Below are 72,089 nucleotides of genomic sequence, written 5' to 3' on the forward strand. Positions count from 1 at the left end.
ATGCTGAGTGAAATAAGTCAATCAGAGAAGGACAAACATTAAATGGTCTCATTTATTTGGGGAATATAAAAAACAGTGAAAGGGAATAAAGGGGAAAGGAGAAAAAATGAGTGGGAATTATCAGAAAGGGAGACAGAACATGGAAGACTCCTAACTCTGGAAAACGAACAAGGGGTGGTGGAAAGGGATGTGGGTGGGTGGAAGGGATGTGACTGGGTGATGGGCACTGAGGGGGGCACTTGATGGGATGAGCACTGGGTGTTATGCTATATGTTGGCAAATTGAACTCCAATTTAAAAACATATGTAAAAAATAAATGAATAAATAAACATAGACAAATTTAAAAAAATTATTACTACTCCAGCTTTCTTTTGACATTTATTTGCATGATAGATGTTTCTCCATCCCCTCACTTTGAATCTGCAAGTGTCTTTAGGTCCAAAGCGAGTCCCTTGTAGACAGCATATAAATAAGTTTTGTTTTGTTTTTTTAATCCATTGTGTCATGCTGTGTCTTTTGATTGGGGCATTTAGGCCATTTATGCTCAAAGTAGCTATTAATAGATATTAATTTATTGCCATTTTATTATTGTTGTTTCTGAAGTTCTTCTCTAATTCTTCTCTTTCTCTCTTTCATGGTTTGCTGGATTTCTTTAGATTTCTTTCTCTTTATTTTCTGCATAAATATTAGTGGCTTTTCATATATAATTGCCATTCAGTTTGCATATAACCTGTTCTGCATATAGCTGTCAATATTAAGTTGATAGTCGTTTAAGTTTGAACCTGTTTTTTCTTCCTTTCCTCCCCACATTTTAGGTATATGTTATTATATTTTATATCCTTTTATTTGTGAATTCCTTCACTGATTTTTTTTATAGAAATAGTCATTTTTACTTCTTTTGTGTTTCCTACCTTTATACTGTCACTTTTGACTTCTTTCCATTCAAAGACTCCTCTTTACTATTTCTTGCTGGTTTAGTGGTCACAAACTCCTTTATTTTTTGTTTGTCTGGGAAAATATCTCTCCTTCTATTATGAACAATAGGCTTGCTGGTTAGAATATTTTTGGCTGCACATTTTTCCCATTTAGCGTGTTGAATATACCATTGCACTGCCTTCTGGCTTGTCAAGTTTCTGTTGAAAAATCTTGCTAGCCTGATGGGTCTTCCCGTGTAAGTTAATGACTTCTTTTGTCTTGTTGCTTTTAAGATTTTTTCTTCATCACTATAATTTGTGAATTTAATTATAGTATGTCTTGGTGTGGGTCTGCTTTTGTTGATTTTGATGGAAGTTCTCTGTGCCTCCTGGATCTGGATGTCTGTTTCCTTCCCCAGATTAGGGAAGTTTTCAGCCATTATTTCTTCAAATAAATTTTCTGCCCCCTTTTGTCTCTTATCTTCTTCTGGAACTTCTGCAATATGAATGTTATTATGTTTAACGGAGTCACTGAGTTCCCTAAGTCTATTCTTGTGTTGCATAATTCTTTTTCCTCTCTTCTGTTCAGCTTACTTTCCATTACTCTGTCTTCTAGGTTACTAATTTGTTCTTCTGCTTCTTCCATCCTGTTCATTCCATCAAGTGTGTTTCTCATTTCATGTATTGAGCCCTTTATCTCTGCTATGTTATTTCTTATCTCTGTGGTAAGGGTCTCACTCATGTCTTCCCCTCTTTTCTCAAGTCCAGCGAGTATCCTTATAATCATTGCTTTAAATTCTTTATCAGGCAGGTTACTTTTATCTGTTTTGCTTAGATATCTGGCCATGGCCTTGTCCTGTTCTTTCATTTGGGGTAAATTTCTCTGTCTCCTCATCTTATCTGCCTCTCTGTCTGCTTCTGTGATGAGAGTCAACTGTCTTCTGGTCTTGGAAGTAGTGTCTTTGTGAAGAGTAGGTCCTGGAGTGCCCTGCAATGCAGTATCCCCTGTTCACCAGAGCCTGACACTTTAGGACAGTCTCCCATATGTGTTACTTATGCTCTACTGTTGTGTCTAAGTCACTTTTCCTTTCTTTAGAGATGTCTCTACTGACTCTCTGCCTGCTATGGGCTATCCTTGCTCTCTGTGGTGTTAGTGGGACCCAGACAGGCCAGCTCTGAGGGGGAATGCCTGCCAGTGAATTTGAGAGCCGGAAAGTGTGGTGCTAGGAAAATTTGTGCTGGGCCACTAGTCCTGTACCAGATCCCCCAAAGCACTATGGTGGCTGGGGCTCTGCCCTGGGGCAGCTGGGGGCACATGGATGGGCACAGCACTGATGATGGCTGGGTGTGGCTGGGCCTGGCATGTGATGGTGGCTGGAGATGTGCAGCTGTGCACATGGCAGTGGCTGTGCACCTGGCGGCTGTCACGACAAGGTGATGAGGGCTTGAGATTTGTGGAAGCTAGGTAGGGCATATGTGGGGCTTTAACAAAATTTGCCCTAAGCCCAGGCCCAAGGCCAGCAGTCTTGGAGTGGGTGGGTCCTCAGGAAATCTTGTGAGTGTGGCACACTACTAGCAGGTTAGGTTACAAATGTCTGTGTAGCCCCATCTTCTTCAGGTGGCTCTGTGTTTATGCTGGGAGTGGAAGAAGAAAATGATGCCTGCCAGCTCCTTCATTTCTAAAGCGGTCCCCCAACATACTGAAACCAGTATGAACAGAGTCTCTGGTTTGTCCCATGTCTTATGTAAAGTGCCATTTTTATGTGGTTTCTCCATGTAGGCCACTGTGTCTTTAAGGATGACAACCCAGCTATCACTCGTCTTCTTGGCTGGCCCAGTGCTGAGTCAGCTGACTTTGCAAGCTCCAGGTTCCAAGCCCTACTGGTTTTACAAACTCATGGAATTCAGCCACTCTGGTTTTTAAGGCCAAATGTTATGTGGATTAGTCTTCCCCATGTGAAATCCTTAGTGTGAGGGCCTGTTTGCCCACCTACTGTGCTTGCACGCAGCTCCCTCCCTCCTGGGGATAGCCTCTTTCCACCATTCTGACCTTCCTAACCTTTCATATGCAACTTCTTCTCTATATTTAGTTGTGAAGTTTGTTTTGCCAGTCTTCTGATCGCTCTCCTGGTCACTGACTTGTATGTGGATGCTATCTAGTTGTAAACTGGGATAGGGTGAGCTCAGGGTCCTCCTACTCTGCCATCTTCCCAAGCTCCTTACAATGAATGTAATTAACACATCCATCACCCCCACATACTTACCATTCTTTGTGTGTGATGAGAACACTTGAGATCTACTCTCAGCATGTTTCAGGTATATAATACAGTATTATTAACTATGGTCATCATGCTGTACATTACATTCTGAGAACTTATACATCTTATAACTAAAAGTTTGTACCCATTAAGCAACATCTCCCCATTTCCTCCAGTCTGCCCCCAGCCCCACCATTCTACCCTCTGTTTCTGTGAGTTCAATATTTTTAGATTCCATGTATGAGTGGGATCATACAGTTTTTGTCCTACATCACTTAACAGTGCTCCAGGTTTATTTATGTTATCACAAATGGCAGAATTTCCTCCTTTTTCATGGCTGAAAAATATTTCATTGTATATATACACCACATTTTCCTTATCCACTCATTTATGTTGTTTTCATATCTTGGCTCTTGTGAGTAATGCTACACTGAGCATGGGAGTGCACATACCTCTTTGAGATACTGATTTTATTTCCTCTGGTCATATACCCAGAGGTGGAACTGCTGGATCACATGGTATTTCCATTTTTAATTTTTGGGGCAACCTTCATACTGTTTTCCATAGTGGTTGTACCAGTTTGCATTCCCACCAACAGTGTACAAGGGTTCCCCCTTTTCTCTACACTCTCACCAGTACTCGTTATTTCTTGTCTTTTTGAAGTTCATCCTAACATGGGTGATGTCCTATCTCATGGTGGTTTTGATTTGCATTTCCCTGACAGTTAGTGATGTTAAGAACCTTTTCATTTATTTTTTTGGCCAAGTGTATATTGTCTTTGGAAATATGTCTATTCTGAGATGCTTTATATAAAAAGGATTGTGAGTCACTGGTGACGACAGTCACCAAAGCAAATTTCTTAAAAGACCTTTCTAATCCTCTTTGAGGTTATTCCTACTCCATTTATCTGTGGAATCTGTTTTAGGGAAATTGGAGTAAATACCTATAAACTTAAAATAAGGAAAATGAGGGATATATCATGTGTGTGGATAATTTTCATGAAGTAGACCCAGAGCTATTAAATATAATAATACTAGGCAGCTTATCAAGATGTAATCCCAGGGGTGCCTGGGTGACTCAGTTGGTTAAGTGTCTACCTTCAGCTCAGGTTATGATCCCAGGGACCTGGGATCGAGGTTCACATTTGGCTCCCTGATCAGTGGGGAGTCTGCTTCTCCCTCTCCCTCTCCCCTCCTTCTGCTCATGTTCTCTCTCTCTTTTTCTCTCAAATAAGTAAAATCTTAAAAAATATATAATAATACTTGCTTTGTGGCAAATGTAAAACTCTCAACTGCAAAAACAGAGCAGTCACAGAGCCAGTAAGTGGTGGAACAAGGTCTTGAATGTGAGTCTTATGATTCCACATCTAATGTTTTTTAAGACTCAGAATTCCAAAATATGCCACCATTATCCACTGCACTTTATTACTAGTGACCTAAATTGGGAGTGCTAACGGGGAATTATGACATAAATATTCTTCAATGTAGCTAGTTGTTTTTAAATATCTAAAGGGATTTCACTACTCACAATATTAGATGTTGCTTTAAGCATTCTTCACAACTGTGCATTTCCAAGAAGGCAGATGATTGCCACATTCTGTCATTTCACTGGGCAGTAATTGATGTACTGGTTGACCATTGATAATTAGTAAAACGATTTCAGCTGTTGGTTCAGCAAAACAAAGGAAAATTATTCATGGCTATTACTAATATGTATTACAGCACACCATTTTTTGTTTCCTGTCTGAGTGAGAATTCTGCATTTCATATCTACAACTAGGCTTTAGAACTGTCAATACTATTATATACCATGTAGTATATATATATATATATATATGTATATATATATACTATTATATACTGTGGTTCGTGTGTGTTAACATGAACTAAATGCTGATTGCTTACCCTGAGATTGGAAAATATTATCTTCCCTGTATTCTGTGTAAGTTGGTGCCTATCATCTTGTCCTATATATACAGACCCAATGAAACACATTTATTTAATTTGAATTATTTTTTTGTTTTTTGGGGTGTTTTTGTAATTTGAATTATTATTGACAATTTAAGAATAAACAGTATCATCAATTTATAGCACCAGAGAAGGTACCTATCCATCTACTTTTAAGTATAATCTTTTTTTACTCCAGTATAATGAACATACAGTATTATGTTAGTGTCAAGTGTACAATCTTTACACAAGGTAGGTGTCATATGTGATTAAAACATATATAATGAGTCCAACCCTTCCTCACAATTCCTTTGTTATCACTCTAATCCACAGTTTACAATGTCAGTCTGAGACTTCTACAGTGGCTTCATGGCTAGCTTTCTTGAATCTGATCTTCAGCCAGCCAGGTTGCCTTGACTGTCATTAATAGGAGCAATTAAAAACAAAATAGGAGTAAATTTTCTTAGAGGCTATTGTAATTATGCTACTTTCTTGCTCAACATGTCTTATCCCATAGAGTCTCAGTACTTCTGCCCTAATGCCAGTTTTCCATAATCATCGTAATTGTGCTAAAAAGCTCACCTGTTTATATTTAATCCTCAGCAAACAGGTAATTTTACATATAGGGAAACTGAGGTTTAGGGTGGGAGATGACTTGAATATAATCGCAACCAACCTGTATTTGGCAGAGTCTGGATGTGACTTCAGCTAAGTCCTGTTGCCTCAATTTACCTTTCTAACATTATTCCTCCTTACTTTGCTATACATACAATTAGCAGTGGTCATTCTGGTGTCCACACGTTCTCCACAAATACAGTATGCTTGTACTTTTGTTCATCCTGATCTTTTATTGGAATGCCCTTTCTCTTCCCTTTAGAGGCTCAAATTCTACGCATCTTCCAGGGCAGCACAAGCCCCAGATCCTCTGTCTTCATTGACCTCCGTCTCCTTTCACTTTCTTTTTTTTTTTAAGATTTTATTTGCCGATTTTAGGGAGAGAGAGAGAGAGCAAGGAGAGGAGCAGAAGGAGGGGGAGGAGCAGACTCCTGCACTAAGCATAGACCCCAATGAAAGGCTTGATCCCAGGACCCTAAGATCACTACCTGAGCCAAAATCAAGAGCCGGTCACTCTTCCAACTGGGACAGCCAGGCACCCCTCATTTCCCTTCTATAGCACATTAAAAATTCCCAGTATTAGCATACTGTCATCATTATTTTGTGGACATTAATCATTCCTACCAAAACATATTGTGAGCTGCCCGAGGGCAAGACCATGTTTTACATGCCTTTGGTATTTCTTGGCACAGTCATAAGCCCATTGTAAATGATAATAAATGCTGGCTGTTTAACTGTTATTTTGCTTTAAATGAGCCTTTCCTTTTTTGGCCTTTTCTCAATGAGAATAAAAAGGATTTGTTAAAGCCTGTAATTGAACTTTAGCTATCAGCCATTCTGCATTTTAGTTTTGTAATATAATAACAGTAATTCTTATTGGGCTCATTTTTTTTTCCATTCAACATAAAATAGTAAATGTAAAACATGGGAAATAACAAATTACTTTAAGGAGTATTCTGAGCACCATTTGGAGTTCTCAGACTGACCTGAATAAATAATTTGAAAATGCGGGTGTGTCCTGCATTTTTATGCTTCTAAAATGGTCTATGAAGTGAGATGTTTAATCATTTATTAAAAACAAACAGATCATTTAGACCCAGAAAAATGTAGTAGGCAAAGTAAGATTAACCCTTTTAGTTGCTAGTGTCACATAATACTGTCTAAACAATGTACAGGTGGGGAGACCACTCTAATACAGTACTGGCTAGTGCGTGCACCCCAGCTTGCTGCTTCTTTCTTTATGGAGAGCTGTATTTCTCTCCCAGGCCCTTCACCTCTGTTTTGCGCCCCTCCCTCCCTCCCTCCCCTGCCCAGCCAAGTGTTGAAACATTTTGTAGGACTAATTTAGTCTAAGTAATTTCATTTGAATTTTGGTAAAGTGACATTCAGAAGTTATGGTTCTTTGGATAAATCTTTCTCTTAATTGGTATAGGTCTCAAAGGTATAAAAGTAGTATATACATGCATGTGTGTAGAGAGAGAATATCCCCCATACTAGCTTGATAAATAAGTACATAAGTTATGTATATCAAAGGTATAAAAGAAGAAAGCTATATATATCCATATATACATAAACATGTTTGCACAAGTGGGCATGTGTGTGTGTATGGAGAGAGTGGGGTGGAGAATATCCCCATACTAGCTTGGTAGCCCATTTCTATAAACATTTTTTGTGATGATTCCTTAGATGTAAAGTTTGTATCCTTCTTGTATCTTTTTTATTCCTGCATCACCCTTTTCTCAACTTTCTTGTGCATTAATGATCCTGGTATAGGCATTTTCCAAGATTGATGGACGACTAGCTAAAAGGTTTCATAGCCCAAGGCAAGGGAGAGGTCCATTAACTTCACATGGTCAATAATTTCCCTGGGTAATGCCCTCTTCTGAGATTTTATTGCTAATAAAACCCATGTTATAATGTTCAGAAAAATTAAACATCATTGTAAGTTGCTCATTCTTAAAATTAAACCTGTCCTTGCCTTTTTGCTGTGTCTTCATTCCTCATATATGTTGGTATGCTTTTTTTATATATATCTTTAAAACTTAAATTTTACTTTCTTTTTATATATTGAGTCCCACGCTTAGAAACTAATACTCATTTTCAAGTGACACATTTATATAATTCCCTTAACTAAAGGAATCAAGCGTGGTATTCTGAAATGGAGTGTCTGTAACTGATAGCTTTAGTCAAAATATATATTTATATCTGATGGGTCTACTAGGATTACTAGGTTGCCAAATCCAGCTAAAAACTTAGGGGAAAAAAGACACTTACCATCAGCTGGGAAAAAATAACATAATTTTGTTGTTTCTGTGGTGTTTAATGATTTGACTGAGGCAGGCTGAATATAAGACCATCTTCCTGCAGACCTTACTTTTTCATCCAAAGAAACCTTCCGTGGACTTTTATTGGCCTTTTGGTTTAATTTGTCACCCCCTCTGAAATCACTAATTCTTTGTATGGCTTTTAATTTTTAAATCTCTTCATATACAGAAACTTAAAATAGTCCTTTGTATTTTCTGAAATATGTCCAAATGGGCTTTGATTTTTCTTTAAGACAGAGACAAAGGTATTAAAAGTTCCAAGAGTGGGAAAGTTTACTTAAATATTTTTCATACACTTGGGGAAATTACCAGTAATCTGTAGGCTTGGATACATCCGATCTCATCCACATTGTGTCCAAATACGGGGTATAGAGCTTCCTCTCCCAGTTTTCTTTCTTTCAATGATGGGATTAAAAAGTACAGAGGGAATAAATTGAGAATCAAAACACTTTATTTTGAGCTCATCCTTACCAGCCAAGTGACCTCTGGAAAATCGCTTAACCTGCTAGTACATTAGTTATATATCACCCCCTCGAAACACTATTTAGTAGCAGTGATATTTGCCCTGCCTACCTATAGGGCTATAGTGAGAATCAATGCAGGCAATGTAGACAAAAGTGCTTTCTAAAGTCTAAAACCCCAAACAAATATCATATACCAAATGAGAATATAGCTGCAGCTCGGCCTTGCTACTTTCCTTGGCATGAAATGTCTCTCTATAAATTACTTAGTCTGCCATTGTAAACTTGGGAAAGAAAAAAAGAATCAAGGTCAAGAAAAATATGCCTATGAGTTATTCTTCTGCATGTTAATAAGTGAAAATGGTACCCATTATGGCCCTATAAGTTGTAAAACCTGGGGGAGCCATGTTGGCTAATTATGTTAATGGTTAGATGCTGGAGGATGTTGAATATTAATTCCTATATAGAATTTGTCTAATCATCCATTTCTTACCTGCCAATCTGTTCCAACTACTAATCAATCAGGCAGAAAACACAGAACTCCAGCCATTAGAAAACAAATGGCCACACATATGTAGCTACCCATATGCCTGAATCCTTCATTTTTGATAAAAACATATTGCCTGTAATGAAATAACATTGTGAATATTTACTTCACTTTTGTATATAGAATGGATTCCCCTTTCTGTATGGAGCTGTGTAATATATGCATACATAAAAATGGCTGTTCAATCAGATCAAATAGTTCCAATAATACTGTCCCTATAATCTGGTCAAGAAAAACTACTCCATTGTCTAACTGATAAAATAGAAAACTAAAAGTAGCTACTGATGTGAGTCCACTTAAAGTGGACTGTGGGGAAATTATTAAGATGTTGGGCAGGAAATCTTCATCTTTAGAAATTCATTAGGTGGGAAAATCCGTATTCATTAATAAATTTAAAACCTATAAATTATTTTTCTATAAATTATTATTTATGTTATTTATAAATTCTTTATTCTTTTAAAATTCATAAAAATTTTTAAATTTATAAATCATTTAAAAATCAATAAATTTAATTTCCATATTCATAAAGCACTGCACTCAAATATGTGCAGTGCTTTCAACCAGGGTAGTATTGTCATTTGGGAAAGAACAGTTCATCGAGGGGGCCCATACCTCAGAGGGCAGGACATTTAGCAGTCAGGCTCTTGCTCTGTAATGACCCTACCCATAGTCATTGTGACAAAAGGCTGTTAGGAAGATAAATATCCCACTATCGAGAGCTACTGAAAGGAAAATTCTACATGTTAAGGTAGGACAGACAGAAAACTAAACTTTTGTCAGAGAATGGAGCCTAGAAGCACAGAGAAAGAATGATTAAAAATGACAAATGAAATTTTGAAGATAATTTTAATTAACAATTGTGAAGAAAGCAATTTTTTAATAATAAATTTATTTTTTATTGTAGTTCAATTTGCCAACATACAGAATAACACCCAGTGCTCATCCCGTCAAGTGCCTCCCTCAGTGCCCGTCACCCATTCACTCCCACCCCCCGCCCTCCTCCCCTTCCACCACCCCTAGTTCGTTTCCCAGAGTTAGGAGTCTTCCATGTTCTGTCTCCCTTTCTGATATTTCCCACACATTTCTTCTCCCTTCCCTTATATTTCCTTTCACTATTATTTATATTCCCCAAATGAATGAGAACGTATAATGTTTGTCTTCCTCCGATTGACTTATTTCACTCAGCATAATACCCTCCAGTTTCATCCACGTTGAAGCAAATGGTGGGTATTTGTCGTTTCTAATGGCTGAGTAATATTCCATTGTATACATAGACCACATCTTCTTTATCCATTCATCTTTCCATGGACACCGAGGCTCCTTCCACAGTTTGGCTATTGTGGCCATTGCTGCTAGAAACATCGGGGTGCAGGTGTCCCGGCGTTTCATTGTATCTGTATCTTTGGGGTAAATCCCCAACAGTGCAATTGCTGGGTCGTAGGGCAGGTCTATTTTTAACTCTTTGAGGAACCTCCACACAGTTTTCCAGAGTGGCTGCACCAGTTCACATTCCCACCAACAGTGCAAGAGGGTTCCCTTTTCTCCGCATCCTCTCCAACATTTGTGGTTTCCTGCCTTGTTAATTTTCCCCATTCTCACTGGTGTGAGGTGGTATCTCATGGTGGTTTTGATTTGTATTTCCCTGATGGCCAGTGATGTGGAGCATTTTCTCATGTGCTTGTTGGCCATGTCTATGTCTTCCTCTGTGAGATTTCTGTTCATGTCTTTTGCCCATTTCATGATTGGATTGTTTGTTTCTTGGCTGTTGAGTTTAAGAAGTTCTTTATAGATCTTGGAAACTAGCCCTTCATCTGATATGTCATTTGCAAATATCTTCTCCCATTCTGTAGGTTGTCTTTTAGTTTTGTTGACTGTATCCTTTGCTGTGCAGAAGCTTCTTATCTTGATGAAGTTCCAATAGTTCATTTTTGCTTTTGTTTCTTTTGCCTTCGTGATGTATCTTGCAAGAAGTTACTGTGGCCGAGTTCAAAAAGGGTGTTGCCTGTGTTCTCCTCTAGGATTTTGATGGAATCTTGTCTCACATTTAGATCTTTCATCCATTTTGAGTTTATCTTTGTGTATGGTGAAAGAGAGTGGTCTAGTTTCATTCTTCTGCATGTGGATGTCCAATTTTCCCAGCACCATTTATTGAAGAGACTGTCTTCTTCCAGTGGATAGTCTTTCCTCCTTTGTCGAATATTAGTTGACCATAAAGTTGAGGGTCCACTTCTGGGTTCTCTATTCTGTTCCATTGATCTATGTGTCTGTTTTTGTGCCAGTACCACACTGTCTTGATGACCACAGCTTTGTAGTACAACCTAAAATCTGGCATTGTGATGCCCCTAGATACGGTTTTCTTTTTTAAAATTCCCCTGGCTATTCGGGGTCTTTTCTGATTCCACACAAATCTTAAAATAATTTGTTGTAACTCTCTGAAGAAAGTCCATGGTATTTCGATAGGGATTGCATTAAACGTGTAACTTGCCCTGGGTAACATTGACATTTTCACAATATTAATTCTGCCAATCAATGAGCATGGAATATTTTTCCATCTCTTTGTGTCTTCCTCAATTTCTTTCAGAAGAAAGCAATTTTAATAGCACTTTATCACTTAGAGATGAGTAGCTTTTGTTGAAACCAACCTTTGCATAATTCTTGTTAATCACTTTGCCCCTTTCAGTTATTGATGATAAAATGCCCTTTACTCCACAAAGCAATCATCAATTTTATTTGTAAATTGACAGTTTTCTACCATTGACTTAAATTTTCTCAGTAAATACAATTTGTTCGAATTCCCCCAAGAGCCCCGGCTCTGGTGCTGCAGCTCCTAATACACATCACCCTGTCCTCACATGCCTTGGACTCAAGGAAGTTTCCTGTTGGATTCTTCTCCACATATTTAGAGACTAGCTAAGAAATGTCCCACCCTTTCCTTAAAACACACAGTCACGGGTAGCCTGGGTGGCTCAGCGGTTGAGTGCCTGCCTTCGGCCCAGGGTGTGATCCCAGAGTCCCAGGATTGAGTCCCACATAGGGCTCCCTGCATGGAGCCTGCTTCTTCCTCTGCCTGTGTCTCTGCCTCTCTTTCTCTCTCTCTCTTTCTCTCTCTCTCTGTGTGTGTGTGATGAATAAATAAATAAAATATTTTAAAAAAACACTCACGAACTAATAGCTACAAATGCCGTCATTGTTTCGCCATAACCTCTGTATTAGAGGTTAATTGTTTAGGGGAATTTAACCCGCTAAATGTGAGCTAATGAACACCAATCAAAGAGTAAGTATAAATGATCATTTATAATTTTAGATCATTTATAATTTTGGGTTTGGTGTGCCTTGGTCCCCAGCCAGCTCTGAGACGATTTCCTACTCCTTAGCTCTTTGCTTTCCCTTTTGTGCCCCGGCCGCCTTGTAATTACTGCCAGTTTGCTCCCACTGGAGGGACCCTGCCCCGGTACATCCATCTGCCAGGACACTTTCCTCCTGATCTTCACTCAACCCTGCCTTTTCTCCTTTCAGACCTCAATTCATCTCCTCAGGGAGGTCTCTCTAAGGCCAACATATCTAAACATGTGCTTCTCCTCTCCCCCATTCTGTCATTCTCCATAGCCTTGAGCCAGCTCTACTTCTCTTCAGAGAGCTTACTGCCCCCTGCTATGTGTTGGAGTACTTATCCAATAAAGTCTTTATCAATAACATATTGAGATGGTTAAGGGTGGGCTACCTGGGCTTGAGTCCAGTGCTGTGCCTTCCTACCTGGCGACCTTCGGCAGTTGCTTAACGTTTCATTGTATCTCCTTCAGAGTGCTGCTGCCCCATCTTCCTTGGCATGAAGATATGGCCTACGGAAAAAGCACTTGATAGACTATTTACTCCAACTTTCTGTCAAAGAAAATAATATTTGCTCCTCTCTTCTTCTCCTGCATCTCCTCTTCTCTCTTAATTTTATCTGTTTCTTATTACTCAGTCTCAGAAAGGCGAGGAGGAAGAATCACTTTCAGAGCTTTTCGCCATCTTGTGTATGTCCTTTTTATGAGACTCTTAGGTAGAAAATCTCAGTGATCTTAATTTCACCTCACATCTGCTTTTCTTTCCTTTTTTTTTTTTAAAGATTTTATTTATTTATTTGACAGAGGCAGAGAGAGAACACAAGTAGGCAGAGTGGCAGGCAGAGGGACAAGGAGAAGCCCCGAGCCTGATGTGGGACTCGATCCCAGGACCCCGGGATCATGACCTGAGCCAAAGGCAGACAACCAACTGAGCCTCCCAGGTGCCCCTCACATCAGCTTTTCAGTGAAACAGCTCTTCAACTGATTTTCTCTATCATACACTACAAAAAGTGACAATTGTCATTTGATTATTTGACTAATTTCAAGCCTCAACAAATATCTACACAGACCAGCTCTTACATCCTCACAGGTGGTACGTACTGAGAGTAAAAGCAGAGATTGCCAATAAAGTTTAGATTATAGCCTGTGTCCTTAACCAAAACTCAGAATATAATTATGCATATAAAAATCAGTGCTCATCAAAAAAAAAAAAAAAAATCAGTGCTCATCAAACAAGCAATCTTACTTGAGTTTTTTAAACATCTAAGGGTATTATTTTTTTGTTTCCAGAAGAAAATTTTTGCTACTATGTATTTTTTAAATGACTATTTTGGTAAAATTAAAGAAATTTAAAACCCAGATTTTCTCAAGCATTTAAGTTCAATTACAAATCTTATACTCCTTACAGTTCTAAAATTATAAATGATCATTTATACTTACTCTTTGATTGGTGTTCATTAGCTCACATTTAGCGGGTTAAATTCCCCTAAACAATTAACCTCAAATACTTAAATTCCCTTAAGAATTTCAACATATCTACCAATTTAATATATCTGATTATTAAAATTCTTTACACAGCTCCCAGTACGACACAATCTTCTTCACTTAAGCAGCTCCTGTGAATCTAATAGAGCAGAAACATTAATAAAGTAAATCAGGTCCACTTACACATTTAAATACTTTTATCAACTTTAAGATTCCTTTATACCTCTCAAGTCAAAGTCACAAGTCTAATGTTGATTAACCATTTCAAATCAAATCATTTCACATGTCAAATTCTCTAGCACATCAGCTTCTTTGAAATGTGTTAACCATCTTAAAAAGCGATAATAACTGAACTGGCAAAAGGTAATCCTAAACTTAACACAAAGTGATATTATTATTGTTTTAATTTCAGTTTCTGCTTTTAGAATTGCAAAGATACAACTATAGGATCTGAGACATGACGCCATAATTTCAGTTTGTGGTTAGAAAAGTCAATCCATAGGAGCCCCCTCATACAGTTTTATACTGAGTTTCTTCCCCATTTCAGTCAATTGAGCTAGTCTCTTATCATCTGATCGGATGCCATTTTGTCCTAATACTTTTTCCTGGCTGGTTATCATCAACAACCACCACTTATCATAATTTTATATTAGACTACATAACATGAATTAGAGTATAATATCTAATGGCTTCACTGTACCATATACACTGCATGCACAAAAGTAAACTATTTTCATGTTGCCTGGGGAATTTCTATGAGCAGATATATGCTAGTATTAAAAGATAAGATTCTGTTTTAGCTCATGTTCATGTTTCATTTCAGAAATACACTGTTGTCTATTAGTGGATCTTAAAGCAAACAGGATAGCGACAAACCCAGTTTTGAGTTTGATTGAGCACCTTTTTAGAACAAATGAGAAAAATTGATTGAAAGGTATTTTTTAAAAAGGACCTAAAACCAATTGGTGTTCAGGAGATTTCCCATGCAACTTTCCAAGTTGCTAAAAACAAAAAAACAAAAAAACAGGTTTTAAATTATAGTCCTGCTCATGAAACTATGAGCAGATGACCAACTTCAATGGCTGGAAACCCAGATTCAAAGTCAACTTCATTTATAGCCCCTCCTTCTTTTCTTTTAAACTGCCTCAACTTGTATTAATGGCATTGTAACTAAAGTCAAAGCTAAAGAATAGAACCGGAGGACAGGAAAAGCAGTTGAATTAACTTTAAAGTACTCTTCATATTATCCTTTAAAATCTTTACTTCTACAAGGAAGAAAAAAGTCTTCAAAGTGGAATGTTATTTAAAAGGAATTTTCAAGTGCAGGCGTTGGCAAAGCTGGCCGAGGGAACTATAGGCAATGAAGTAGCCGGAGGAAGAATGTCAGAACGAGCCTGAGGTTTCCATGTGAAGGCCTTGCTTCCTAATTGTTATTATGCTTACAAGGACATTCTGTAAAAAGAAAAATGAACGAACGCCTTGTTCAACACCTGCTGTAAAAAGATGCTGGAACTCTGTGGCTTGCTTAAATCATTTTTTTTCCAGAAACAAATTGCCGAACAAGCCCTAGGCCATTTAATTTCCAAATACCAGTAATTAAAATGAGTAACATCGTCAGAATTTGGCAGGGCCACAGCTTTCCTTTCCCTTTTCATTTTCACATAAATTTCAGTGAAGGTCAGATTTGTTGAAGGGAGGAGAGGGGGCGAAGCCTGCCGGCCGCGTGCTCATAGGAGGTTAAAATATGACTCGTTCACAGTGTCCCTCATAGTTCAGGACTTAATGGTCCTTGACGGGGATAACCTAGAAGTTCATTTTACTCTGTGTCCCAAAAGCAGTCATTGTCAATGTAATCTTTCTTGTGGGCTGAAAGATATTGTCAACAAATGATCTGACTTTCAATAGCAGTTGACCAGCAGTGCCTCAGATCCAAAACCTCATGAATGTGGATCCTTGTTGATCTGTTTCCTACTCATAGCAGTACAGATATTTATTCGGGTTTCCTTTCATTTTGGGTTTTTTTTTTTTTGGCTTTATTTCTTATACAGGTCATTTTTACCTATCTCTCCCTAAAAACCAAACTTTTTAAGGTGATAGCTAGGTCTTGTTCTGGGAAAGATGGGGTGCAGCAGTGCAGAGAATGTGTGCCCTGGTTGCAGTCCATTTCTCAGCTGAGCACTGCTACTTCCTAGATGGGCACACTGGGGTACCTGTCTCACCACACTTGGCCTTATTGCCTAATCTGTGAAGGGGAAAGATTAAAACTTGCCTCAGTGAAAATCCAAGGACATGGAGCATGTGAGGGAGATTGACTTTGCTGAAGGATAACCTGAGTCTCATTCCCACAACAGAGTCATCGTGGATAAGCAAATAAGGTTTTTCCTTTTCTAGTCTACCCCACCCTAAAGAGAGCAGTGAAGTCCAAGCTCCTGGAAGGGTGGGTTCTCCTCACCCAGCTGAGAGTAACAGGCATGGATCTTCAGAATGCCAGCCACCTGGGTTGTTCTCCACAGGGGCCCTGCTGGAGAGGATGACTCTCGTAATCTATGGAAGCTAGACGGTAAATGCCAAGGACATGAGCATCATCAAGGACCTTGAGTGGTAGAGCCTGTTGGGAGGGACATTGCAGTAGAAGGGCTGCAATCTGTTGGAAAGCCTCTAATAATGGAAAATGTGGGACTAGAGGACAAAAGGACCAGTCAGAAAAGAGCTCATCTGAGGCAGGAGAAAGAACACATGGAGACAATGTATTTGTCACATAGCATGGAGGACATCCTGATAGACCATTGCAGACAAATGGACAGCAAGACGGAGATCTACCTGGTTCTCTCCATTTGAGCCCCAGGAAACCAAAAACTCCAAAGAAATAGAAAATATAGAGTGGTTAAACCCAGTTCTTTGTGTTCTTGAAAGAATGAGTCTATAAGTGGGCAGATGGAGAGTCTCTTCACTCTCGGATGGTTTCAGATCACGAATCTTACAATACAACTTGAGAGCTGCTTCTTGTCCAATTATTTCTGATCTGATCCACAAGGAGATGAAAGATGATAAACAGAGCACAATGAACACGGAAAAGAACTAGGTGAGGAGTGAGGCTGCTGGGAATTTCATGGCCTACGTCATCTTCCCACGCCTCACTAGTCTGCAGAAATGTGGTTGCCTTGACAATAATAATGGATTTTCTAGCCCTGACCCACTTTTCCAGGACGTTTAGGAAAACCCAAGAGAGTAATGTACTCAAGAGCAAGTTCATTCCCAGGTTATCACAAAGCTTTGCCAGGAACATGATATTCTGGGTGGAAAAGAGCATGGGACTCCTTCCCCTCTGTTGAATTGGGTTCTGCAGCAGGGTTATTCCCGGTCCATATGTTTTGAGTTTAATGAAATAGCTTTCTCAGCTTTTACTTAGAGCGTTCTTTCACTTCAGCATTTACCTAAGTGTCCAAGTGACTGGAGAAATGGATTCAAGCAAAAGGCAGAATGTTTCTCTTCCCTCAGAGGACATAAGATGAGAATAAGCTTGTAACAGATACTGTCAGTGCCCTGTCTCTTAGTGTCCCTGGAACTTTCTGTATGTTGCTGTAGATGTCCAGCTACCCAAATCCATATCCCTGTGCCTAAGGATGTGACCAGTGCTAAGGAATGCACACCTCCTGGGAGCAGCCCTCAGCCCTTGATTCTCAAGATAGGTGTGTAAACTTCTCAGCTCTCATACTTCATGTGTTGTGTACTATTTTCCAGAGGAATTCTGCTCCAGAATTCCCCTGGGGCAGTTGGCTTCATGTATTGGTTACCTTCCCTGCCCTGTCTCATGACCCCATTCTTCTACCAACGTTATCGGTACCTCCCAGTTAAGCTCCTTGAATTTGGATCCTTCCCTCAGGTCCTGAATCTGGAAAAATACCGAGACAAGAATCTTCAAATAAATTCTCTCCCAAGAAGTTTCTAGCAACTCCTACAAATAAATGACTCTTTAGTCATCCCAACTCATTAGAAGCATTCAGATATGTCTGTGCCACAACAGTAGGCACACACTGAGATCCTTCCCAGGACACTTCCATGGCAGGATGACCCCACCAGTTCACCAGTCATGATTGAATTCTTCCTCAACTCAAGCCATAACTCATCCTCCTTTACCTATACTGCAGCCCAAATTGCTTTTTATTAAATTTTGGCTTTATTGAAATATAACTGACAAAATTGGAAGGTATTTAAAGTGCACGTCATGGTGATTTTGATATATGTAACTATTGTGAAAGGATCTCCCCCCATCTCATTAAGTAGCTCATCCACTGCCTCATAGATTGATCTATTTTCATTTTGAAGAAAATATTTAAGTTCTACTCTCTTAGCAAATTTCATTTACACAATGGTGTTATCAATCAAATTGCTTTAAGCAAGAAGTAACAAAAGGGTTTTTAGTTTGCAATGACAATTCAGTTATTAGGATCTTCTATAGTTGTTCAAAGCCCCAGAGCATTAAGAAGTGAAAATAACGTACTATGGAAGGCAGCAATGATAGAAATAGTCATTATCCAAAATTATGATTTCCACAAATATTTTTCTCTTGACTATTTATTCTGATCCCATGTAAGTAAACTTTGTTCCTTGCTTGTTTACTGGGCATGAGATAGGGGTTTTAGGAATGAGAGAGGTTTGATTTTCAAATAAATATTTGAAAAATGAGAAGTATTTTACCTTAAAAATGGACTTTTGTGGGGGACCCTGGGTGGCTCAGCAGTTTAGCGCCTACCTTCAGCCCAGGGTGTGATCCTGGAGTCCCGGGATCCAGTCCCACATCGGGCTCTCTGTGTGGAGCCTGCATCTCCTCCCTCTGCCTGTGTCTCTGCCTCTCTCTCTCTCTCTCTCTCTCTGTCTCTCTCTCTCTGTCTCTCATGAATAAATAAAATCTTTTTAAAAATGGACTTTCAAATAAAGACATTTCAGGAGAACACTATTCTTCCAATACCTATAGCCTTGGTAGTTTTTATATGTGTTTTTTCATATGTGTTTTCATTTGTGTAATTTCATATAGTGTAATTATTTGAAACATGGTCGATTTGAAAGCCTCTCATTTACTTGTTCACTCTTAACCTTTCCTCAAAAATGAAAAATCAGGCAAATATAATTTAGGTACAAAAACTCCATGTTATTTTTTAACTTCTAAATAGAAGGGAAAACCACAAATTAAATTACTAAAATGCTCCCCACATAAATCACTCCATGTAGAAATAGAGTAGAAAAGTTACCTTTTCAAGATGTGGTAAGCAGAACCCTAAAATGGCTTCCAAGAGTCCCACCTGTTGGTATATACATCTTTATAATCCTTGAGTGTGCATAGAATCTGTGAATATAATGGGATGTGACTCCCCTGGTTAGGAGACTGAACCCTCATGATTCAGTTGACTTTGAATTAATCAAAAGGGAAATTATCTCTGGTGGGCCTGACCTAATCAGGTGAGTCTTTACAGGAAAGATCTGGCCCTTCCTGAAGTCCTAGAGATTTAAAGTGTGAGAAAGATTGTTCTTCTGCCCTCAAAGAAGCTACGAGTCCTGTTCTGAAGTGGCCTGTGGAGGAGATGACATGATAAGAACCTGAGTGGTCTGTAGGACCTGAGAACCATCCCTGGCTGACAGAAAGCAAGAAAACAGAGATCTCAGTAAGGAAATGAATTTTTCCAACAACTTGGCAAAGATTCAAAGAGAAACCTTCCCCCATCAAGCTTCCACATGGGGACATACCTCGCCAACGTCCTGGTTTCAGCCTTTGAAGACCCTGAGCAGAGGACCCCAGCTAAAATGTGCCCGATTCCTGACCTGTGGAAACTAGGAGGTAATAAATGTGTGCTACTTTAAGCTGCCAAGTTTGAGGTCATTTGTTAAGTAGCAATATATAACCAATGCACAAAATTTCCTTTGAAATTGATTTCCAGGGTCAGTCTATTATATTAAAGGCCTGTAATCCCCTGCATAAATTTTTTGCACCTCAAAAGACACCATCAAGAAAATGAAAAGGCAACCTACAAACTGAGGGGGAAATATTTGCAAATCATATGACTCAAGGGGACTTGTACCCAGATTTAAAGAACTCTAGAACACTTCAATAATAAAAAGCCCAGTAACCCAATAAAAAATGTGCAGAGTCTGAAGAGATATTATTCCAAAGAAGATAGACGGAAGGCCAGTAAGTAAACGAAATGCTGCATAACATTATTAATCATCAGGAAGATGCAAATCAAAAACACAATGAGACTTCACTCTCTATCTGCTGGGAGAGCTCTAATAAAAAGAGGACAGAAGACATTTGAACCCTCCTACACTGCTGGTGAACGTGTTAAATGGTGCTGCCGTTTTGGCAAACAGTCTGGTAGGCCCTCAGCAATCCCACTCCGAGAAATCTACACAAGACAGATGAAAACCTGTCCACACAAAAACTAGTATATGCATGTTCATAGCAGCATTATTCATAATAACAAAAAATGGAAACAGTCCAAATATCCATCAGCTGATGAGTAAATTGGGATCTATCCATACAATGAACTAGTATTTAGCAATAAAAAGGAATAAAGTACTGCTGCCTGCTACAACATGCTAAGTGAAAGAAGCCTATCAGAAAAGGCCACATAGGGACACCTGGGTGGCCCAGCGCTTGAGTGTCTGCCTTCGGTTCAGGGCATGATCCTGGAGTTCCAGGATCAAGTCCCCCATTGGGCACCTTGCATGGAGCCTGCTTCTCCCTCTGCCTATGTCTCTGCCTCTCTCTCTCTGTGTCTCTCATGAATAAATAAATAACATCTTAAAAAAAAAAGAAAAGGCCATATATTGGGGCACCTCAGTCTCAGTCAGCTAAGCATCTGACTCTTGGTTTCATCTCAGGTCATGATCTCAAGGTCATGGGATCAAGCCCTGAGTGGGGCTCTGTGCTGGGTGTGGAGCCTGCTTAAGTTTCCCTCTCTCTGTCTCTGCCCCTCCCCCACCCTACCCACTGACTTCCACTCCCACTCTAAAAATAAATAAATAAATACCACATATTGGGGCACCTGGGTGACTCAGGCAGTTAAGCATCTGACTCTTGATCCCAGCTCAGGTCTTGATCTCAGGGTCATGTGTTTGAGCCCCATGTTGGGCTCCACTCTGGGCCTGGAGCCCACTTAAAAAAAATAGAAAATAAAAAAGACCACATATTGTATGATTCTATTTATATGAAAAGCCCAGAAGAGGCAAATCTATATAAATAGAAAATACATCATTGTTTAGTTGGGGTGAGGGATGGGAATGGGGCATGGCTGTAAAAGTATAGAGATTCTTTTGAGAAAAATGGAAATATCCTAGATTGTCATGATGATTGCTTATCTCTGTAAATACAGTAAAAATTGTTGAGCTGTACACTTAAATGAATGTTATGGCATGTACATTATATTTCACTAAGCTGTTTTTATTGAGGCTAGTTTCTCCTTTGTTTTGCTGGGGTCATGCTAGGAGAGCAAGGGTTCTATAATAATGAGACCCAAAAAAAGGGAAAAAAAGCCAGTCCCGTGATAGGCATAAGTCAGTGACCAGATTTTATATGCTTTCTGATGGTGTTGGAAAGGCAGCACGGCAGAGGGAGAAGCCACACTCATGAAACCGTGAGTTTGCTTATCTTTGCCCATTTTCTCACTAGCTCGGGAACCTCTCTGACTTGGACTGGATAAATTCCCAGTCACTCACAATTCTAAATGTTCTGTTCAGCCTAATGATTTATACAAAGATAGTCACTAAAATGACATTTGAAGTATCCAAGTATGCCAAGATATCACTGAAAAATGTTCTTATCTTCTTTAAATGAAAGAATTCATTTAAATCCAAAAGTGTGACCGAGAATGACCTCAAACATTTCACAGTACCTTTTCTGTGTTACTTGTCTTAAGTTTAATGCTAATGTGAGATCAGGATTTCATGCAAGCTACCACTTAGATCGGAAGCCCAATTATTTGCCTTAGTTTTCCTAATCCCAATTTTGTTCTTATTCTCTAACTAAATTATTTTCAGGCTGTTTTTCATTTACCTGTTCTGAAAGCTCAGAAATGAGGAAAAGAAAGAACACAAACCAGTTTAATGCAATGAAAAAAAAATTCGGGTGCACTTAGAACATCTAAATGGCTTTCCACTTTCCTTGGTCACTAAATACTCGCAAGGTCTTAGTCTATTAGTTACTAAGGTAACTCAAAGCTGGCAATATGTTGACATACCTTTCAAGGCCAACAGATTTTTCAGTATTTCACAGATAATGTCACATTAACCTCAAACTTGGCCTTTTCCCAAAAGAACAATGGTTGTTTGAATGAATCTGTTACAATTTTATTTTTTGTTTTTTTTTTTAAAGGAGCTTTTTGCTGCACTTTCCTTCAGCTCAGGTATCATTGATTCTGTTTTTAGAATAACATAATAGTACAAGTCAGATATCTTTATTGATGCCTGCAGTAAACCACTCATTTGCCCCTTTTGCCAGATACTCACAGCCTGAGTCAGAATCTGTGTAGTCATCCAAATGGTGCTCAAAAGAGAGGACATCCTTTCATTTACCCAGACAGCCCCACAAAGATATTCCTGGTGTAGGGACGCCTGGGTGGCTCAGCGGTTGAGTATCTGCCTTTGGCTCAGGGCGTGATCCCGGAGGCCCCAGGATCGAGTCCCACATTGGGCTCTCTGCATGGAGCCTGCTTCTCTTCCCTCTTCCCATGTCTCTGTCTCTCTCTCTCTGTCTCTCATGAATAAATAAATAAAATCTTTAAAAAAAAAAAAAGAATATTCCGGGTATAAATCAAGGCAAAGAGGATGTCTTTAGGATAGAAATGGACAGTCTTTTTGCCTTTTTTGCCATTAATCATGGTGTATAAATTCACATGTGCAAAGTAGGATTTTCTGTCCTCATGTTGAGAATGAGAAGTTGTAGCCAGGAATCTAGTGTATTCCTCTCATAGCCCATCATTACAGTGGGAAAGCAGACCTGGTGTGTCTAAGAATCAGCTACTAGTCAAATTTACTCACTGCACTCACTGAAAGGAAAAAAAATACAGTGAAGAGAGTTAGTCTTTTCCAAAGAACCCAAATTAATAGTAAGATAAATGTAAATTTGAGCAGATAAATTAAATATTAACAAAATCTAATATACTGACAGCAGATGATCTCTCTGTTTAACAATGTATATACTTAAGAAACATTTGAGATAATGTACATATACTAAATCTGATCCAAGAAAATGCCAGTATCTAAAATCATGGTAGTGTTCAACCATTTGCAAACCCCCGCCTCTGCCACCCGCCGCCCAGACACATAAATCTTGATATTTGTGGTGGTGAATTCCTTCTTCTTCTAAAGTTCTTCTTGTTTTGGAGATTAAGTAGTTCTTGGGAGCTCTGAAATGTATTTACTTTCAGGAGCATCTGGCTGGCTCAGTCAGCAGAGCATGTGAGTTTTGACCTTGAGTTTGTGAGTTCAAGCCCCACATTGGGTTAGAGATGACTTAAAAATTTTTATTTTTAATTTATTTACTTTCAGTTTAGTGAACTTCAGGTATCCTTAAACTTGACCTTATTTACTTAGATTCTATTTTAAAAATATTTCTGAATCTTGCCAGTTATATCAAGTTCATATTGAATTCATCAAAGGGGTTAATAAAATGACTCCAAATAAAATATTTTCTCTAAAGCGATAGTGTGCTTTCCAGTTTAGCCCTGTAATAGTTAAAATGCTAAACTAGCACTATAGTCAATTCAGTGATTTATTTACTTATGTAACTTCTCATTTAAAGTTTGCTTTATTAAAACTAATTTTTATTATTTCCCTGTGGCAATCTAAACTTTGAAGAGTGGGGAAATTATCCACCCTATGCATATTTTGTACTATTATTAACATCCAGTTGTGTTGTAGTTGATTTAAAAGTGTTGAAAAACAAATGAATGTTTTGCTTACTGCAGAAAAGCTTGTCATTGAAAATTCAATGTTAGTGAATACCCCATTTCTGTATTCATGATTATAAGAATACCAATTTGCATGGCACTTTAGGATAACTAATGAACAGTGTAAGATTAGAAGTTGGAGGTTACTTTAAGTCATAATACTTTTCAAGAAACATTTTGTAGCTAATAATCCTGTATTATGTACTTGAAAGTTGCTAAGAGAATAAATCTTAAATGTTCTTACCACAAAAAAAGAATTAGTAATTATGTGACACATGGAGGTGTTAGCTAATGCCATGGCAATAATCATTTTGCAATATGTAAGTGTATCAAATCAACACATTGTCTACCTTAAGCTTACACAATGCTATATGTCAGTTGCATCTCAGTAATAAAGCCTGCAAAAAGAAATATTTTGTTTGTTGAAGTCCACTGTGAACAATGTAAAGTTTGAAAACAGAATCAACAGAATAAAAAGCTGTAAGACAAAGAATTGAGTGCATTTTTTTCATAGTTGCATATTCAGGTTTGTCTAGGTAAAAATAACTTCTTTGGTGTTTCCCCATTTTAGCTGGGGTTTTTTTTTCTGCCTATTTCTAGTTTGTTTTGTCTCACTTATGTTAATGAAATTCTAAAAGGGCAGCCAAATGTCATGAAGCTTTATTTCATCACCTAACCCTTCGGTTTTTTAAAACTAGGTTCAAAATTCAATTAAGATCACATAGATTGTTGTCAAATGAGCTGCCTTAAATAGAATAAAATATTAACTGTAACATAGGAAAATGTAAAAACATTTGGAAAGGAGCAATGCTTGGAAAAGTTCTAAGATGTAAGAAATAATCTGATAATATAATTGAAATTGTGTTTTCACATACTGAAAAGATAATAAATAGCCTTTGCCTTGTCAGGCTTTATTGAAGAGATGATACACTGAGAGTTTGTTTTCTCTGTTTTTGAGCTGTATATAACTTTTGATTCTTTTTATTTTCACTGAATATATTTAACATGTAACACTAAATTTAAGGTATATGTTACTTTCATACATTTATAGATTGTAATATGATTGCTATTGTAGTGACATTTATCACATTATATAATAACAGTAAAATATTGTTTATATTCATGATAGTGTGCATTAGATCTCTGTAGCTTATTTACTATTCATTCCATGTTTGTACCCTTAAATAGTATCAGTCATATCCCTCACCCCTCTCCTTAGGGTAACTATTATTCTACTCTGTTTTTACAAGTTCGAGTTTTTTAGATTCCACGTATAAGTGATATCATACAGTATTTGTTTTTCTCTGTCTGACTTACCTCATTTAGCATAATGAGCTCTCTGTCCATCCATGTTGTCACAAATGGCAGGGTATCCTCCTTTCTCGTGGCTGAATAATATTCCATTGTGTATAGATACCACATTTTTTTTAATCCATTTATCCATTGGTAGGCATTTAGTTGTTTCCATATCTTGGTCTGATTCTTTTCAAATTAAGAAACTTTCCCTTAAATATTTCACTACCGTTGCTTTACTCAAGAAGAACAAACACTGTAATATATTGGAGGGAATGGGATAAACCCTTAAAGTCAATTCATCCAGTCTGAGAAAACCTAGTCATATATGGCCAGTTATACTATCGGAGAAGCAGATAATAACTGAATCAGAAATACTTTATCATTTACTCAAAGCCTAGCACTGTGGCAGAAGTTGATGAGTACAAGGCAATTATTAGACATTTAAAGGAAATGTAACCTTATTTTGTAAGTAGGCTAGTCAAGCAGGATATATTGATGACATAATCATGCTTAATCTTTCCTTCTAGACTATAAACTACTTAGAATCTGGGATTGCTTCTTATTCAACTCCTTACTCTTCATAACTGGTATCACTGAATCCTGGATTCAGAATGTGAACAGATGAAGGAACAAAAAACAGACTTTTTCTTCTTGACAATTTAGTGTAAATCCTGGTAAGAAAGACTCCCATGATTATGATTTCTCTAAACTGCCTTGCTTGTCCCTACTATCCCTCATAATCAGCTAAATTTCTCTACAGAAAACAGAAGAGACTGACTCTCAGCTGTTTTCTATTAAAAAAAAGTTATCTTACTCATGTGGTGACCTCTCATGATTTTCTAGCCTTTTGTGGCTTTTGTGTGCTTTAATGAAGACCCATACATATGCATTGTTTCCTTCAAAACCATTGTTATGAAAATATTCTGAATCTATAAAAGCATTTTCTAGTTCCTTTCCACCCTTGGAAGCCAGCCACTTTTTTTTTAAGATTTTATTTATTTATTCATGAGAGAGACACACACACACAGAGAGAGAGAGAGAGAGACATAGGCAGAGAGAGAAGCAGGCTCCTTGCAGGGAGCCCAATGTGAGACTTGATCCCGGGACCCCAGGATCACATGCTTGGCTGAAGGCAGGCGCTCAACCACTGAGCCACCCAGGCATCCCGGAAGCCAGCCACTTTTAACGTTAGTTACAGTAATCAAGATTCTTGGTTCAAATTATTTTTTGAAAATTGCACTCTTGGTGTTGGGGGTAGGAGAAGATGGCAATCTCCACAGACAAATTATGAAAACAGAATACATAGCCTCAAAGTAGAATATGGACCTAAATATCCAGGAGCCCCTCTATCAGTTAGATTTGTAACCAAAATTAATATGAATGGAATTAATAATTCCAATAGAATGGTGGATGCACAGAGCATACCAGTGTTGGCAAAATAGCAAAATATAACATTAAAGTTGTACTTCAGGAGCTAAGATGTCTAGTGATGTCCAAATATAGGAAGTTTCCACAGCCACCAGAAGGACAAACACAGAACAACTAATTTTAGTGGATCTCAAACTTGTCTTAAACCAACAATCTTCTACTCGTGTTAATGTCTTGATTAAATATCACAGTGCAGGGCAGCCTGGGTGGCTCAGCGGTTTAGCACCACCTTTGGCCCAGGGCGTGATCCTGGAGACCCGAGATTGAGTCTCACGTCAGGCTCCCTGCATGGAGCCTGCTTCTCTCTCTGCCTGTGTCTCTGCCTCTGTGTGTGTGTGTGTGTGTGTGTGTGTGTGTGTGTGTGTCTCATGAATAAATAAATAAAATATTTAAATATATATATATATATTTCACAGTGCAGAGTACCCACACATTAAGTAAAAGAATTCCAGCTGGTAAACATGACCTAGACATTGGTAAGAATATATTTAAAATATATACACCATTATGTTTTCAGTTTACAGGAGGAAAAATGCAGCACAATTTTCCTTCCTCTTGTTGAGACACCGTCACTTAAGCATAAACTCGGAGTACTCAAAATAGAATTCAGGTTTACAAAATGAAAGCCTGGGAGAAGAGTCAGATTACTATAGAAAAGTAAAAAAAAAAATCTCAAGAAGGGAAAATAGGCATGCTTTATCCATCTTGCTTCGTGAAAGAGCTTCAGTTGAGATTGTCTAAAGTAGCAAGTACAATGAATATTGCCACAAATTGTGAATGTTTGAAGCGGTATGAGTGCTGACTACTAGTAGTATCATAAATATGTTCAGAATTGTTTTGATGCCTGTATTTTATAAGAAAAAATGTTGTGGAGGAGGTCGATGAATTTCTGTTAAAAGCCATTCCTTTGTGTTACATGTAATAGTGTAAATATTGGTTTACAGTCTTTATTTGACAAACCATGCATTTAAGTGAAATCAGCACAAAGGAAATAGGTGTACAGATATGTGATTTGGAGATTAAAGTGAGTCTTAAAATGTGGACAAAATGTGGAATGTGTCCTCAGGGGGGAAAATTGCACTCTTTAGTTGGCCAGTTGCACAATAAAGTTCATCATGTCAGTTTTGACTGCTTATTTGGGACAATATATCCTTTTACTCATAAAGCATTTAAAAATTTTGAGAAAGATAAGCACAGGAGGGAGGGGAAAATGTTAGTTGTCTAGTTCTGATCAGTTGAAATGGTAATAGGAAAAAAAGGCAACTGTGATTACTTAAGATTCTGGGGGGAAACAAAACTGCTTAACCAACATGTTCAACTCAAGAGCTCCAGAGAAAAAAAACCCTTGTCTTTGACAAGGGTGCTCCCAGGTCCATCCTTGAATTTTTGATCCCTGAGGGAGTCTAGTTGACATTTTGTCTTAGAACTTTAAGTACTTTGTATTCACGTTCTGGCAAAGCCCTTTATTAGAACTTTTCCTTATTGATGCCTGGTCATTTGGTTGCCCTCTCCCCAAATTTCTAGATTCTTCTGTGAATGCCTACAAGTCATCATATTGCCAATATGAAGTTTATTAAGAGAAACCAGCTCACTTCTACTCTTGTCACTCTTCAGAAGCCAGCTGATCAATTGTAAAATAGTAAGAGTAGCTACCATTATTGCATGCCTAATTTGTTCTAGTACAGTAGTAGGCATTCTATACATGTTTCTTAAGGATAGAGAGCAGTCATTTTATTCAGTAGAAGTATGTACACCTTTGTTCTGCAGTAGGTTATCTGGCCCAACATGTAAGAATCCGCAAATACTTGAGGTTAAGATTTCACAGCTTTGTAACTGGTTTTGTTTGCTCCTCCATCCACAGACCAGGACTCACACATTTCACAACTGTGGAAAGAAAAGCCTCATGTGTGCTGTCACCAGTGGCCTGAGGCCTCAGTTTTATTCTTTATTCTAGCTCTAAGATGGACCCCTAGGGAAGGTTATAAAGATTGTAATATTGAAAGTCGAGAAGGGGTTATTGTTTAGTAAATCCCTGCCCCAGGGAAGGAATAGATGGAGCCTCAGTGTACGTCTTCCTTCCTTACACAGTTCACTATGTGACAGAGGGTATGGTCACATACCACCCGTGTATGTGCCATAGCATCGCAAGGGACATGTGAACCCCAGTGGGATCACTTCCTTCCTGGAAAGAATGTTTGTTGGTGTTGTTGAGATTGCCTGGTCTAGTGCTTTAGCACCCAGAGTACTGCCACAAATGTACTGGGTCACCTCAGGATGTTGGCTCCCTTTTAGGAGGCCATTATTTAGCAATACATAAATACAAAGGGGATGCAGGGTGCCTGGGTGGCTCAGTGGGTTAAGTGGGTTAAGCACCTGCCTTCAGCTCAGGTCACGATCTCAGGGTCCTGGGATGGAGCCCCATATCAGGCTCTCTGCTTCTCCCTCTGCTCCTCCTCCCTGCTAGTGCGCTTGCTCTCTCTCTCGCTCTCTCACTCTCTTTCTCTCTCTGTCTCTCTCTCTCTCTCAAATAAATAAAATCTTTTTAAAAATGGAAGGATTCATCTAGGCTTCTCTTCAAACTAAACAATCCATGAACAAAACTCTGAGAAATTGTTTCACTAAATATATCATCACTACTAACACCATAACCTCTAAGGTGATTCCAGTCAGAAAAGAAACTAAGACACTATAGCCCTACAAATGCAGGCAGATTTAAGAAAGTAATGGTGGCCCTCATTCTGCAACTGTATCCTATGTGCAAAGAGTGGGTTCTGTGAACCAGACCATACCCCTCCTCCAGAAGTTGAGCAGCAGCTGTACCCAGGCCCTAGAGCCTGGCACAAAGACCAGCCATCCTTATCCCATAAAGTCACAGCAACCTTCACCCTCAACACTTCTTACTATGTCTCCCCTCTTCCTCAGATTAGAAGAAAGTGGTACTTGTAGTTATCTGTGATCTCAATGTGGGTGAAACTTTGTTGTTGCTGCTAAACTGTTTTGCTCTCTGGCTCAGTACTTGTGCCCAAACCCCACAGTCCTGTCTAGCAGAAGACCTATGTTTAAAGTCTCCTATTTGTGAAATAATATGTGAAAGTAGTGAGATGGTGTCCATTATTTAACAACTGTCTCCTCACCCTGGAATAAGTTTCTTTTGTAAAGGATTGACAGAACCCAAACTGTAAATACGGTGAATGGAGCAATACCATGTCACTGACTGCAGGGACTTGTCCCTTTAACCTCTTCAACACACAGACACACAGTGGGTGATGTGCTTGAGGTTTAGAAGTAAAATCTTTGGTTTAATCCTCAAATGCCATGATTTATAAAACATTTAGCTTTCACACTGCTAGCAGGTAAAGGTCACCTACCAGTATTTTTATTTTTTTCTAATGGTAAAATGATATATATTTGTTCCAGGAAATCTGGGAAATTCGGAAACATACAGAGAATGCGAAGCTAGCGTATTATCCAATTAACCACAGAAAATGACCATTAATATTCTAGCGTATTCCTTTTTTTGTTGTTGTTCTAAATTTCCTTTAACACGTTGATTCATTCATTCATCAACTATCACAGTTTTCAACTTGAGCTACACATTTGGATCACCTGGGGAATTTGAAAAATGCTGATGTGGGGGGTCCACTCTCCTGATTCTAATTCAGTTGCTTGGGATAGGGCATGAGCTTCAAGATTTTTTTTAAATAAGCTCTTAGCCCAGCATAGAACTCTACATGGGACTTGGACTCATGACCCTGAGATCAAGACTTGAGCTGAGATCAAGAGTTGGATGCTTAACTGACTGAGCCACCCAGACACCCCTAGGCATCAAGATTTTTTTAAAAGATTTTATTTATTTATTCATGAAAGACACAGAAGACAGAGACACAGGCAGAGGGAGAAGCAGGCTCCTCGCAGGGAGCCCGATGTGGGACTCGATCCCCAACTCCAGGACCACGCCCTGAGCCAAAGGCAGACGCTCAATTGCTGAGCCATCCAGGTGTCCCAGCATCAAGATTTTTATAAAAGATTTATTTATTTGAGACTGGGGAGGGTCAGAAGGAGAGAATCCCAACAGACTCCCTGTGAGCACAGAGCCTGATGTGGAGCTCAATTTCAGGACCCTCAGATCATGACCTGTGCTGCAATCAGGAATCAAACACTTAACCAACTGAGCCACCGAGATGCCACAGCATCAAGATTTTTTTTTTTAAGTATTCTTCCTAGATGACTCTAATGTGCAATCAAGATTGAAAAAACACTGATTCATCAGATTTCTATGATGTACCTGACATTGCGTGGCATACAAATGACAAGAAGATGTAGAATGCCCCAAGAACCTTAATTCTTGTGGAGGGATAGACAAATGAAGGAACAGTTTGGGGAACCTAAAATAAATATAATGGAGGACTCTACAAAAAACTGTAGAGAAGCACAGGAAAAGGAACCCTTTACTCCGTCTTGAAAAGTCAGGACAAACATTTCATAGAGTAAGGCAGGCAGACAAATGAGGTGAGCATTCCAGTTGTAGAAGCATAGGAGAGGATAGAGTGCTTAAAAACTCCAGGTGGTTAAACTGTTTGGAGATAATGCTGGGTATGTAGGCAGCAGGCAGGTCCTAAAGGATCTCGTCGGTATTGAGAATGATGGGCAGCCCTTGAAAAGTTTTGAGCAGGTTAATGACGCAATTACCTCTGTGTCTAACTCACTTGTCTCTGGCGTTGATGTGGATTTAAGGGCCTGGGGAGACCAGATGCAGCAAGGCGAGACCCAAGTCTCTAACAAAACTACAAGAGAGCAAGCATGACTCTTTCTGACTCCCGAAGAAGTTTCCTAGAGATTCGTGGTTATCACAATTTCTTGCACTTGAATTCTAGGCAGTCATGGTAAAGCTTTCTTCTGTTTTTCAGAAACAAAATTCTTTTCAAAGCCTAATGCTTTGTTCCTGGGGATCAGCAAGGATCCCAATAGGAAGTATAACTTATCCCCATGTAGTTCAAAACTAAGAGATCTTAATACAGAGTTGAGGGGAGAATGAGGCATGCTGAGGCACCCAGAGTCTAGCAGCAGTGGAAAGTCATTGCCACTTCTAAGGCTGAAGGGCAAGAGGGCGAAGCAGACACTAGTGAGAACCAGAATCGAGGAAGAGACGCTGCCAGCAGGTGTGGACCTTGTTCTCTTTCTTCCCCCAACCTCTGACCTACCGATGACTCCCATTGGCCAAACCCAACTTGAAGCCATTCATAAGGAAGCACAGGAGATTTCATTCAGAGTGGTCAGACTCCTGGGAGCATCACGAAGGTCAGAAAAGGACAAAGAATGCATCCAAAGGCCAACGGAGAAGAACGAACCTGTGGATGAACATGATTTCATAGCAAAAAGATCTTAGATATGACCTCCCTCCAATATTCAGTAGAAGCCTAAGGAAAATCATGGTAGACTGACAACAACACATCCCCTGGCAATAAAACAGGAACCCTCTTCCCATGAACCAGACTACTATTTTCCCTCACTCCACCCTTCTTCAATTATCAAATGTTAAATTATAAATTCAAGCTTTTTATTAGCCTACAAGTCAGGGTAAAACTGAGCCACTGGGGTGGGTGAGACTGGATCCTTCATATGAAGAATTGCAACATCATTACTACTGTGTATACTGACTGTTGATATTTAAAAATGTTCCTCATCAAGGGTGCCTGGGTGGCTCAATCCATTAAGCATCCAACTCTTGATATCCACTCAGGTCATGACCTCAGGATCGTGGGATCGAGCCCTGCACTGGGCTCTAAGTTCATCACAGACTCTTCTTGTCCCTCTCCCTCTGCTCATCCCCCCTGCTCGCACTCTCTCTCTCTCTCAAATAAATAAATTAAATCTTTAAAAAAAATTTTAAAAATTAAAATGTTTCTCATCATTCATCTCTGAGACTCTGCAGCAGTGGTTTACACATAACGTGAAGACATTTGTTTAAAAATATTTTCATTATACTTTTTTTTAAGATTTTATTTATTTATTCATGAGAGACACAGAGAGAGAGAGAGAGATACAGGCAGAGGGAGAAGCAGGCTCCATGCAGGGAGCCTGACATGGGACTCGATCCCGGGTCTGCAGGATCATGCCCTGGGCTGAAGGCAGGCGCTAAACTGCTGAGCCACCCGGGCTGCCCATATTTTCATTATACTTACTTATATGTATACCTTTCTGCCCCATCAGATTGTGAAGACCTTAAAGGCTTTGTCTTATTGTTTCTGTAGTTTTTATATGAGCTCGTACACTTTTTTGTATATTGTAGCTGCTCAGAAAATCTATATCAAATGCTGAAAAGAACTGCTACGTTAAATCTGTATACAATTTAAAAAATCTATTTATTGTTAGTCAATCTGTTGAATTGAAAGTACTATACTTCTGTGCCACACTTGGATCCTCAATCTTTTTTTTTTTTTTTTTTGAATCCTCAATCTTAAAAACATTTAAAGATGTTAACTGGAATTATTGTCGTGATCATTCTGCAGTATATACAAATATTGAATCCTTACACTGTATGAAATATGCCTAATATTGAAATGATATTGAAGTCATTCCATCTTTCTTCGATAATTTGAGAAAGCTTTCAAGATGTTTCAGGGCCTCAGGGCCACTAGTGAGAATATCAGTTTTCAATTATCCGTGTGAGAGAAAGCATTAATAGGAATTTCTAGTTGATAAAATATCAAAAAAAGTAGACTTTATTTTATTATGGTTGGTTCTCATTGAAGTAACTGGAATGTGGCCTGTTGACCTTTATACTTAAAAGTCTCTAATCTTATTACATAAAGTTAGTTCTTGGTGTTCAAAAGTCCTTGCTTCATCCTGCTCCCCATAGTCCATTCTGTGAAGAGGAAAAAAAGTTTTCAAGCTCTCCCAAGATGACTGAAGTTGACCTGCAGGCTTGAATAAAAGAGACATCTCTTAGGTCCACAGTGACAATCTCAATCCTTCTAAAGATCTTCTATTTCACTGCCAGGGGCTAAAAAAGAGCTTTGTAACATTCAGCTGTCCTGCAGGGTTTAATGCTTCCACTAAATAAAATCTTTTATTTTGGATTTAGGCGAAATGTTCCCATCACTCATGAGTATGCTGAAAGACTGTAAAATGCCTCATACAGTTGCAGCAAAGACAAGGTATGTTTGAATGAGAAAAATACATGAATTATACTTTTTAATAATGGAAGAGATTTCTTACAACCTTCATCCCCACACACATCTAAGCTTGATGAAAAGTTGTACAAAACTCCATTTCATAAAAGTAATTTCAACTTCACACACTTTTTACTTGTTTCTTTCAACACAAAGCATTTTTCTGTATATCACCCCTAACATAAATCAGTTTTCATAAACCAATGTTTATTATTTTATTTTCTATGTCTTATAGAACTAAAAACTATTATTTGGGTTATGTTGCTGGTTATAGATCTCTTTCATACTCTTTTATGTCAGGTCGTGCTTTTGTAAAACAGAAGAATTCACATCTGTGGACATGCGTGAACGCACACACTAGCTTTATAGCTGTTCCTCCCACTAATTGGCTGACAAAGCAAGAGAAAGGAAGATCCTGGCTCTAATTTTGCCGCACAGTCTTGCTAGTCTGGTTGGTGCACACTAACAGAAGTGAATAAGTATTCCTCCCAGTACATTGGTTCCTCTGGGAAGCTGGTATGTTCTCTATGGCCATGAGACTGAAATTGCTTCAGTTGGCTTCAACAAGTGTGGGAGTGTCTGTTAAGCCAAAAAAAGAGAATTTTAATGAAGCTAAGAATAATGGTGACCAATTAGGTCTAGCTTAGCCACTTTCCACTAAGTCCCAACCTTCAAGCATGCATTTAAGTTTTCATCTCATTTAGCTGGTAGTCGGGTGACCACATAAAGGGAGTCTCATTATAAAATTGATGTTAATGGCCATGGAGAAAATCAAAGACCACAGAGATGTTCGGGGATTTTCTCCAGTTAAACCCATCATTTACTAAAAGAGGTGAGTTTAGATAGAAGAATTTAGAAACTACTTCCTCTTATACCTTTTCAGGAAGCCTGTATTCTATAAATTACAGGGGAAACTTTAGATAGACTAAAACAACGAGTATTGCCAACTTTAAAAAAAAATGTAAGGCTAAGAGAAGAAGATATAACCCAGTTTTTAAGTAACTGTGAGGATGAATTTACTGACTTAATTCTAATATAGTAGAACCCAGTTGAAAGTTGAAAGATATAGTTCACTGATAATAAGGGTGCATAACAATCTTAAAGAAGTAGTACCCCCTGGAAATCTGAAGACTGGATTTCTGACCTTTCTGATCGTGCTTCATCTCATTGGTTCTTCAGAGCTTGGAGACTAGACTAGATACTCATGACTGATCTAACTGCAGAAGTTCACTCTTACTTATTTTCTCTCCGGTCAAGGGTATAGCGTTTGCTCTGTTAAATCATCCGTGATGTCTTGACTATTTTCTCTTAACTTCCTTCCTAATTGATGGGAAAGTAAGAGATTAAGACACCATTTCTGACATCAAAAAGGGGATGAGCACTGGGGCACATGGGGGGCTCACCAGTTAAGTGTCCAACTCTTGGTTTCGGCTCAGGTCATGATCTCATGGTCCTGGAATCGAGCCCCGCATTGGGCTCCATGCTCAGTTTAGAGTCATCTTGGGATTCTTTCCTTCTACCCTTTCCGCTTAAGCTCTCACTCACTATAAAATAAATAAATAAAATCCTTTAAAAAAAGAGAAGGGGATGAACATTTAAAAAGGTGAGGGGAGTCATCACCCAGGATGGGTTAAGTGTAGGGTTAGAGGAAATGTTAGGAGAAGCTATACCTAAGTAAAGTCTTGATATATCTTTGGGATTGAGCTAAGTAAAGAAACTAGAGAAAGTCTTCCAAACAGAAGAAATGAAAGGAAAAGCTCTGAGGCTTGACACGACATGGCTAGTGCAGAGAATCATAAGAAGTCTGGTATGCATTCAAGAAGCATTAAGTGGGAAGTGGGAAGTGATGAGAACTAAGTTCATAGAGAAATTTCTAGCACAGATCAGATCCTGCAGGTGTATATCATGCTAAAAAGCTGTGTTTTGTTAAGTCGCTTAGTATAGAAGATAAGTTTGAGGGACATAGGACAAGAATCAGGGTGTTTCTTAGAAGTCCAGGTAAATGCTTCTACCTCAAAATTGTCAGCATAAATCTGTTTCAGAATACTTCATTGACACATGTAATGAGCTGTCTCAAAAATGAGGATAAACACATTGTTTTGGAATTTAAACTTTAATTTGAGATAAAATTTTGCGCCAACAATTCAATAATTGATAAATATGAACAAAGAAATGGCATTATACTTTGGAATAGCTGATGGAATAAAAGGAGAATTTAAGACTGCTTACCAACCCCATTGGTTATGCAACCAAACCCTTTAGTTATATAATATGTCCTAGAAAGAAGACTGACTACCTTTGGACAACGGCTGCCTCCTCCTCCTTAGATATTTTGAGTAAAGATTAAAGTAGCACAGGCTTATGTAAAAGTTACCTTTCTAGTTATGAATAGACACATCAATCTCGTGAGGGCATGTATGCGTGTGCCATGATCATATCACATACCTTACACCTAGCACTTCAGTGGTACATGGTGGGTTTTATGTGTCTATTTTAAAACTGATTTCTGAAAATAGTAGCTATTTAACTTGATAAGCAACTGACACATTTGGCTTAACAACAGCCCCCAAATTGTGTGAGAAACTGCATCTTATGAGGATCCTAAACTGAAGGACAAAACAGGAGGCACAGTGAGAATGCCTAGATTAATACGTGGGTGTTTGAAGTGTCCCTGACTTGGCTTGTCCACATCTACTCTAAGAAATGTATTTAGTAGCATTAATTTAACCTTTATCCTACATAAACTGCCCAATAGTGCTCATTACTTCTTCTGTTGATATCATGCATGGTAGGCAGATTGCTGGCCCCCCAAAGATGTCTACATGCTAATCCTTAGAACCTGTGAGTGTGTTATGTTACATGACAAAAGCAACGTAAGTTTGCAGGTGAAAATAAGGTTTCCATTCATCTGACTTTAAGATAAAGAGATTATCCTGGACTATCTGGGCAGACCCCAGATGATCACAAGGGGCTTTAAAGATGGAAAGGTACCACCAGTTAAGGAAGACAGGTGATCTGTAGAATCTGGAAAAAAGGGAGAAATTAGATTCTCCCCTGGGGGCTCCAAAAGGAGTGCAGCCCTGCCAACACCTTGATTTTAGTCCACTGACACCCATTTTGGACTTGTGACCTCCAGACCTGGAAGAGAATAAATTCGTGTGGATCTAAACCACTGTTTGTGGTAATTCATTATAGCAGCAATTGAAATTGACACATAATGTATGTGACAGATGTCATTTAGCATTGTTAGCTGAAACTCACATCGATGCATAAAGAGGAATCTAAAGCACTTAGCTTCTACTCAATCAACTGTTTTATTCATCCTGCAACATCTGCATTTTTGTCAAAGGCAATAGGGACACAATAGGACACCAAAGAACCTTGGGGAGATATGAACAAATATGCTTTTCTATTTTTCATGAGCTGATTAGATAAGGTTTCATACAATGTTTTATTTAAAGTCCTTTCCTAAATACAATCACCTTCACCCCTTGGAGGATTTAGCCAGAGCAATTTAGCAAGTGATTATGTGAACTGAGAATTGATAAAATAATAATAATAATAATAATAATAAAAAGAAGAAGAAAATAGGTCAGTGTTGAGCTCCTTTTACCTTAACCAGATTCAGTGTTTCTTTCACTTACTTCTTCTTCACCCTCTTTCCTTCTATTTCTTCTGTTAACTGCTGCCTGTATTCTGTATTTACTTCAAGAGAACAAAGCATACGGTTTCACTCCCCCATTTCTGGACTGCCAAAGAGGACCTGGCCCTAAGGTCAGCACATTTGCGGCACTGATGACAATTGTCTGTAGGTAGCAGTTGCTACAGCTCCCCCGCTGGGGAGGCCTTGACAGCTCTCTGACCTCGTCCCTGTCCCAGTCCCCCCTCTGTAGACCTTCCTCCTCCCGCTACCTCTTGTGCTGCCGCCTGAACAAAACATCACATCAGCACTGTTTACTGCAGGAAGCCAGCCAAGGAAGTCATAACAGGACAATAGACATACAATCTGATAACCTTGTTAGCTCCAGTCAAAGCTCCTAACAAGTGGGAGAGGTTAGTGAAGTGGGATAAAACTATTGCAGTATTTGGGTTTGCTGAATTGGCTTTTCAGATTTTCTTCCCCGGTTGGAAAAAAAAAAAAGTAGCATTTCTTATCCCTTTATTTAAGATTAAAACCAGGCACAAGGACACTAAACAAAACAACATGTACAAGGCTAAGGTTAACTTTTAAAAGAATATAAATTATAAACGGAGAAGGATCTACAAAGCTCATGATTGTCTTCTAATGGAAAATAACATAAAACTTTCTTTGTGTTGCCAGATCTCTGCAGAAGTGTAGTTTAGTGTGGAATAACCTTCAGTATCCAGAAAAAGTTAGGGATGTGAATTAATTTGTGTAAATGATAACCAGTAATGAACTCATTTCAGATAACAGATAACAGGCAAGGATGATCAAGGTCTTTGTATTTTCTGTTTTATTTACTTCACATAACAGGATACTGTTTCAACACACAGAGATTTGGCCAGGTCTGATTCTGGCCTCTTATTGCCTCCCCATATCCACCTCATGCTTCAAGGAACATTTCAACCTTTAAAAAATATAATTTTAATCCCACCATTATCTCCCTAGTCGCAAAAGACATGAACATACACTCCACAGCCACCTAAAATGCAGGGTCTTCCACAGTGTCTTACTTACCCTCCTTCCACCTTCAGTTCCCAAGCTCTTGCCATTTCTCTGATCCTGGGAGAAATAGCACGAACCTCCAAGTCAGCACCCAGCACCAATCAGGCCCTGTGACCTGGTAAATAGTCTCTGTGCCTCAGTTTCTTCATCTGTAGCAAATGATAAAAGCATAGATTCAATAAGTGGGCGTGTGGATCCATTTGAATGTGTCATATTTATATTTGGTGCTATTTTAAGGTTAAAAATCGGTGAAGATTTGGCATGGCTCCTGATGTATCTTTTGCTCCTGTGTTTCCCTGAAAGGTTAATTAACCACAGCTAAGTTCATACAGGTTTAGTACTCTGTATCTATTTAGGGGATTTTATTGTGAACATTTTGTTCAACCATACTTTACTGTTTTACTAACTGGAAGTCCAAGTAACGATTCATTGTGTTTGTGTGTGTGTGTGTGTGTGCATGTGTGTGTATATGTGTGTGCGCGTGTACGTGGGTATGTGCACCCTTTACCTGGGGAGAAAAAAGCTTCTTTTATAGCATCTGGAAAATTGCATTGATAGACAGTAACCATTTTCCCTTTCCTATTGCCCTTTATTTGTGAGGGGTGATAAAGTGGCATTTCTCCAATTATGACTCAGGAAGCCTGAAAATAATAAAAAGGTCTACATTGCTTCCTCTCCATCTTGTGTATGACTTAAATCGAAAAAAAAATCTTAGAAATGAAATCTGGACAATTACTTTTACATATATAGTACATGTGTAGTTCCTATTCAACAAGATGATGGTGAGAAAATAAAAATAAAAAGAATATAAAGTAATATATTTGCTATACATTTGGCACTCACCTACATAAATAGGTGGCGTATTGCAGGGTTTATCTAACAATTACATAAAACAATTGGATATTCGCAGTGAGAAGTTAAATACGGATTTTCTGTTTCTTAGCTTTGAGTGTTTTCAGTTTAAAAATAATCCTTTACATAGAGTTCCAGGCAGCCTTTCCATAGACATCTATGAAAACATTGTTTGAAAGGCTTTGCTGCCCTAAATATCTTCACCACTGGTCTCTTCCAGTATCTAAAATTTGTAGCACTTTTACACCTTTGTACTAGGCCATTGAAAGACTGTTAGACAATCCACAGTATCCGGAATTGATAGGTAGATAATCATTATTCAGCAGCAATTCTAGCATGAATTAGATTAAAAAGTTGTGGCATTTCCTGGGTTATCAATCTTCATGGAGTCTTAGACTTTGGACATGACAATTAAGACCTAGTTGATTCTAATCTTATTTTTACTCACCCAACTCAAGTGAAGGTTTGGTTTCATTGACAAGCATGCTTCTTGGCACTAGACCTAGTCTAGCCATAATTACCAAATCTTCTTTAGGAATACATTGAAGGAAGAAATGATAAGTATCTAAATTTATTCAGTGCCTCCATTTCTTTTTGGAACTCAAGATAACAAATAAAATTCAAAATACTGCATCAAGGGTGCTTGGCTGGCTCAATCAGAAGAGCATGCAATTCTTGGTATTAGAGTCTGTGTTAGCCCCTCATTGGATATAGAGATGACTTAAATAAATAAAACCTTAAAAAAATACTAGACCATCCAAAAGTAAATATGACAACTATAAAACAGGAATATATACCACACACACTGCCTGAAGTAGTGTAAGGCATTTAAGATGTCCATGAAGTACCTTACCACTCAAAGGCCAACTCTAAAGAATTCTAATGCTATATGTTCAAATAAAGCAGTGTTTTATGTTTCAATATGAAAATATTGACTCAGTTTAGCTCACTGATATGAAATGTGGAACTTATGAACCTCAAGCATACTCTAGAAGTCCCATTTTTTTCTAAGAGTTCTTACCTGTAATCAAAGTAAAACCCAGCATGTAAACAATCAGCTTGAGTATTTGAAATGTAAATAGGAAACAGTTTATTAGCTTATTGATTGTTAGTCCCTTAGAACATGGACTATAATTTGATTTTTAGTCAAATTGGAGACATGCCAAATAGTGATGTAATTGGGATGCCTGGGTGGCTCAGTGGTTGAGCATCTGCCTTCGGTTCAAGGCGTGATCCCAGGATCCAGGATCAAGTCCCACATTGGGCTCCCAGTGAGGAGCCTGCTTCTCCCTCTGCCTATGTCTCTGCCTCTCTCTCTCTCTGTGTGTCTCTCATGAATAAATAATACATCTTTCAAAAAATAGTGATGTAATTGAGAATAAGAAGAGAGTGTCAGGACCCACCGCTAGCTAAAGCCAGATGTGCTCAACTGAATGGAGCATATATCCATTTGACCTTCAATCTCCGAAATTCTAGCCACTCAGAAAAGCCAAGTGAAAGGGATTTCAAGACAGGGCTCACTTCTTGTTTATCCTGCATTTCCTATTGTACCTAGCACACCACTGAGTCTGGGCTTAGTAGGTGCACAGAGTTGAATGTTTGAGAAGGAATCAAGAGAAGTCCATTTCTGACTTCCATTCAAATGTTCTCAAGGGCACTCAGTTATTTGTATTTCTCCCCAAAGTTGATTGATTCATTTTGATCTTCAGTAGCTAACATTCCGCATTGGCTTTTCTGCATCAAAAGATTCAAATTGTATTGAAATGCCTTAGGATCAAATTAGATGTTTCTAGCATTGATAGGCATCACTTGGATGGGACTTGGACCTAGTCAGCTTTTAACTAAAGAAGGAAATACTGTGTTGATTTTACCTAACAGGTTATTTGAAACAGCAGCTCATGTTCTTAAATGAAAAATTATCTTGTGATATGAGGACATAACTATAAAATACAGAAAGAATGGATATTTTATATGGTCTTAAAATATGGTATCCCCTAGTTTTATGATTAATGTGACTCACATAGCATCAGGGGTTTCTTAGAGAAGCCGCATGAACTGGCATTGTAGAATCTAATTCCTTCCATTCTGACACTGGCAACACAAGTCATTTATTAGTAATTACTTCTCAGACAGCAAACTTAGCCCTCTGACTACTGTAGTAGCAAAACTCCAAACTGAAATACTTCCTTAAGACATTCTTTACATTTGCAACTGCTTTTGCTTGCCCTTGGTTGTTCGGCTCCAAGCCTAAATTTACATACTGTGTGTGTGTGTGTGTGTGTGTGTGTGTGTATGAGTTCCTCACACACTGGTACCCTTGGGAAGCCTATAATCTTTTAAACTAAGATATTTTTGGTATAAATTGTAAATTAGAACAATAACAAAAGTGACACTGTATCTTGATTGAATTTCAAATGCAATCTTTGTTCAGTTAAAAAATAACAAACCAGATTTATTTAAAGGCTTGAGTTATGACCTTGCAAATAACGTAGCTTTGAAAATGACATGAACTCTTCTAGGTTCTTATTTTACTTCCAAATGGCTTTGCCTATAATTCACCATTAATGTTAACCCACCTTTGTAATTGAACAAATGACCCCTCATCAGAATAACAACAGAAAGAAGAACCAAATATCACCTCTGGAAGCAGAGATTCTCTGGGCTTTCCTGTCATAACACCACAGGGAAATGACACCTCTTTACACAGTGCCTTGCTGTGGTCAGCATCTTGGGTTCCCAACATGAGGATGAAGTTCATGGATTCAATGATGGTGCTCAAGCCTCTTTGACTGTTCTGTATTTGAATAAGAGACATAAGACTGAACAGAATCAGAACGTCAAAGTAGGAAGGAGTGTAAGTGATTGTCTAATTCAATCTGTTAGTACAGGTTTCCTCCACAAGCCTAGCTTTCCAGAGTTTTGGCTTGTGACTCAGGATAAAAAAGAAATGTATAAATACATTATGACGTAGTATGCACAAACTGGAGCCTAACTGAGCCTAACTGAGAGTTTCCATAAAACAGTATGCAATGAATTCAGATACTTTCCTCCTTACATTCAATTTCCTGTTTTTTTTTTTATTTTTTTTATTGGAGTTCAATTTGTTAACATTTAGCGTAACACCCAGTGCTCATCCCACCCAGTGCCTTCCTCAGTGCCCATCATGCAGTCACCCCAACCTCCCACCCACCTCCCTTTCCACTACCCCTTGTTCATTTCCCAGAGTTAGTTGTCTCTCATATTTTGTCACCCTCACTGATATTTTCACTCATTTTCTCTCCTTTCCCCTTATTCCCTTTCACTAATTTTTATATTCCCCAAATGAATGAGACCATATAATGTTTGTCCTTTTCTGATTGACTTATTTCACTCAGCATAATACCCTCCAGTTCCATCCACGTTGAAGCAAATGGTGGATATTTGTCATTTCTAATGGCTGAGTAATATTCCATTAATCGAAATATGAATGGATAAAAAAAGATGTGGTCTATGTATACAATGGAATATTATTCATATCTGTTTTTAATCCACTAATAGGTTGAGACTTGTTAGACATCCTTGCTACAAAAAATGTGGCCTGTGAACCAGCAGCTGCAGCATCACTTATAAATTTCTTAGAAATGCAGATTCATGGAGCACCTGGGTGGCTCAGTCAGTTAAGTGTTAAGCCTTCAGCTCAGGTCATGATCCCATGATCCCGGGGTCCTGGGATGGAGCCCCACTTTGGGCTCCCTGCTCAGCAGAGAACCTACTTCTCCCTCTCCCTCTGCCCCTCTCCCTGCTCGTGCACTCTCTCTCTCTCTCTCTCTCTCTCTCTCTCTTTCTCTCTTTCTCTCTCTCTCTCTCTGTCTCAAATAAATAAAATATAATCTTTAAAAGAAATTGCAGAGTCTCATGCCCCAGCCCAATCTAGTGAATCAATATGCACATTCTAACAACATCCCCTGGTGATTCCCAACACTTTGAATTTTAAGAAGCATTGTTCTACATCATCCCTAAGGGTGGTCAAGCCTTTCCTTGAACCCTCTCACCATGAGGCATTTTCATCCTCCTCAGGTGCCACTTTTTATTTTCAAACAATTGTGCTTTAGAGAAATATCTTTGTTATACTAAGTGGAAATTGGTATGTAAAGTACCAGCTTGGAGACCAGCACAGAAACAGCATTTCACAAATGAGAAATCCTTGTCCTTTCCCACAGTTACTCCACCCACTGACACTAGTGTATCTTCCTGTGAAATTAATTTAAACTTCCTTGCACATGGAAGTCTCTCTGCTAAAAATAGGGAAACTTTTGGGACTCTTGACCGTCTCTCTGATCTCACACCTAAACAGTTAACAGTCCTGGTGAATTTACCTTCCAAATATTTCTCCAACCAAGGATGTCTCAAATCAGTATCCAATAATCTGAGGACAAAGGAGGAATGGTTAACAAACATGGAAATTTCAGCATTCACTATGTTCATTTAGTGAGACAATCTACATTCTGGAAAAAAAAAGTGACAATTCTCAGTACATTTTGTTAATTAAGAGCTATTGTTTTGATCTCTAGAGACCCTAGAGCTCAAAAGGATGCCACTACCTAGGGTACCCTACTATCTCCCGTTTCTTTTTGGGCTATTGCTCAACTCCTTGGCTTCTGACTCAACCCTCTGGGAAATCTGGAATATTCTGCACTCATTCAAAATGCAATGAATATTTATTTCTTTGCATGCTTTCGATTCTGCCCACCTGGAGCTGGATAACTATTCCCACTGTTCATTTCAAAGTGTGTCTCCCACTGTGTGAGCTATTGAGTTGGAGAAAGGCCACTTAATTATCCAGCTGTAACATAAAACGTAATTGAGAATCATCCCTGGGCTGAGATATTTTCTCCTTTGAGACTCCACTGATTGAAGTTGGGTTACATACAAGTGTGAGTATAAACATATTTCCCATATCTTTTTTGACATTCAGAATGCCTTGTATTCTTAGGAACAAGAAGAGGACTTGGTATTTAAAAGGATGTCACTGGACTGATAAGATAAAGTCATGAGAATAGATTCCTATTCCTTGGGAAATGTCTGGGATGTATGTTGAGGGGTAAGGGAGTTGTCAGGCCAGTTCTGTGATCCAGTTCCCTGGAGATGAAGTTTCCTTCTCAAAATCAGTTCTTGCCAATACTTACTACTTTGCTGCCATTGGGTCAAGGAAAAATGCTTTAAAGTTTCGAAGCTGTAGAATCTCAGGCATTGGGCTGTCTTATGAACAGTAAGATGGATGAAAGAACACTTCCCAACTTTGTCCTCTGTGTGAGTTCTTGAGAACAATCCAGTGTAATGGACAGGCCAGTCTCTGTGTTACTCGGGGAAGGCTGATGCTTCTGTAGTCCAAGCAGAACATAAAGCTTTCTGCCCCCATTGAGAATTGTTTTTATTGTTTTGCTTCATGACCAACAACTAACTGATGTGAGTTGTACTGAGCAAAACAATACAACTAAATTCTTGCATCATCGCCATGTAACGTATCAGATGACCTAATGTTAATAAGTTTTGTTGGGAGCAAAGGTGAATAAACACTTTTTAAAAAATGGCTTTACTGACATACCATAAATTCACCCATTTAAACTGTACAATCAGTGGCTTCTAGTATATCCATGGAGTTGTGCCTGCATCATCACAAGCCATTTTTGAACATTTTCATCACCCTGGAAAGAAGTCCCATACCCTTTAGTAGTCTCCTAACATTTTCCCCATCCCCCCTACTCCTAGGCAGGCACTAATCTGCTTTTCATCCACATAGATTTGCCTATTCTGAACATTTCATATCAATGGAATCATACACTATGCAGTCTTTTGTGACATTCTTCTTTCACTTAACATAATATCTTCTAAGTTTACTCATTTATTGTAGCATACGTCAGTATCTCATTGCTTTTTTTAAATTTTTATTTATTTATGATAGTCACAGAGAGAGAGAGAGAGAGAGAGGCAGAGACACAGACAGAGGGAGAAGCAGACTCCATGCACCGGGAGCCCGACGTGGGACTCGATCCTGGGTCTCCAGGATCGCGCCCTGGGCCAAAGGCAGGCGCCAAACCGCTGCGCCACCCAGGGATCCCAGTATCTTATTGCTTTTTATAGCTGAATAATATTCTGTTGTATGGATATGCCACCTTTGTTTATCCCTTCATTAGTCAGTGGGCATTTCGGCTGTTTCTACCCTTTGGCCATTATGAATAATACTGTGATGAATTTTTTGTGTACACTGGTGTTTTAAATTCCCTTCATTATATCCTTAGAAGTATAATTGATAGGTCATATGGTTATTATATGCTTAAATGTTTGAGCATCGCCCAAAGTGTCCTTCAAAGTGGCTGTACCATTTTAGGTACCCACCAGCAATACATGAGGGTTTCTGTTGCTCCACATCCTCACTAGCACTTGGGATTATCTATTTATTTTTTATTATAGCCATCCATGTGGGTGTCAAGTGGTATCTCATTGTGGCTTCGATTTGCATTTCCAAGGATAAGCACTCTTACAAATGTCTCTCACTTACTCACATGTAAAAAGTGAATATTTCAGTTCAATTAATTCCTGGGTAGACCATGTCTGGAGAGTCTGCTAAAATTTAAAAAACAAAACAAAACACCAAATCTGATGAATCTCCTGGGAGGAAATTTTATTACATAAGAGATTATCTGGGTTTGGGATTCAGAAATCATCATTTTGAATAATTAAATTCCCAGACCTAGTCCAAGATTTAGCCTTAATCGTTAATTTTGTCTTTATTAAGAGTAGAAGTGGTAAGAATTAGAGGGAGAGTCATCTTGTATTCATCTGGCAAATCGTCCAAGTTGCTCATCTTCTCTGAGACTGAGTTTTACCATCTACAAAATTAGGTTAATAATGCTGCCTAACTCGGGGTGCTTGGTTGGCTCAGTAGGTTGACCATCCGACTCTTGGTTTTGGTTCAGGTCATGGTCTCCAGGTGGTGCGATCGAGCCTTGCCTGATGCAGGGCTCGATCACACTCAGCGCGGAGTCTGCTTGAGATTCTCTCTCACTCTGCCCCTCCCACTCATGCTTTCTCTCTCTCTCTCTTAAATTAATTAGTAAATCTTTAACAATAATAATAATGCTACATAACTCACGCCATCATGTGAGGATTAAATGAGATTTTTTTCCCCATGTGAAATGCAGTACCTGACTGAACAGAAATGTTTGCTGCTATTAATGTCTAAGATGAGTCATCAGAGGTCTTCTCTGTTATAAGAACTTAAGAAACCATCCTCTGCAAACATGGAGGATTTATTGAAAATTTTGATTCGTTGTTTTCCATCTCTACAAAAGGTGTTTTTAAAATTAGCTCCAAAATTCCTCTGAAACTTAAGTTAGCTTCCAGTAAGAACAAACTCTGAAACAGGCTAGTAGATAAGGCAGTATATTGTCCACCTCCCCCCAGAAGTCTTCAGTGGTGGAGAAGACTTGCAACTTTTCATCAAGTTAACTGTGATCCCACCAAAGGGGAGAAGTGGCATTGAGTTTCCTCAACCAAATAATTCTGTTTGTTACAGAATGAAGGTCTTTGGATTCCCTGGCAACCTAGGAAATATAACTCCCTGGCCTTGAATCACTTAGCCTTGTCCTCAGAAATGATGCTGGACAAGGTAAGGCTTGTGTTTCTCCTGTTCTTGGTTGCTGCCATTGCCCTTTGGGGAGCCAGAGCCCATATGAGGCCCCCTATTTACAAAGTGTCTTCTGGCACAGATCCTACTCTGTCTTCCTTTTTCCCTCAGAAATGCATATGCAAGCCCTCTCTTGATCCTCTACCTCACTTCCATCTAAACTTACATTTAACTCTGACTGACTTTTTCTGCCATTTATTTACAAATACATTCATTCAGCAAGCCCAAATTAAACCGTTACCCTGTGTCAGGCACCATTCTGGGCTCATAGATGACTGACTAACATAATCCAGGCCCCATGGTAGAATGGAGCAGATCAACAAATATGCCCGTGGTTATAAAACAGTGTGATAATAATGGATATTTGTCAAGGGTTGGCAGGAGAATTAAGACAGTATTTGTAAAGCACTTAGAACAGTGCCTGGCACAAAATAAGTGTTGTATGCTTGTTCATGAAATGAACTACATGCCAGAAAAAAATGTTTATGCCCTGGGGGTTCTGGGAACACATACTAAGGCCACCTATCCTAACCTGAACTACTGAAATCCTGAGCCTGGTTGGAGATGATAAGGGTTTAGCAAAGTGAAGATGTGGAAGAACCATGCTCCATGTAGAGAGAACTACATCTGAACACAAAGAGACATGAAAGAACATGACATACCTAAAGAAGCTCAAAAGTTTCATTATGGCTCAAATATAAGCAATGTGAGAAGGTACAGAGGCTAGGACCCAGATCGTCTGGTCTGTAGTGGATAAATTGCATTAATGGCCTCTATTAACCTCTATTATGTAAGTTACGCTTTGCCATCAAGGAACACTGGGGAGGAGAATGAGTGTTGAATGGGCAAGAAGCAGTACTTGCCATTGTAACACCAAGAGAGTTGTTGGGAAGCATTTGGAAGTCTCAAATACCCTTCCAGTGAACATTATGACCTATGTTTATAGTGATCTTGTCTTCAATGAAATAATTAAAATTGGATAAAGCCACAGTGTGTTTGAAAGAATATAAAAAAGTTACTGAACTTTCTAGACTTTACAAGAAAAGTCTAGCAGTTGTTTCAGTTGAATGCTGCACTTTTCAGGTATTGGGGGTCAACAGTGTTGTTAGATCAAGGTGAAATACTGAATAAGACACAAGGTCTTGGTTTACTATTCAGTGAACTATGCTTGATGAGTTTAATTAGCTCTCAGTGCCCTTTGGGGGGAAAAATTCTATTGAATGCTTTATAGCTGACATTTCCAATATAAATAAGGCCACCTCCCATTTAAGTTCCAAGGAATTGTTTCAGGAATAATGTGTTTGTATCAGAATATATAGATTTGAAATAAAATTGGTAATAAGAATCACAGAAACATACACAGCAACATCTTGTTGGGATAGGCAGTATAACTAGTTCTTCTAACCCCAGCCAATACTTCATGTGCCCTGTAAAAATGCTTTAAAATTCATCAGTTTTTCCATTGAAGTGTGATTATTATTTGGAGGATGCTTAGTCAAAACATTTATTACTATGAAGCTGATACATTTTATTTTTAATGATATTTTTAAAACAATATTTGCCACAGTGTCTAATTCTTCAGAACTAAATTTGGTTATTCTGTTTAAATTTCTGTGATATCAGGATGCCTGGGTGGCTCAGTCCAATAAGTGTCTGACTTTTGATTTCAGCTCAGGTCATGATCTCAGGGTTGTGGGATCAAGCCCCATATTGGACTCTGTGCTTAGCACAGAGTCGGCTTGAGGATTCTCTCCCTCTCCCTCTGCCCCTCCTCCCACTCGCACCCTCTCTCTGTAGCTCTAAAAATAAATAAGTAAATCTTTAAAATAAAATAAAATTTCTGTGGTATCTTAGAAGCCTCATGACCTATCCCTAGTCTATATTCCTAATCTTACTGGTTTCTAATTCCAAATAAATTGTCTACTCAAGAGTCAAATCCAAGTACAGTACAGACTTCCTTTTCACTTACCTAATCGTGCATCTTTGCCTACTCAGTCCCTTGCTCCTTGATGTTTTCTCTCCCTTCGCTCATCATGGGATTCTTCATAGTCTTTCAGTGTCTGCTGTTTCACAGAGGGCTCCATCATTCCTTTGGTCATAATTAAATTTATTCTTTTTCTTAAACTTCATAATTCTATTTGTTGACTCCTCTCTTCTATGTGAGCTAGTTTCACATACTTTTCTGCCACTGCTCAGGCTACTGCATTCTGGTTTCTGCTTCTTCCATACCACTGAACCTGGCCTTCAAGAAATATTCACATTCTCCTTCTTGCCAAATCTAGCAGAAAATTTTTCCATCCCTTTGATACTTTTACCATTCCTTCATTTCAAGATTCTCTTATCTTCTGCCCAGCCCCTTGGAGACTCATTTCCGGACTTGCTGTTGTACAACATTTGGGCATTAGCTCTACTCTCTGGGCCGTGGGTTGCTCTACCCTGGGTGGGTAAAAGGCACCACATTGTCATGGCCCACCACAGCTCTGTAGAGCCCCAGTCCAACCTGATGGAACATGTTATTTAATCATCACATTGTTGGAAAGGGAAGAAATGACAGAAATTCTAGTTAACATAGTTTATACGTTCCTCTTCTGAAACATGAGGTAATAACTCTCACTTGTCGCGACTGTTGGGAGGATTAATGCTATGTAGCATTCTGTGTATCTCACCTACATAACTTGTTCCTGCCTCCCCCACTAAAATGTAAGCTCAGTGCGGACAAGGCATCTTATGTGTTCAGTTCACTGTTGCATCCCTCGCTCCTTGAACTCTGTCCGGTACATAAAAGACACTTTAAAAAATGGTTGAATTGTTGATAGATGGAAAGTATTTCATAAATGGTACTTGTGCAATGAATGATTGCTTTACTAAACCTCAGGGAATTCTATACTGTGGTTAATTATTGTAATTTAACTAAGGAAGTTTATCTGTCCCTTTGTGGTAATTTAATCTGTTTGTAATGTTATGTGTTTACTACAGTTGCTCCTGACTGTTATCTTTTTCATATCTTTAGTGTGCACATTTTAGCTTGGCTTTCTGTTATCTTATATTCTAAACGGGGCATCCATGGGTGGACTTTGTAGAGAAGACTTGGAACCTTAAAAAACTGCATCATACACTTCAAATTCCTTGTGAAAGAAGATGAAGCATTAATAGGCAAGAATATGTTGGATGAAACACAGAAATCTCTTTACTGGTAGAGGCAAGTCCTCTTGGCTGTTTTTAACTCAGCACATATTTTTGTCATTACTGAAAGGCCTTAAATTCCAAATGCATTTTGGGGTTTGTTTAGGGGTTTTTTGGTGTTTGTTTAGAGAGAGAAAAAGCAGGGGAGGGGGAAAGAGAGAGGAAGAGAGAGAATCTTAAGTAGGGTCCACACTCAGCATTGAGCCCAATGTGGGGCTCAATCTCACGACCCTGAAATCATGATCTGAGTCGAAATTAAGAGTTGGATGCTTAACCGGCTGAGCCACCCAGGCACCTCTCCAAATGCATTCTGAATCGCAGTTACACAGAAATTGAGTAATTTATTTGCTGAGCAACTCATACATAATATTGGGCTCTCGATTCTTTATCTGTAGAACCTGCTTCACGTGGCAATCTCAGTGATGATACAACCTCTTTATATATTGGCTTATTGGGTGACCAGAAACCAAAGCTAGATGAGAATAAGGATTCTGCTGTTATCATGAAACAGAAATAAACAAAGTGGATCATATGGCAGTAAAATCATGCTTTTGACTTCATAAATGTTTTATTACTTCCAGATGACTGATCTATTCACACGGGTTACTTTCTGGCAGTTCATGTATTTATTCAACAGCTGTTTATCATCTGCTATCAATCTGAGCCCCAGCTTCATACTTACTAACAGCATATTTTGGGACACTGCTCTATGCCTCAGTTTCCTTATCTGTAAAACAGAAATAATGATATAACCTGCTGTATAAAACTGTAGATAGATTAAACAAGCAACTACACTTAGAATAGGCTTCAGTAAACAAAGTTCTCAACAGATGTTAGTTATCCTTATGTTATCCTAGAGGTAATACATTTCCTTTTTATTTACACAACTTTACATTAAATTGCCATCACTTGCAAGCAAGAGTCTCAGTTTAAGGAAACTGCAGCTCAAAGAGGTAGAGTGACCTGCTTGGGATCATACAACAAAATGAGTGACAGATTATCTCCGGAGACCCAAATGATTGATGTCATGAGTCTGGTGCCCCCAAACAAATGATTGAGTCTCAAAAAAGTGATTGAGTCTCAAGGTTCCCCTGCACAGCTGGAGCCTGTGTAATTCCTATGTCCAAAACAGGCCCACTTGCTTTGTGGGAAATAGCAGTGCCTATAGTTTGGAGACCTGCCTCCTGTGGATGTTCCCTTTGTATCACAGCAAGTTTCAGGTCCCCAGCAGTTACTCCCCTTTCACTACCCTCCCCATCCTTGGTAATCCTAATCTCTACAAAAGCACCTTTAGATAGAAATATGCAGTAAGGTAGCCGTTTCAATTCTCTGAATTGTCAAGAAGAGAGGAGATGAGAATATGTCTGTTTCTTAGACGTTGGCCCACTAGTTGCCTTGCACAAGGCTGTGAATAGTACCCTGGGATGTGAGGTGAATGAATCAGCACTCCTACCAGAAGAAAACCTTCAATCTCCACCAAAAGATTTGCCTGGCACTTTAATTAGCAATAATCGCGCCTCGGATAAACCTCATTGGCTATGATACTGCCACTGTGCAAAGCTTGCCTAGCACTTTAACCATACTGTCCCTGAAGATGCAGCTAAAGATATAGATGTATTTAGAGATACAGAAATATACATAGAGATAAAATGCAGATATTTTAAAGGGCTAACTTCATCATCTTATTGCACTGTGTGCATATTTTTATACCACTTATGTATATCTGACTATAACATAGTCGTTCTTTGACCACTTCAGTGCTAGGTTGTCAGGCTCAGGGTTTTACATACTTTTTTATCCATTTAACAACCCATATGTTAATCATGATTATATCTGTCTAGTAGTACAACAGACGGTCTTAATTTATGTTTTTTTATGTATCAAGTTTTCCACAGTGAACATATATTATTTTAGGATCAGTAACACAGTTAAGCACATGTTTATTATTTCCCAGGAAATAATCCATCTTGAGCTAAATGTTTATGAAGTTCTTGATATGTTTCAGGAGCCAAGTTCTAATTATTTTGGACACATTTTTTCTCTTAGAAATTCCACGAGATTGATATTATTATCTCTAATTTTTAGAGAACAAGGTTCATTAGAGAAGCTCATTCAAGGACGTCTGAGTAACAAGTAGCATAATCTCCAAGTCTTTGAAGCATACAGCATCAGAAAAAGTAGAAGAAAGAAAGAAAATGATCAAATTGAGATTCATTGTTGGCAAATCTGGGAATTAAGGCTGAATGTGTGTGCCAAAATTGTTCTAATAGTATCTGTAGCTCTAATATCTCCATTGCCTGAAGGCAAAAAGTATAATAATAATGGCATCTGAAGGGGAACAGTCATGGCTGACAGGACACGTAAGCAATTCAGAAAATAATTTAAGTGAAGCTGAAACTGGCCTGAGCATACAGTCATTATTCTATTCACCTAGGGTTTGATGGTCATGATTAATTGCAGAGGAAAATGTTTGAAGAACATATCCTTTGAAAAAGTGGCAGAGGCAAATGAACTCAAAAAACAGGCTAAAGATGATTCACATTATTGGAATATAAAATCCTCATGATCCTCAAAGACAGAATCCAGTTCACTCTAAACAGGTCAGATATTACTGCAGCTGATTCCTCCCTGCTAAATTTATAACTAGTGCAGACACAGACCTCACACTGATGAGGGATTAACTGTGTTCAGGTATTCCTGCAGTTTCAGAGATCATTTCTTGCAGCTTTGCTTCCTGCTGAAGGCTTAACAAAGGTCTTCAAAACACAGAAACACAAATTTCGCTTCAAAATTAGTAAGATATTCTAACAGAAAGAGAAAATAACTCTGAGACAGTCTCCTTTCCTCCTCAGTGTACTAGTAATCCTGATTTCAGCTTGATATTCAAGGAAACTATTCACATAACTGTAATCAATTACCTTTACATTTACTCAAAATTCAAGTGAGGTTTTTAAATGTTGTTGGATTATTAGAGAATTATAAATGATCTCAATTATATTTGCTTACAGTTTATCCATTATGAGTGAATAAAAAAGCATTTGGAGCTTTGGGATGGTTAAATTATAGAAGAGCAGAAGTAAATGGCATAGCCCCAGGACACTTAATACAGCCCTCCAGAGAGAACTACACACACACTGTCCCAGAACCTCCAACAGCTAGCTACATCTGATTGCATTGTCTCCACAGGAAAGGATGCAAATTCACCATCTTCAGGATCTTATATCCTTTTAATTGTTATAAAGGACACAAAAGAGATACTCAGTGTGGCAAAATTTCTGGTACTCACCAAAGCAATCAGGTTCTCCCTAATTTGCTTTTTTAAAAAAGATTTTTTGTATTTATTCATGAAAGACACAGAGAGAGAGGCTAGAGACATAGGCAGAGGGAGAAGATATGGGACAGGATCCCAGGACCCTGGGATCACGACCTGAGCCGAAGGTGGACACTCAACCACTGAGCCACCCAGGTGCCCTGGTTCTCCCTACTTTGTAAGAGAAAAAGATGATTTCCAGGATAGAACAGGTAGCTCTATGCATTGACCTACCACAATGAACAATTTTTTTGATGGTGAAAATACCATTCTGCATTCTTTAGTTCCGCTTCACTTTCCAGATGCCGCCTCATCTCTATCCTCCTTCATGGCCAAGCTTTTCAAGAGTGTTGTCTACACTTGCTTCCCATGTTCTCATCTCTTACATTCTCCTCTACTTGGTCCATCTGGTTGTCATCCCAACGTCCCTACCACAATCCCTCTGGTGAGGTACCAACGACTTCAGTTATTATACCTACTGATGTTTTGTCTGCCTCATCTTTATCTATCACTTCTTCCATCAGTATTTTCACATCTAGTATGTGCCAAGCTGCATACAAGGTGCCGGTGAGAAATGCTCAGGACACACATATTCATCATTAGTTATGTGCTGGTGAGCAATATGCTTGTTACTATTGCCTTCCTGGAGCTTACATTCTGGTGGGGAGACACAATTACTTGAATAATATGTATAAATTAGAGTTACACACCCAAAAGAAAAATGATATGAAACAAAAAGTTAAGTGGGCTGTGCAAACCTTGAATAAAGTATTAGAAGAGGTCTCTTAGTGTTTTTTGGGAAATGGAAAAAATGCTGGTTGGTTATTTCCTCCTTTTTGAAGCACTGTTTCCTTGGAGATAATGACAATATGTTCTGCTGATTTTATTCCTACTTCTCTGAATCTTCCCTTCTATTCTCCTTAGATAACTTACTCTCTGATCCCCAAGGTACAAAATGTTGTCCTTTCTCTGAGCCCAGCCTTAGGGCCTCTTCCAATCTCACGCCATGCTCACCCCATTAGTAATCCCATCCAATGCCCAGGGTCAGTTTCCATCTATTTGCCAATGGCTTCCAAATATGAGTTTCTGACACACATTTCACTTGTTAACCCTAGTTTGTATATCTAATGGCCTTGTTGACAAGTTAACCTCTGTCAAATAAAATGTCCACATTGGCCCTCTGCCATCACTCTTGACCAGGCTACCCTCATTCTCTCACCTGGACTAGCCTCCTAATTCATTTCTCTCCTTACACTATTTCCTTTCACAGTCTGTTCCCGTGTTGTAGCTATAGTGATTAAAAATAAAAAAGAGGAGGAGGGGCGCTTGAGTGGCTCAGTTGGTTAAGTGTCCAACTCTTGGTTTCCGTTCAGGGTCATGGGCTTGAGCCCCACATCAGGCTCTGCACTCAGCTGGGAGTCTGTTGGAGATCCTCTCTCTTCCTCTGCCTCTGCCCTTCCCCCTGCTTACCCTTTCTCTCTCTCTAAATAATAAATAAAATCTTTAAAAAGAATGTTATTTTACCTTTATTAAGATCATTTAGATGTTAAATGAGATTAATGAAAAGCACAAATTGTCTTACATGTGTGTCTTACATGTGTGCTTACATATGCAGATTTATTACTACCGTGTCATTTGTAATAGCAATATTGGAAACAAAGTTTTTATATGTGTATTTGCCATAGCATGGGTGGACCTTGAGGGCATTATGCAAAGTGAAATAAATAAGACAGAGAAAAACTAATACTGTATAATCTCACTTATATGTGGAATCGAAAAAAGAGAGAACAGATTGGTGGTTGCCAGCCTGGGGGTTCGGGAATAGAGATATGGGGCAAAATGGGTGAAGGAGCTCAAAAGGTACAAACCTCCAGTTATCAAATAAATAAGTCCTAGGGATGTGATTTACAGCAGAGTGACTATAGTTAATAAGACTGAATTGCAAATTTGAAAGTTGCTAAGAGAGTAGATCTTAAAATTTCTCATCACAAGGAAAAAATAATTATAACTATGTATGGTGATGGATGATAACTAGGCTTACCAGGGTAATGATTTTGCAACATATATCATCGTTTATTTTATTGTACAAATAAAATTAATACAAAGTTATAATAAAGGTTTTCACATGTATCTAGTAATAAGAGATCCACTGAGGAAATTAGGTTGTATTCTGCTCCCTGGAATATTATGTACCCATTAGAAAAAATCAACTGTATAGGTCAGAAGAGTGTGGGATGAATTCCAAGTTACACTGTAAAGTGTAAAAAGTAAACCATGAAAGAATGTGTGTTGTATTCCACCACTTGTGTTTAAGGAGTATAAAATTTATAAGTTTAAATGTTTTGGGGGGAAATTGATCTCACTTGTTGACTAGAGGGAAGGGAACTGAGTGCACGTGTGGCATATGTATATCTGTCTATGTACATGTCTTCTGTGCAAATTCCTCTTCTGGTTAAAGACAGAAAAGCTATCCATTTTATACTATTTTGTATCTCTGCATTGACTATTCTAAAATATATTTTTAAAGTTTAGTTTTTAAAAAAAAAAATCAAGAACTATACTAAAATCCTATCCTTAAAGATGTTATGTGTAGCTCTTCCTGTAAGTGGCCTGAGGTGAAAATGGTTTACTGTTCACTTGACCCAGAAAATCCTAAAAAGTCATGCAAATCAAGAAGCTTGAATCTTCATGTTCCCTTTAAGAACACACATAAAACTTCCCAGGCCGTCAAGGGTGTGCATATCCGAAAAGCCACCCAGGTCTGAAGGATGTCATTCTGCAGAAGCAATGTGTGCCATTCCATCACCCCTGTGGTGGAGATGGTAGGTGTACCTGCGGCCAAACAGTGGGGTTGGGCAAAGGGTCAGTGGCCCAAAGAAGATACTGAATTTTTACTGTACATGCTTAAAAACAGAGTGATGCTGAACTTAAGTGTTTAGATCTAGATTCTCTGGTCATTGAGCACATCCACCTGAACAAAGCCCTCAAGATGCCAGATAGAACTTACAGGGCTCGTGGTGGGAATGACCCATACGTGAGCTCTCTCTGCCATATTGAGATGATCCTTACCAGAAAAGAGCATATCGTTCCTAAGCCAGAAGAGATATTACAGAAGAAACTGAAGAAACAAAAACTTAGGACCTAAAAGTAAATTCTGCCTAAAATAAATGCAAATAAAAGAAAAAATCAGAAATAAAAGAAATTGTAAGTGTGCAACCTCACATATATTGACAGAAATACATATACTACACATGCACACACACATGTATGTTTGGCCTGTTAGGCAGAGGATACACAATTAGCCATTTAGATTTTCCTACAGATTCAAAAAGCAAATCAAATAAAACTTTTTTAATGATTTCACTGAGTATTCATTATGTGAATATCTCTGTGCTGTGGACCTGTCAGAAAAATTCTCTACAAACAAACTTTTAAATTTTAAATTGCTGGGGCACTTGGGTGGCTCAGTAGTTGAGCATCTACCTTTGGCTCAGATCATGATCCCAGGGCCCCCACCAGGCTCCTCACAGGAGGAGGAGCTTCTCCCTCTTCCTATTTCTCTGTCTCTCTCTGTCTCTGTCTCTCTCTCTCATGAATAAATAAATAGAATCTTTTTAAAAATTTAAATTGCCATTTATAGAACATCTAGAAAACAATAAAAGCATATATATCTCATAGGTGAAATGATTGAAAGTATATATTTTTTGCACACACTCATACTTGATTGCTAGGATCCTGTTCTTTCATTTTCTTTTTTCTATTCAAGGAATCCTGACAAGGGAATCTGCTAGAACTCATAGACCTGGCCTAAAACCTCCTTGATAGAAGAACAATGCTATGAGAGATGATAATGTAGAAACAAAACTTAGGTGGCTCAGCCAGAGAAGGTTCTCTGAGGAAGCAAAAGTTAAGCAGAAATCTAAAGCATGAGTAAGAATTGGCAGATGAAGAAGATGAGGAATTAACATAAGCATGTGTACCACACTCAATAGATGCAGAGAATGCATTTGACAAAATACAGCATCCATTCCTGATCAAAACTCTTCAGAGTGTAGGGATAGAGGGAATATTCCTCAGCATCTTAAAAACCATCTGTGAAAAGCCCACAGCAAATATCTTCTTAACGGGGAAACACTGGGAGCCTTTCCCCTAAGATCAGGAACACAACAGGGATGTCCACTCTCACCACTGCTATTCCGCATAGTACTAGAAGTCCTAGCCTCAGCAATCAGGCAACAAAAAGAAATAAAAGGCACACAAAGTGGCAAAGAAGAAGTCAAACTCTCCCTCTTTGCAGATGACATGATACTGTACAGAGAAAACCCAAAAGACTCCACCCCAAGATTGCAAGAACTCATACAGCAATTCGGCAGTGTGGCAGGATACAAAATCAATGCCCAGAAGTCAGTGGCATTTCTATACACTGACGATGAGACAGAAGAAAGAGAAATTAAGGAGTCAATCCCATTGACAATTGCACCCAAAAGCACAAGATACCTAGGAATAAACCTAACCCAAGAGGTAAAGGATCTATACTCTAAAAACTACAGAACACTTCTGAAAGAAATTGAGGAAGACACGAAGAGATGGAAAAATATTCCATGCTCATGGATTGGAAGAGTTAATATTGTGAAAATGTCAATGTTACGCAGGGCAATTTACACATTTAATGCAATCCCTATCAAAAATACCATGGACTGGGATCCCTGGGTGGCGCAGCGGTTTGGCGCCTGCCTTGGGCCCAGGGCGCGATCCTGGAGACCTAGGATCGAATCCCACGTCAGGCTCCCAGTGCATGGAGCCTGCTTCTCCCTCTGCCTGTGTCTCTGCCTCTCTCTCTCTCTCTGTGTGACTATCATAAATAAAAAATAAAAAAAAAATTTAAAAAAAAAAATACCATGGACTTTCTTCAGAGAGTTGGAATAAATCATCTTAAGATTTGTGTGGAATCAGAAAAGACTAGCCTGAATAGCCAGGGGAATATTAAAAAAGAAAACCAGAGCTGGGGGCATCACAATGCCAGATTTCAGGTTGTACTACAAAGCTGTGGTCATCAAGACAGTGTGGTACTGGCACAAAAACAGACACAGATCAATGGAACAGAATAGAGAACCCAGAAATGGGCCCTCAACTTTATGGTCAACTAATATTCAACAAAGCAGGAAAGACTATCCACTGGAAGAAAGACAGTCTCTTCAAAAAATGGTGCTGGGAACATTGGACATCCACATGCAGAAGAATGAAACTAGACCATTCTCTTACACCATACACAGAGATAAACTCAAAATGGATGAAAGATCTAAATGTGAGACAAGATTCCATCAAAATCCTAGAAGAGAACACAGGCAACACCCTTTTTGAACTTGGCCACAGCAACTTCTTGCAAGATACATCCATGAAGGCAAAAGAAACAAAAGCAAAAATGAATTATTGGGACTTCATCAAGATAAGAAGCTTCTGCACAGCAAAAGAAACAAGTCAACAAAACTAAAAGACAACCTACAGAATGGGAGAAGATATTTGCAAATGACGTATCAGATAAAGGGCTAGTATCTAAGATCAATAAAGAACTTATTAAACTCAACAGCAAAGAAACAAACAACCCAATCCTGAAATGGGCAAAAGACATGAACAGAAATTTCACAGAGGAAGACATAGACATGGCCAACATGCACATGAAACAATGCTCTGCATCACTTGCCATCAGGGAAATACAAATCAAAACCACAATGAGATACCACCTCACACCAGTGAGAATGGGGAAAATTAACAAGACAGGAAACAACAAATGTTGGAGAGGATGTGGAGAAAGGGGAACCCTCTTACACTGTTGGTGGGAATGTGAACTGGGGCAGCCACTCTGGAAAACTGTGTGGAGGTTCCTCAAAGAGTTAAAAATAGACCTGCCCTACGACACAGCAATTGCACTGCTGATTTACCCCAAAGATACAGATGCAGTGAAACGCCGGGACACCTGCACCCCAATGTTTCTAGCAGCAATGTCCACAATAGCCAAACTGTGGAAGGAGCCTCGGTGTCCATCGAAAGATGAATGGATAAAGAAGCTGTGGTCTATGTATACAATGGAATATTCCTTAGCCATTAGAAATGACAAATACCCACCATTTGCTTCAACGTGAATGGAACTGGAGGGTATTATGCTGAGTGAAATAAGTCAATCGAAAAAGGACAGACATTACATGGTCTCATTCATTTGGGGAATATAAAAATTAGTGAAAGAGAATAAAGGGAAAGGAGAGAAAATGAGTGAAAATATCAGTGAGGGTGACAAAACATGAGAGACAGCTAACTCTGGGAAATGAACAAGGGGTAGTGGAAGGGGAAGTGGGCAGGGGGTTGTGGTGACTGGGTGACAGGCAATGAGGGGGACACTTGGTGGGATGAGCACTGGGTGTTATGCTATATGTTGGCAAATTCAACTCCAATAAAAAAAATTTTTTAAAGCATGTGTACCACATACATTTAATATCTCCCTCCCAAAACAATAACGAAATGACAACAAAGAAATTAAAATGTCATAATCCACAAAAACAGAGAGAAATACAATACAATAATAGATGAACCATTGTAACCAAATGTTGGAAGGTGGAAAGAAGATAGTAATAACTGACCAAGAAGACCAAAGAAAGTTAAATTCAAACTGTATGGATAGAGAGATCTGGAAACTAACTGATTGATGTTGCAGAACTCCAGAAAGGTTCAGAACTACAGGTTTGAAGTACTACTTAAGGCACTGATACAGGTAGGACTGAAAATGAGAGGATATATGAAGGCTGTACAGACACTTAGGTTCCCTCTATACTCCACGCAGCCGTGACCCCTAGCAGACCAGAGGTATATGTTCTGGCAAGGTTGAACCGGTGTTTTCTAATGCATTGACAGTCAACCTTGACTACATGTTAGTATCATCTGGGGAGCTTTTATTTAAAAAAAAAAAAAAAAGGACTTGTTTATTTATTTATTTATTTATTTATTTATTTATTTATTTATTTATGAGATGTGAGGGGCAGAGGCAGAGGCAGAGGGAGAGGGAAAGAAGCAGACTCCACTAAATACGGAGCCTGACATGGGCCTCAGCCCCACAACCGTGAGATCATGACCTGAGCCGAAATCAAGAGTTGGATGCTCAACCACCTGTGCCACCTGGGTGCCTCTCCGGGGACCTTTTTAATATTCCATTACCCAGGCTTCCCTCCAAATCAATGAAATCGGTGTATCTGAAGATAATACCTCATGAATTATTACTTTTAAAGCTACCCAGATAGCTTTACACTGTGCAGCTCCTACTAAAAAGTCACTGTTGGTATACCAAACATAACTACTAAAAATAAAGGAAAAATGTGCCAAATCAGCATGGATACAAGCCCACCCCTACCCATACATGCAGGGCTATCAGCCAACACTTTAGTGCCTGTATTGGGTATATATAAACATCAGCCAAGAATTACTAAACATTTGAGCAAAGCCACAAACATGAAAGACATGGACCAAAACAAACGGTCACAGGCCAGGGAACGTAAGATGACTTTTTAAAAACCTACAGGCACCTGGGTGGCTCAGTGGTTGAGCATCTGCCTTTAGCTCAGGTCATGATCCCAGGACTCTGGGAGTCTAGCATGGGGCTCCCTGCAAGGAGCCTGTTTCTCCCTCTGCCTATGTCTCTGCTTCCCTCTGTATCTCTCATGAATAAATAAATAAAATCTTTTTTAAAAAAATAATAAAAACCTGTATGTTGCATCCTTAGCAAGATATGAGAAGGTTGGCTTCTACAGAACAAGAACAGGATGACATTTTTATAATTCAGATCATAATAAAGAGCCCCTGGAAATGAAATGTAGATGGCTGAAGTAAAAAAAAAATATATTCAGTAGGGAAAAAAAGGAAAAAAATAAAAGTATTCAGTAGAAATGTTGGAAGACAAAGTTGAGGTCATTCTCTAGGACACTGAACAAAAAGAAAAACATGGAAAATAGAGAAAAGAAAATTGGAAAATTACTTTAGAATATCTGACATCTTTTTTTTAAGATTTTATTTATTTATTCACGATAGCCATGGGGGGGGGGGGCAGAGACACACAGGCAGAGGGAGAAGCAGGCTCCATGCAGGGAGCCTGACGTGGGACTCGATCCGGAGACTTCAGGATCGCGCCCTGGACCAAAGGCAGGCGCTAAACCGCTGAGCCACCCAGGGATCCCCCTAGAATATCTGACATCTTACAAACAGGAGGGACAGAAAGAGAGAAACGCTGAAAAAGAGTGAGGAAACTGTAAAAATAAAAATATGAGAACACATTTGCAAAACTGAAGGACACGAGTTTCCAGATGAATGCCCGAATACTGTGGATAAAATCACCCACATCCTGATACATGAGTGCGACATTTCAGAATGTCATGGGAAAAGACAAAGTCCTAATAACCCTCAGAGCTAAAAAAACAAACAAACAGGTAACATAATGTAGATTGAGAATGACAATGGTGTCTGACTTTGAGAAAGTAAAACTACAGTCTAGGAGACAGCGGAGAATTTCACGCAAAATTCTAAGGAAAAATTGTTTCCTAACTAGAGTTCTATACCTTACCAATCTATTAATTGAGGGATGAAGGAGAATAAAGGCATTTTAAAATAAGTAGAGTCTAAAAATGTACTTTAAAGGCAACTCCTCTGGAAGGTACTGAAGGATGCTTCACCAAGAGAAGGAAATAAGATAAGCGAAAAGATACTGGTTGCAGGAAACAAGGGATATAACACAGGAGGGATGTAAGGTGATTTCCCAGGAAGATAGTGAAGGATAGTTTCAGGATGCTGTTGTGCAGGCCTACAAAACAAGCAGTCCAAATTGGAGTAGAATGACAGACGATTCCAGAAAGGCTATCTCCTCACCCTCTAAAAAATATTGCTAGTAATATGCTTGATGTGTTTGAAAGTACTGAGAAGAAATTAAACTTTTGTTACAAGGTTAGGGATAAATTAGCAAGTAGTCCATATTACACTAAAAGCAAAGAAAATGCAGTAATTATAAGCTCCAGGGGGAAACAGAAGTGTGTAGAACAGAGGAAATATCAAAGTATGCTTTGTGGCTCATCAATAAACACTATTTAAATCATCATAAATATGTCCATATTAAATACATATTTAGCCAGCGATTATGATACAACTTTTTTAGAAGAATGGGAAAAAGGAAGTAGTGGTAATTAAGGGGAAAACTGTTTGCGATTCATAACGTTGTCTTTCATAGTAGGAAATCAGTGTGTATTATATTAAATTGAAAACCAAGAACTCAGGTTATAAACTTCTGGGGCAAAGACCCGTAATTGTGTTTAACAATTCCTATTTCTTCTTTGTATTTCTGGCTTTATGGAAAAGCTACATTTCTTAGTCTAGGTTGAGGCCTTATGATTTGGCCATGGCCAGTGGGGTATTGTTAGAAGTCATGTTAGCCTCTCCTAGGCCTTGCCTTTAAAAGCTCACCCTCCACCCTGTGCCTGCAACAGAGGCCACATAACCCTGGAAACCATGAGTAGAGATAGAAAGCCCTACAGGATGATGGTATCTTAGATACCATGAACAATTTTATTTATTAATATTATGTCTTTATAAATATATGTTACTCCTCATTAGTTGGCCCCGTAACGTTTACTTGACACAAATACCAGTTCTAAAGAAATGGGGCCATCATTGCCCAATGTCTGTCACCAGGCCTATGACACTGCTGGGAAAGTATTTAAAGTTGCCAACAATAAAAAGGGGATTATGGCTTCTGCTCCCTACACAGAGAAAGAAGGGGAAGTGGGAAACATGAAACCATGTGTAACACCTGAGTCAATCCCCTCTACAGAGCTGTTCCAGAAAGTCCACTTACTACTTCAGTTTACACACTACTAACCAGAACCATGTCTCATGAGTATCCCATGCATATCTGTCATGTGTTTTTCCTGACCCCAGCATAAATAGGCTCAGTTCTGGAATTTAAGCTAGCAGTAGTGGCAAACTGACTAAAAGTGATCAAACAATATGAATGATAACCCCTTTGAATATTAGAATGGGGATGAACCTTAAGTAACTATAACTCACTGGCTACAGGCGCTCACAATTGGATCGCCCTATTTTTCTATTCCTGAAATATATTGCTATCCTTGAATTAAACAATATATAAGGCAGAAGTAAAAGCCAAGAGTAGTGGGACTAAATTTCACATTTCATCTCTTTGCTCATTTTCCTTCCATTTTTATAAGCCTGTGATCTACTCCTCTAAGCTAAGGTAACCAAAGAAGCTGAATCAAAATGTCTTTGGAAAAAAAAAATGTCTTTGAATCAAATGCCACCTGTCCAAAAATTTGCTAAGCTGCCATTTCATTGGTTTTTTTGCAAATTAAGTAATAAACTTTGATAAGTTAGAGTTCCCTTCGCCGGGACACCTGCACCCCGATGTTTCTAGCAGCAATGTCCACAATAGCCAAACTGTGGAAGGAGCCTCGGTGTCCATCGACAGATGAATGGATAAAGAAGATGTGGTCTCTGTATACAATGGAATATTCCTCAGCCATTAGAAACGACAAATACCCACCATTTGCTTCGACATGGATGGAACTGGAGAGTATTATGCTGAGTGAAATAAGTCAGTTGGAGAAGGACAAACATTCTATGGTCTCATTCATTTGGGGAATATAAATAATAGTGAAAGGGAATAAAGGGGAAAGGATAAAAAATGAGTGGAAATATCAGAGAGGGAGACAGAACATGAAAGACTCCTAACTCTGGGAAACGAACTAGGGGTGGTGGAAGGGGAGGTGGGCAGGGGGTGGGGGTGACTGGGTGACGGGCACTGAGGTGGGCACTTGACAGGATGAGCACTGGGTGTTATTCTCTATGTTGGCAAATTGAACACCAATAAAAAATAAATTTATAAAAAAAAAACTTAGAGTTCCCTTGATTGTGACTCTGGCCAACTATACAATGAAGTACAGGCTTCTTTGGAAATTGAATCCTAATGATTAATTTTAACTGGTTATGACTCGTCTTTTAGATGCTTCCAATGTACTGCATGTAGTTGTCATATTAATTTTTCATTCTGAGTAGAGTGGAGCTTATTTACTTAGCAGCCTATATTTTTCTTCTTTTTGATTTTATTCATTTATTTATTTATTTATTTTTGTTAAACAACATGAAGCAATTGAATGCTCTAGTTGGGTTTATTTATTGGGCACCCACCAGGTACCTGGAGGAGAGTAAAGCAGTGGCCATAGCAAGGGCAGAGTGGTGGGAACAGCTCACCTAGAGTGTAGGCAAAGGAGGTGCTTATCTGTAAAGAACCAAAACAGTAATACAACCGACTAAAACCAATCTGCTTTTTATTATCACCATGTGCCAGCAATTCTAAATAAACAATGGCAAAGCCTTTTGTGGCCCTAAGTTTTAAGCAATTGCTGTGGGTGTTCCTGAGTTTTAATAATATATATGTTAGTTTCAATTTATCATGTATATATTTTTATTCTTTGTAAGATTTATTTATTTATTTATTTATTTATTTATTTATTTATTTATTTCACAAAGAAAGCGAGAGCACAAGCAGGCAGAGCAGCAGGCAGAGAGAGAGGGAGAAACAGGCTCCTGCTGAGCAGGGAGCCCGATGTGGGGCTCCATCTCAGGACCCCAGGATCATGACCTGAGCCAAAGGCAGACACTTAACAGACTGAGCCACCCAGGCGTCCCACACATATATATGTTTAATATGCATTTTATTCCACGTGAAAATTAAGAACTCTCACGTGTGCTGTCAACCCTGACACATGTGTATGTACTCCGCTGCAGGTATTTATTTCATGAGTAATTTCATAACAATTTGGAATTTTTCAAGCTTTCTTTGGGCACGATGTTTATTTGCAACCCTGTGGCATTAAGTATTCCTGTGATCAAATGGCAGATTCAAAGTAAACAAGAATAGTAATAGATGGAGAGAGAGAGAGAGAGAGAGATAGAAAGATAAAGATAAAGGTAAGTATTGTAAAGAAGAAACAGAACTTTCACATTTCATGTGACCACTTAGAGTTCTATTTGTGTTTAAAATTTAAAACGATGAAACAGTATGAACTGTGAAGTATCATATTTTTGTTGAGAACGTGTAAGTATATTTACTCCATGTGCCATCTGTATATTTATTCTGTATCAATTATCTCTAAAGGTATGTGAATAACTTCTTAAAATTACAATTTCCCCTTTTACCCTTGTTGCATGTTTTAATACTAAAAGATGAATCAAGAAAATATGGCTACTACTGATTATTAGGTGATTTTTACTGAAAATAATGTTGCCATTTAGAGAAGGGACTTGTTAAAGAATCTCCTGCAAGTGTCAAATACACTAGGTACACAACCACAAACAAAATGAGCCACACAGACACTCACTACCCCATCCTTCTGATGCAAAGAGTAAATTAGAGATGAGGCAAGAAAATAAATGTGCTAGTGTATTCAGGATTTATTTTTATGCACTTAGGTAGTCTCCCCTCAAGAAACATGTTTAATGCCAAGTTGTCTAAGTTCAGAGCTAGGAAGCATGTTCTTGGGGTGATTTTTTGTCATAGATCCCTTTAACTCTCTAGTAGTGGTGTTTACAAATAGTATAATGGTAATTCTGCACAAAGTCGTCTTTTGTAACATCTTCATTAAGATTCATTTCATATACCATACAAAAAAAACAATTCATCTATTTAAAATATACAATTTAATAGTTTTTAGTACATTCAGTGATATGTGCAGCAATCACCAGTCAATTTAGAATATTTTCAGCATTTTAAGAAGCAACCTCTTTTTTGAATAGCATTTGTTGGTCCTATTTTAAAGTTTTTAATTTGGCTGCACCTGGGTGGCTCAGTCAGTTAAGCAGCTGCCTTTGGCTCAGGTCTTGGGATCGAGCCCTGCGTTGGGCTCCCTGCTCAACGGGGAATCTGCTTCTCCCTCTGATACTCCCTGTTCTCTTTCTTTCTCTCTCTCTCTCTCTCTCTCTCTCTCTCAAATAAATAAATAAAATCTTTTTTAAAAATAATTTTAAAAAATAATAATAATTTTTTTAAATTTTAGTTCCTGTATAGTTAACGTACAGTGTTACATTAGTTTCAGATGTACATTATAGCGATTCAACAATTCTATCAATTACTCAGTTCTCATCATGATAAGTGTACTCTTAATCCCCTTCACCTTTTTCACACATCCCACCCACCCTCTGATAACCAACCATCAGTTTGTTTTCTATAGTTAGGAGTCTGTTCCTTGGTTTGTCTTTCCCTTTTTCCTTTGCTCATTTCTTTTTTTTAAGTTCCACATATGAGTGAAATCATATGGTATTTATTTTTGTCTGACTTATTTCACTTAGCATTATACTCTCTATCTCCATCCTTGTCATTGCAAATTGCAAGATTCCACTCTTTTTTTTAAGATTTCATTCTTCTTATGGCTAATATTCCATTATATATATACCACATCCTCTTTATCCATTAATATATCAATGGACATTTGGGCTGCTTCCATAATTTGACTATTGTAGATAATGTTGCAATAAACAGAGGGGTCCATATATCTTTTCAAATAACTGTTTTTGTATTCTCTGGGTAAATGCCCAGTAGTATGATTACTGGATCATAGGGTAGTTGTATTTTTAACTTTTTGAGGAATCTCCACACTGTTCTCCACAATGGCTGCACCAGTTCACATTCCCACCAACAGTATAAGAGACATCCTTTTTCTCCACATCCTCACCAACACTTGTTTCTTGTGTTGTTAATTTTAGCCATTCTGACAGGTGTGAGGTGTTATCTCGTTGTCGTTTTGATTTGCATTTCCCTGATGATCAGTAATACTGAGCATCTCTTCATGTGTCTATACATGTTCTTTGGAAAAATGTCTGCTCATGTCTTTTGCCCATTTTTAGTTGGATTATTTATTTTTGGTTGTTGAGTTATATCAATTCTTTATGTATATTTGGATACCAACCCTTTATCAGATATGTCATTTGCAAATATATTCTCTCATTCAGTAGGTTGCCTTTTAGTTTTGTTCATCATTTCCTTTGCTATGCAGAAGCTTTTTATTTTGATATAGTCCCAATGGTTTATTTTTGCTTTTGTTTCCCTTGCCTCAGGAGACAGATCTAGAAAAATGTTGCTTTGGCTGATGTCAGAGAAATTACTACCTGTACTCTCTTCTAGTATTTTTATGGAAACCTCTTATTTTCTAGTGATTATTTCCTTATTTCCCTGTCCCTCCCTAACCCAGCCCTAAGAAACCACTAATCTACTTTCTATGTCTGTAGATTTTCCTATTCTGGTCTTTCATTTTATAAAATCAGATAGTACTGACTTGTTTCCAAAGTTCATCCATGCTGTACTGTGTATCAGTATTTCATTCCTTTTTATTGAGGAATAATATCCCATTGAATGGATATACCATATTTTGTCTATCCATTCATCTATTGATAGATATTTGGATTTCCACCTTCTGGCCATTATGAATAATGTTGCTCTGAACATTCATGTTCAAGTTTTTGTATGGACATATATTTTCATTTCTCTTGGGTGTTTATAAACCTAGGAGTGGAATTAATTGGATCACATGGTAACTCTGTGTCGGATCATTTGAGGAACAGCTAAAATATTTTCTAAAGTGGCTGAGAGGCTTTTCACTGTAATCCTTGCCACTGATGAGGCCAAGGGAAGGTTCCAACTGTATATGTAACTTGCTCTTTTCTGGCAGGAAGGGAAATTCTCAGATGGGAAAGCATACTGTACTCACAACCAGGAGATGTAGATCATGATCTTGGCCCTGCTTTTAATTATCTGTACAACCTTGTGCCATTCATCTTCAGTGGGCACAGAACCTCTGTCACTGGATATAAATGAAGGAAATTGGATTAGATGTCATCCAACTCTGAACTCCATCTCTGACTATTTAAAGTTGCATGACATTATTCACTTAATCCTACAAACCATTTTTCTCATGTTCAAGATTTTGTTTGGTAAAGAAATAGGATATGATTTTTATCTCTAGATTATATCTTACTCCTACAGAAAACCAAAGATTTCCTATTGTTGCTTTTTTTTTTTTTTCCTTAGGTAGACCATGTACTGCTAGTTCCACATAGAAAATTACCATTGCCTAGAACTATTTCAAATACCTTTTGGACCTAGGTCTTTTTTTAATTTTTTTAAGATTTTATTTATTCATTCATGAGAGACATAGAGAGAGAGGCAGAGACACAGGCAGAGGGAGAAGCAGGTTCCTCACAGGGAGCCTGATGTGGGACTCACTCCCGGAACTGGAAACACATCCTGAAAAGGCAGACGCTCAACCGCTGAGCCATCCAGGCGTCCCAGGATGTAGGTCTTTTATTGGTTAGAAAACATCTTCACAGGGATCTCTGAGTGGCTCAGCGGGTTTAGCACCTGCTTTTAGCCCAGAGCATGATCCTGGAGTCCTGGGATCGAGTCCCACGTCAGGCTCCCTGCTTGGAGCCTGCTTCTCCCTCTGCCTGTGTCTCTGCCTCTCTTGCTCTCTGTGTCTCTCGTAAATAAGTAAATAAAATCTTTAAAAAAAAAAAAAAAGAAAAAGAAAAAGAAAACATCTTCACAGAACTGAAATTGGCTTACAAGGATGCCCAGCTTAAATATGTCACAGTAGCGCACAAAAACAGTTGTTCTTTAGTTCCGTGCTACTCAGTGTGTGGGGTCACAGACAAGCCACATGACAACTTGTTATAAATGCAGATTCACAGGCCCCACTCAAGGCCCATTGTGTCAGAATCTCTGAGGGTGAGGTCCAACAATCTGAATTCCAACAAAATCTCTGAGCGAGTCACACTGATTCACACTGTCTCTATCCCTGACTCTCAAAATTATTGCTTCAGACTCTATGTTTTGTGGTACTCCACTGTATTATATTCCAAGCCTGTTTCCAGATTTAATATCTAATCACTTTTTAAACAGAAGATCTGGGCTTTGCCTAAGTGTCTTTCATGAAGGGTTTGAAACTAAATGTGCTGGATTTAGCAGCTGACACTTAATCTGTGCCAAACAGATGATGTCTAGTAGCAACAGCTGAATCAGTAAACCTTGGTTTACTTTGATCTGGCCCAGAAGGAAAATCACTTCCTCACTGGATAGCTTGTATATGTAAGCCTGCCTGTGTGCTTTACTCCCCCCATGAATGAATCACAAAAACTTCAAGCAATGTATTTCCTAATCATTTTTTGTATTTGTTTCTCAAAGAATAAATCTCTTCATACAATAAGGAAAACAACAAATATTTGAATAATGTTTTACAATTCCAGAGGTGTTTCCATGTGCCTTTAATATTTAATTCTCATGGGAGCCCTGCAAAGTAGTATGAGAACACTGTGACTTTCCATATAGCATGCTGGAAACTTCTAAGTGGAGCCAGAGTAGATGAAAAGGTAGATCTCATAAGACTGGGGTAAGAGAAGGTGACTTCGGTAGTGGGAATGGCCCCCACTCTGACCTATTCACATTGGGGTTCACAGTCCAATCCCAGCCAAGCAGCAATGCCTGAGGATTCCAGGGGAGGTAACATAAGGAAGCTCACAGTCACATGAAGTGACATCAGAGATACCAGATGTGCTGAAGGGATCACCAAAATCGGCATGGAAAAATCTGGCTTTCCAGCTTGACAGCAAGATACTCAAATCTGGGAAGTGAACAAAACAGGGTCATAGGAATCATGTCTCCATTGCTTCCACAACCTAAGTCCTCATTCTCTGCCAGGCACTGTGCTCTTCTCTGGGACTGCACTTAAGAGAAAAAGTACAGGTGGTCCCTGCAACTACGGGACTTTCAGTCTTGTGTGGAAGACAGAGATTAATGAATTAACTATGGAAATTAATGTATAATCATAATCATGAACTGAGATCAGTGTTCGGGGGAAAAGGAATCACACAGGTTTACAAAAGAGGATCTGACCTGGTTGGGAGAGGGAGGACTTCCAGAGAAGTGGCTCTTGAGATGAGATGTGAAAGATTGAGTAGTTATCAGCGAAGCCAGTGTTCTTCAGAGTAATTATTTTCTACCTCATACTTTTGTAAAAACTAAATTTGTGACTTTGTTATATATAACATATTAGCATATCTATTTATACTTGCAATTTATAATAAGTAAACATAGATTTGGAGGGATGTTCTTAGGCCTGCCCTTATAATTTGTGAGGCCCAAGACATTGGGCCTGAAATGATTTAATAGTAACATGTGTAGGTGGGAGGGGACAGAGAACAAAACAATTATTATTATTTCTGCCTTTTAGGAAAACTGAATCAGCTTGGACTCCAAATAGCAAATACTATTGTCCACTAAAGGATCTTTAAGACCTCTCCCATCTCTACAACACACACAAGAATGCTAAACCTCCAGGGAAAACTGCCACATGAGTCTTCAATATGGAACTAAACTGCAACCCTACATTATCTATTACTGCGTAACACATTATCCCCAGAATTAGTGGCTTTAGAATGACATTTATTATCTCATAGTTTTTATGGGCCAGGAATCCAGACATGGTTTAGCTGGTCCTCTGGCTCTGGGTCTCCCACAGGCTCAAGTCATCTCAAGGCACTGACTGGGAGAGATCTGCTTCCTATCTCACTCACATGATTGTGGCAGGATTCAGTTCCCATGTACTCTTGACTGAGGCCTCAGTTCCTCATAAGCTGTTGGCCTTCCTTGCTTCCTTGCCACATGGGCCTCTCTGTAGAACATTTTACAATATGGCAGCTGGTATCATCACATGGAGAGAGTGAAAGGGCAGGAGACAGTGCCAGCAAGACAAGTCAGTCTTAGAACTAATTGCAGAAATGGCGTTCCAACACCTTTGCCATATTCTACTTGTCAGAATCATGTCACTAGGTTCAGTCTGTACTCACAAGGAGGAGATTACATAAGAGTGTGAATACCATGGGGCAGGGGTTATGGGGAGCCATATTCTCAAGCTGCCTACCACAAGTCCCAAAGCAATACTTTGGGAAAACTCAGCAGAAATGAGGTACCTAGTGTAACAATGATTCTCTTCGCTATCTTGGATTGATGCTATCACTGCAAGTGTAAAGTCTGCTCTAAATTTTTCTTAATTTGACATATAGACACACTGTATTCCATGCGGAATTCTCACTCTAGAGCATTGAACCCTGGCTACCTCACTTACTGCATTGCGTAGGACTTCCCTCACTCAGGGCTTGCCAGCCTCACTGGTAGCCTGCCCCAGGACCTTATCACATCTATCAAGAACATATTTCCTCTATATATAGGCCTGATTGTCCCCTCATTTCACTGAGTTCTCTGCTCAAATATCACATCTTCAGAGAGGCCTTCCTTGACCACCACCTTTCCATCCACCCTTCATTCTCCTTTACTGTGTTTCATGTTTCTCCATAATGCTTATCACTACCAGACATTCTATAATGCACTTTTTGTTTATGTTTATTGTCTGTCTCCTCCAACAAAGATGTACTTTTGGTCCTAAATTGCAGAGCCTAGAGTAATACCAGCACAAAGTAAGTATTAATAAATATTTGTCAGAATGGTAGAGGAATTTTGTTAACGCAAGGGAAACATGTACTTCAAATTTCTGTTTGTATCAGTTTACTAACATGATATACATTCACCTC

The 72,089-nt window shown here is 38.7% G+C and overlaps 1 long non-coding RNA gene and 2 pseudogenes across 3 annotated transcripts; 1 reads left to right on the plus strand and 2 right to left on the minus strand.

The window, feature by feature from the left end:
• Positions 1–2,229: 2,229 nt before the first annotated feature.
• On the plus strand, positions 2,230–26,659 carry LOC111094932 (annotated as a pseudogene).
• A 6,267-nt stretch (positions 26,660–32,926) lies between these two features.
• Positions 32,927–43,683, minus strand: LOC111094874. Of its 3 annotated transcripts, XR_005386232.1 has the most exons (6): positions 43,608–43,683; positions 41,891–42,046; positions 38,413–38,549; positions 37,327–37,418; positions 35,117–35,257; positions 32,927–35,033 (listed from the first exon to the last, which is right to left on the minus strand). It is a non-coding gene; the product is annotated as an uncharacterized LOC111094874 (long non-coding RNA). The 3 variants fall into 3 exon arrangements; XR_005386233.1 differs by having other exon boundaries at positions 32,927–35,257; positions 37,358–37,418; XR_005386231.1 differs by having other exon boundaries at positions 32,927–35,257.
• Positions 43,684–51,494: 7,811 nt separating this feature from the next.
• Positions 51,495–51,663, minus strand: LOC119868699 (annotated as a pseudogene).
• Positions 51,664–72,089: the final 20,426 nt, after the last annotated feature.

The sequence above is a fragment of the Canis lupus genome, chromosome X (assembly GCF_011100685.1).
Source record: "Canis lupus familiaris isolate Mischka breed German Shepherd chromosome X, alternate assembly UU_Cfam_GSD_1.0, whole genome shotgun sequence".
NCBI lineage: Eukaryota > Metazoa > Chordata > Mammalia > Carnivora > Canidae > Canis > Canis lupus.